Genomic DNA, 72,089 nt, shown 5'->3' with positions numbered 1-72,089 from the left:
TCTGTTATTCCAACAATTTGAAAATATTTAAAATCATCAACAATCACTGCAAAAGTTATTCCTTCTACAAACAAGATGATAAAACCTGTAATAAAACAATCTGTGTCCTCTGTAATTTGTTTTGTTTTTCAGACATTCACCTGACCTCTACCTGGTCTTTCTGCTAGCCTCTGGCACGATAATACTGTATTCCAGCCATTATATGCATGGAAATTAAATTAAGTAGTGGGTGGAAAAGTGAATTAGATTTAGTAAGTTAAACAATGCATGGAAATTGAACTCTGAGTATTATGCATAACCTTTCCTACGCTGCTCTATTCAGTGCTACTAAATTCATTTCAAGGGGCACCACTAAGTGACATGACTCGCGTCTGCCACATAGAATACTCTCCTTTTTATAAACTGAATAATATGCTCATTTTATGATCTTTGCTGACCCTCCTTATCCTTAAACCCAGGCTGACCTGTCAGCCAACACCAGCCAGCCAGCGTTTTCACTACCCACCACAAAATCCTATGGAAAATCACCTTTACACATGCAAATCCAAGCCTTTGCTCGCAAGGGGATGACCTTCCCTGCTGAGGCTTTGCACAATTAAGATAAAATCATACTGTTTCTCCTTCCCTGTGCCTCCAGAGAAGGTGCCCACTGGCTTTGGCCCCAAGCCCAATGATTCCAGCTTCTCCTCCTGCATGACTGCATTGGCACTGGTGCTGACTGCCTGGTGCTAACTGCTGGTGCAAACCCCTTTGGGGTTTGGCTCCTCCATCCCATTCCTCATGTGCAGCGAACACAAATGTGCAGTGTAATAGAAGAGAGGACTGACAGATATTCCTACATCATCTATTGACTTAACCCTCTGCAACCTTAAGGCAATAATCAGAAGTTAATCTGTGTGAAACATAAAGGACAAGTGACAGAGAGAGAAATAGCATTTGAGCAAGGTCCAACCCATTCATCCAGCTCTTGGCTGTCCTCTGTCTGCCTGGTATGTTAGATCTAGTTAATTCACAGCTCTACCCACCTCCTCCCATGCACGTATTGGCCAGGGCCTGTTGGAGACACCTGCAAAAGCTCCTACAGGATTTACAGAAGCCCACATGGAATTACATACCTGGTTGCTGTAGGTGTCCAAGTGATTGGAAGTGTTGCAATTCAATATTTCGCATTTCCTGAATTCTCCCATTTCATCCTCTCCTGTCTAGCATGTGAATACGGAGCTCTCTAAGGCAATTAGTAGCAGCTGCAGCAGCAGTAGTAGCAGCTGTAGTAGTAGCAGTAGTAGTAGCAGTAGTAGTCCAGTTTGTATTGCAGCTGGCTGAAGAAGAAGGCTCTACCAAAATACACAAGTGACTACTGGCCCTCAGAACACAGACTCTAAGAATAATAGAGGAGAAAACAGAAGCAGCAAGGAAAGAATGAAATTATACTGAGCAACATGGAAAGCAGGATTATTTATTGGCATTCCAGAAGATGAAATAGGAAGGAGAAATACTGAGGACAGCAAGGTGACTTTGCAGCAGAGAACAAAGCTGGTTTAAGTATATTAAGCAGAAGCAGCCAAGGTCAGCACCATGGACTGGATGAGTGTGAGCGCTCTGGCTCTGTGCTGTGAAAGAAATGAGAGGTAGATGGATGGAATTAGGCCAGGAAGGCCTTAAAATGAAGATGTATTGTTCAAGTTTGCTATGTATACAAGAGAAAAACAGCTCACATATTGAGATGGAGAAGATGCAGGCAACATGATGTAATAAAGAATGAAACAGGAGTTTAGGTGACTGAAATGAAGACTAGATTACACTGGAACAGCCAAGGACAAGTAAAAACCTTCTGGAAATGTGTTAGCATCCTGTTACTTCCTTCTTTAATATTTACTCTGAAAAGAAGCACAGTGACATTTCCCAGAGCAAGGTGCTACGTTGAACTGAGTTGAGACCTCAACTGTGGGAGCAAAGAGAAACATTAGGACTGGGGCTCAGTGCTCAAGCAAGTAGCGTGATACTATTTGCCAATTACCTTTTATAGTGGTAAGCACTCACATAAGTTAAGAATAGCAAAAATAATCAGTAGCAGCACCAGGTTACAGATACTTCAAATTGCCAGAAAGGCTGAAAATACAAAGTTGTAGAATTTTGTATAGATTGGCTGGTTTATGACTGTGGATGTAAATCTGCCTGCAAAAAATACTCTTCTGGTGTATCAAGCCAGCTAAAACACAATCAAGTATCTTATTATTAGCCCAAAAGAATGGGAGCACAAATAAGGCAGGCAGATACGTACCCTGTGAAAATTATTCAGGCATTTTTGGTGTGAGTGCAAAAACTGGCCACATGTGTTTTATTTTGTTTCAGCTTAGCTTCATTCACCTGGAGACAGAAACTGAGTGCCTCAGACTAGATAAAAAATGGCTTTATAAAACAATAAAGAAAAAAAAAAGACTGAAAACATTAATTTGAAAGAGGGAGTAAGTCTAGAAGAAAAGTTTATTCATAGATTTTAACATGAGTTGCAGGTATAATTAGGTTCCATGTACTTATCGTACAAAGCAATCTGAGTAAGGTAATGAAGTCCTATTATTGTTGGGATTCTCTGCAGTTATCCTATGGAACTATATGGTAAAGGTTTATTTCTCTCTGAAAGTCTGTGAATATTTAAATGCTCTGAATTTACAGGCAGAGCTGGGAACATCACTTGTAGTCTTCTGAGTTCTATTTTATCGTGCTGCTTAGGAATCACACTATTTTTATTTATTTATTTATTTTTATTTTATTTTTTTTTGGCTAAAATTCATTAGGAATTTTAAAACAAATGAGTGGTTAATATAAATTTTAGGGGAGAATATTTGAACTTTGTTACTTAGATCCTTCCAGTTCTTCAATGGCTGTTACAATACAGGGTGACCTCTATTTACAGAGCAAAATCTATGATCCTGGAAATCTGATGGTGAAAGGACAGTCTCAGGGCTATAGTTTGTCTGGCATTGTCCCTGTTAGTTGCCATAAAATAAATAGATAAAATAAAATAAAAAATAAAAGTGATTAGAAGTTTGCTTCTGCAGAGTAATTACATTGCAGATCGTGTCTTCCTATTATGTTGCTAATAAAAACAACAGCCATGTATATCTTGGCCCAAAGAGGTTGGGAGTTTATTAAAGTTGTAAATTATGGATTCCACTAATGCAGGATAATAAGATCAAACAGCACACTGTGAGCAGTAATCATTCTCCTATTTTCATCTAATATTGTGTAGTTATTAGACTTTTTGTCCCTTATTAATCTTCTTTGACCTTCTTCCACAAATTCTCCTTCCTCTAAAAATGAATAACTGCTGGGAATGATAATGTGCTGATGAATGTCTATAAGCATAACGGGGCACGGCATGTTATACAATGTGGGTGACAGAGCAAATGCCCTAGTGAGATTACACCAGCTCTGCTCCTCCTCTGACGTGGGACTGGCCCTGCTGGGTTCATGGGTAAGGACATGTCCTGGAGTAACATGGACACCTAGGATACAAGTCAGTAGTATATCCATTCCATGAAGGGACTGGGATGGTGATGATTTGAATAATATCAACTGACTATTTTTTGAACCTTGTGGGAGAAGAACAGGAGACCACAGCCACAGACCCTGTTTTACTGGGAATCAGTCTAGCAGCAGAATACCATAATGCTACTAAATCATTCCTTCTGCTTTTCTTGGTGGGTAGTATGAAAATGTAAATATTTAAGGCCTTCATAGCTTAGTCACATCAATCACAGCACTGCAACTGAAGTGAGACAGGAATGCAACCTCTGCTGAGAAGTTATTTTCTCAATAAATTTTAATTCTTATCTCTTGATTGTTTTTTGCCTTTATGTGTGGGATAACAAAGAGAAAAAAACAAACAAAAAAAAAGAAAAAAAAAACTGCAAGTTTGGAGTTGATCATTCTATTTTGTTTATCTGAACAAACAGTAAATAAAATCTTATGAACTATAGACAGTGTTTTAATGAGGTACGTATGGCATGTCAATAAGAAAATAGTTAAGATACTAACATTTAAAAATCATCACCTCTGCATACAAAGTAATTAATTTACTTGCTCAGTCCTTCCCTGCAATATCCACAATTTCTATGACTCGTGTCACAGCAGAGACTGCTGGTCTCACAGTCCTTTGGAAAAGGCTGATCCTCGTGCCCCCAGGTGACCGGGATCTGAGCTCCGAGCAGTGAGAACCTTCCCACTCTAAAATGATGATGCTGTGGCTGAATCTTCTAATGGCTTAAAGTTGCATCCCCCATTAGGCTGGGGATGGGAGACCAGGTGACACAGAAAATATAAGTATGTAGCTACACATCCCCATATCTGGCTGATACAAAACAGCTGGAACACAGGTTCCTAATGGCCACAGCAATGGCTGCATCATATACTCAGAGGACATTCACTATGGAAAAGTAAAATTAGTCTCAATAGCATCTTGTGCTCAGCCAGGCAGTGTGCAGGGGAAGGTGCCCTGGACTCCTGCGCTGTGCACGCAGAGCTGGCATCTCCTGCTGCTCTGCACCTGTGGCCATCCCAGGTGGAAAACTGTGCTCGGAGCCTGTGGAGCTGCACGATGTGCAGCCGTGAGGAGGAGCGGGTGGCTGAGGGCTGCCCAAAACCTATCGAGCGCCAGGGGTTACTACTCATAACGAGGATGCTGCATTCGGAACGTGCTGTTTGCAGCAGGGGGCTAAAGAGTGTTATCCCAGCACGGAGAATAACAGCTTTTAAGGACTATTATGATTCTTTTATGCATAAGCAAAAAAAAAAAAAAAAAAAAAAAAGAGAAGAAAAACAAAACCAAAAGCAAAAACCACCCAAATCCACCGTTTGTGTCCTTCAATGGACTCTGTGTGAATGCTAAGCAGAAGGAAGTCAGGAAAAGAAATAAAGCAGAGGCACTGTAAGCAGCAATGAACTGTTATCTCTCCGTGGTGTCTGCTGCAATTCAGCAGGCAACAAGTGAACTATCACAACCCAGAGCTGAGGCAATTTTTAGGACCCTATGAGTTTTCATATTGAACTGGTTGGATTTTTAGTGCAGGTGTTTCTGTGCACTGCAGGAGGCTGCGAGCATCGGACACACGTCCACCGACGGACTACCTGGAGCTTCAGCACTAGCACCACTAGGATGCAGTGCAGAACAAGAACTTCCACGGCTTCATGCTTGGCCAAAGGGGTTATATTTCATGTGGTTGTTTTTAATTTTACACCCTCCATGAGGTTTTGTTTCCTTTGGATGTGTCCCGTGCTGCTTCTGCATTAAGGTTCAGCATGTTTTAAGCATCGTTGGAAGAGACCTGCTTTCTGTACAAAGAGGCGTATATCTCAGGGCATAGATGGATGCCTGGGGATCACCCCATCACCTCACACACAGCAGCTGGAGCAGGCCAGCCCCCTTGAGCAAATCCACTTCCCATTTCAGCGCTAGGGAGGGACGGGCTGGTTTGTCTCACAAGCAAACAAGACCATGCTGGTGTTGCAGGAGTTGCTTTTAATTAATTAGAGTGATGGAAATCTTTCAAAAATCAGCTTTGGCTCTCGGGATCTGACAGGCAGCTTGGCGTCACACAGCAAGGTGACCGATCCAGCGGCGGAGCTGCCTTGGCCTCAGCGGTGCACACGTGGGCTCTGTGCGAGAGGCTGGAGGACAAACAGAGGCAGTATCACACAGAATCCCAGAATACCAGAAAGGGAGGTTCAAAGGGATCTCTGGAGGACATCTGATCCAACCTCTGCTCAAGCAGGTTGCCCAGGGCCACAGCCAGGTGGATTCTGAAGATCTCCAAGGAGGGAGACTCCACAACCCCTCCAGTCAATGTTCAAGGCAGCAGTAACGAGAGGGACATCAGCATCAGGCTGGTCCTGTCCATTGTTACATCTCCAGGGCCTGGCAGCACTTCAGCCAGGTGGAACAGAGAGCTGAAGAGGCATGGGGGCATGGGGACATGGCGGTGTGGATCCAAAGTGATGTTTAGGCCCTGCACAGGCCAGCCTGCTCCTCTTTCCATCTTGCATACAAAAATGCACACAGTAACTAATTAAAGCTTGCCTCAGATTATTCTGTAAAGCTTATTTACTCCCACATGGTCAAATACATATTTACTTTGCTTATTAGCAGTGTTTACTCAGCTCTTTCTGAGCAACCTCCATTTCTTCTGTCTTTACAGAAGCAGCAGCTGTCACTAGTTACTTCTTTGGTCTGCTCTTTTTATATTCATCACCTTGTATTTTCTTGCATGCAAAGTCATTCTTGTGTTCATACAGTAGTCCCACAGACTAAGACGAGTTTTCCTTTTCCTCTGTGCAAAACCCCCACAGAACTGACCAAAGCAGTAAACAAAAGAGAAAATACATGTTGAAAAAAAAGCTGAGGATATCCACCAAGCTGGTCACCTCTGAAGTGCTTCTTTGGCCAACATCAGTGAACTCTGAGTAAAATATCATTTTTTTTTCAATAGCTTTCCTGACGTCTTTGTGACCTCCAAACCAGAGTACTGCAAAGAGCTGAGGAAGTGCAGAAAGTGTAATAGGGGAGCAACCACCCCCTGTGGCAGTCCACTGCTGTGCTTCCCAGCTCTGCTCAGTGGTGCTGGACATAACCCTGCCCACACATCCTTCTGCTGACAATGCTGGGTGCTAAAGTGAGGCATTTTCCAAAAATATCATCTCATCCTCCTAACCAGTTCCTCTGCTTTATCTATAAAATTCGTTGTTTTGTTTTTGAGTCAAAATCCGAAGTGCTTTAAGTACAGAAATCATTAATATCTGCAATTATCCCACAGGAGAATGCCTAAGGGCAAGCTGTGTATGCTAACATAAAGATTTACTTTTACTGTAATACTAACTTATTAAAAGCTTTCAATTAATACAAACTAACTAGAAATGGGCAAGTTTCCTTCAAGCTAGTCCAATACCCATGAAGTTTCTTATGGATTTCAATACTGTTTTCTGCAGGACAACGGTATCCTCATTATCACATCTAATTAAAAGACTTTAAAGACATTCTTATCATAATTTTCCATATGTTACATATGATGGTTATTGAATATCATTTTCACTGTGTCAGCGCTCAAATCAAGAGAAGGTCCCACCATGCTGGATGCTGCCCAAATACATATCTCTGCTCCAAAGTGTTTGTGATAATCTCAAGCCAGTAGAGCCTGTAACAAAAAAAGGGGGGGACTACAAAACAATGACTGAGGGGTAAGTGGTTTATATTCATGAATGATGCTCAGAAAACACAATTCATGCTATGAAATTAATGAGATAAATATATGAAACGAAACCGCAGCACACCCTCGTCAACAGAATATTTTCCATCCCATTTACATAATTTTAAAGGCTTGTTAGTCTATTAGCAATCAGTACAAACAACTTCTGGGTGTTGACCTTTCCCCAGCCTGACGTGTAAGTTTTATGCAGGCCGAGACCTCCAACGTTAGCAAGTGTGTTAGCGGGGCGGTCCTGCTCTGCACTCCACAGTCAATTCTGAGCTAATAAAGCAATGTCAGCTATAAATTTTGCAAGGTTTTGTCATCTGGGTGGGAGGTAGAACATCGTATGTTCTAGTTCAGCTGCAAAAATAAAGAAAACATGACAGAAAAAGATTTATATTTGTCCTGGAGTCATGCAACAGGCAAAGGTGTGAGTAACGAAGATAGGTTATCTTAGTCTGCTCTGGGCAAGGCACAACTCTCCGTGCTGGTGTCGTCCTGTTCTGTCACACAGGCACATGCTTTCCCGCACCACTTGGTTTAAAACCAGCCCTTCCAAGTGAATATTAACCAAAATATCATAAACGCAATAACATATTTTCTATCATTCTAAATTTCATATTTTATAATCCTTTCACATGCGATTAATACTCAATATAGTTTAAATTCTCCATGCAAAATTTAAGCTGCCTTTGGTATTATCCCCTCCAGAAAAAAATAAAAATAAAAATAAAAATATTCTTCCCACCCTTCCATAAATATTTTTCTAATCCGTTGTTCATTTCTCACTAAAGTCACCCAGCAGATTTCAGTATGTAGATTTCAGCCTGTGCATGAAGAGTAGCTCTCTGCAAACACTGACTTTTAAATGATATTTGAGTTAGAGCAAGGTTCTCTTGTTCAAAATCAACAAAAAAATTAAGAGCATTTTTGGGTAAGATAAGCACAGAAAAAATCAACACTGAGGATAATTGCACTGGCAAGTTATTCAGGTATGGCCAAATAAATCTGTAACTTGGACTATATTGGTCATTACCAACTGTGTCAATAAGTACGTACGCATTTTGGATAGGAACTTGGGATAGAAATTGATGCAGGGTATTGGTAAGATGTCAGTGCATTTCAGTTTTGTCTCTTGATTTCAGGGTTTTTATTTATTTATTTATTTTATAATTTTACAGATTACTAGGTTGGAAATGTATGTACAGAGTTACTAACAGCGAATGTACTAGCAAAAAATCTTTAAATAAAAGTTATTTTATTTGAATAAGTAGCATGATGTGCCTTTATTAAAAAAGAAGATTGAAAACTTTGTGATGTGAAACAACTTTAAATGGAAACGTTAAATTATTTACTGTGGTAAAATAAGTATTTAATGGAGAAGCATTTAAAATTTAATTGACTGCTGAGATTATTGGTTGAATTATGTGAAGCACTTACATGATGTACAGCTTTCTCTTGTAATTGAAAACACTAAGAAAAGCATTTTTATAAATCTATTTTGAAACATAAAAAAGATAATGGAATATTTCTTATAAAATGTTGTGCTATGTTATTACTCAAGTCACTGGAGAAAACAAAAACTGCATGATTTAGGGGGAGTGGAGAATGAGTAGGGCATTGCTTGCTATTTAGATGACTGACTAAAATTTCTGTCTAAAATTTTAGGTGGATAATTAAATAACTTAATTATGTCCTGGTACACAATCTAAGTTTAACTTACTGAAAAAATCATAATAAAACTAGAGTCACTCTCTTGATCTTAAATTTACTATCTCCTCCCACCCAAAATCACCAGCCGTGGCATTCTGAAATGGGAAAATGTATCCAAAAGAAAGACAAGATGTCGGGGACAGGTCACCATGCTCACCATGAGGCTCTGTGTCTTCACAGAGACCCTAGACAGGAGGTAGCAGAAGGAAAACATCTCTTGTCCCACCTGTCCTATAAAAACCTATAATTTTTTATTATTTAAAAAATTTAATAATTTTTAAATAAAAATAAATAATATTATAATAAATTTATTATATTTATTAATTTATTAAATTTATTATAATAAATAATAAAATTAATAAATAATTTTATTATTTAAAAATTTTAATAATTTTTTATTATTTAAAATAAAAACCTATAGTTTTTTTGTGCACTGTTGTGCAGCTCTGCCTTACTTTGTTCTTCTTTCTTCATGTAGCCATGTGAAGGTGATGGTATGAAGACTTTGACAAATGCAGCAAAGATAGAGCCGGAGTCTTTGTAAGTTCAGTGGGCTTGCCCCAAGTCCCCCAGCCAAACTAAGGGAAACAAGACCAGCATCAAGTCTCCAACCTTCCCACCCTAGCCACAACCTTGCACCACTGCATCTCTGCTACACCTGACCTGGATAACTCATTGTACGCTATGTTTTTGTAATATCTAATGGGAGATGTCATTGACTTAGAGCACTCCCCATGCATCTGCATTTTCCTCTGGAGGAGGAAATTGATGCTTTCTTCCTTGGCTCCCACCAGGTCAGACCACCAGTGCTTTAAAAGTGGATGTCTTCCACTTTACGAGGATTAATTCCTTTGCAAAATTATAAGAAATGATAGCAAGTTCTTAAAAAATGGCTGTGTAGTCATGTACCGATGAAAAATGGTCGAGGAAGCACCAGCTGAGTCAGCCATTAAATGATCATTCCAGACTATTTCTAGATTATTTATAACACTTGACAAAATATTACTAATATTAGGCATTGCCAAACAATGTGTCAGATTGCCACTCTAATTACTCCACCAGCAACACAAATCCTTTTGCAGCCGGTCACATTTGGATATGTTTGTAACAACTCAATAAATTCTTTGTGTTATTTTTAAATTGTTGTGATTTTATTTTAGATTCTCTGGCAGTTGTGGTGCTAGCATAGGGCAATAACCATTCTTTTCATCACAGCACACATCTCACTGACATTTCCATTTATCCAGGGACTTTTCAAAAACATTTTTCAAAAAAACAGAATGTTTAACACATTCAAATGGAAAAACAAAATACATTTTGGCTCACAGCTTAACTGGTGATCTGCGCTTAGGATGCACAGCATGAAAATAACACTTTGTTCTAGAAATTTCCTCTTTTTTTCTTTAATACCTTTGTAGGAGAAGGCAGAAGGACACCTCATTCTGAGCAATTAAATGCTTTAATATTTTTAACTTGTTAGCACTGTGCAAGAACCAATAACACGTACCACAAATGAATATTTCTGAGGACCCAGAGAAGCATTATATTACTACCCTGAAAAATGATGAAAAAGTAATGAGTGTATATTGGAACCATTAGTCACCGAAAATGGGAACTTAAGATTTGTGGCAATTTATTAGTTCTCAGTGTATCTGAGAACTGTACGCTGTGTATCAGGCTGATAATGAAGCTGGAGTATTTCGGTTAACACCTGTGCTACAATAGCTGCTGACACTTTCGCATCATCTCCATGGATGCCAAGTCTCATCGCCCGCCTGTAACACCTGATGGCAATTTGTGCACCAGGCTGGAGTCTGACTAAGCAGGAGCTGCACCTGCCCACCCAGTGTCCCAGGGCTCCCCCACCTAGAAACCTGTTGCAGACACATCCCTGGCATAAACCGCTGCCCCTTGGAACACTCTCTTGAGCTCAGGCATATTCATACATCCAGTCTACTACCTGCACCTCAGATCTTCAAACCTGTGCTTTAAAAAAGTCTTCTATTCCATGCAAAAATAAATGGTATTGAAATATGCTAGCTCCCACAGTACTATAAAAATAAACAAACAAAGCAAAATAAAACAAAACCACAATCCAGTCATATAATCCATCCACAATGATTTTTTCTTTTAAATTTAGTAATTAAGCTTAGTCTCAGCTGAGAATCAGTGTGCCAGATTTCAGCCTGAAGTGAAAATGAATGGTTGAATTATAAATCCCTAAAAATAGAAATTCAGAATGCAATCACTGACACAACCTTCATTTGGGCCCCTGTAGTATTATAAAAGACATTTAGTAAACAACAAGGTAGCTAATGATGCAGTGAGCATTTTCATACAGCACTTAGAGACAACTCACTACACATAATTAGAGCATTACTAGAGTCATCAACTGTCTAGTACCTCTGATAAAGAAATGTCACTTGCCTCAAAATATGGCAGCAATTCCAGTTGCCTTATGTGCAAAGCTTTAAAAATCAGAGAGAGAAGATGACAAAAACAAAGCTAATGACATAGCTCACATCTCGTTGTTTTGAAGCAGCACAGAAATTTGGAAGTGAGAAATCTTTTCTTCAGTGTCATCTGCTGAACTTTCTAATAAATGCTTTTTTTTGAGATTAATAGACCAACTAAACCAAATGTTCTGTCCATCCATAAGCAAATGTGTTGGGTTATTTAATGTCTGGGCTAAGGGCTTGGTCTAGCTCTAGCATGGGCTGCACAGGGTTGAACAATGAAGGCTGGATTCATCTTGCTCCAGGTTGACTACCCAATCATGAAGTATATTTGTCACCCTGGCTCTTCTTACATGATAAGGTGACAGATGTGACTCCAGAGGATGATTCATCCTCCTGAGATGTTAACTCAGGGGGTTGAACTGCCCTTAGGCACGTTGTTCTCTCTGTACTATGGAGAGAGCAAGATTGTTTAATCAGACATTTAGCTCTTAAATGACCGGAGTTAGATGAGATGGATTCCACCCCGAGTTCACTGGTCATACAGAAAATCTGTCTCATCCTTTTTTTAAGCTGAACGACAGATAATTCAAGTGATTGCTCCTGTGGCAAGTGCTGCTTGTTCATGAGTCTGTAAGCCTGGAGCTTCCACCACTAATCGATGGTAACACTAGTGGAAAACTGTGCTAGCCTCTTGTGCAGTCAGGCTGCTAACAGAAACGCGATGTTTATAGAGTTCTCTATGAAGACAGATGTGTCCAAGTGCTGAGATCAGCTCAGCACTATTTCCATGTGGTTTTAAACATTCATGGAGGTGATACAACTCAGCAAGCAGATTAGCATCAGTGATGTGGAACCACAACATGCACATAAATAAAGCATTGAGTGAATAGCGAATAACTCCAGCACTACAGGATAACAGGATCTTTGGTAGTAATGGCAGGATTTCAGTTGCTGGAAAATTACTATTTTCTACCCTCAGAAATGAATTCATTTATCGCTTTTACACTTGGAGATAATTCAGTGTGGATCCACAGGAATCTCTTCTTGGTCTAATTGTATTTGGTATTTTATGACTTGGATACAGGAGTAGAGGATAGTTTGTAACAACTAATATGCCACAAAATAGAAACAAACAAACAAACAAACAAACAAAAAACAGAACTCAAGATTAGCTTAGAAAACTGAGGAAATGGTATGCATTCAGAAAGGTGAAATTCATGTGGGGAGTATCTTTCCATGCAGCAATACTTAAAGATGTGGGGGGAGTAGGAGAATGATGCATTGAATATGAACCAGTCCTGTGACTGATGGAAAACCAATGACATAATTTAAGAAAGGTCAGAGACAAACTGTAGAGGTGGGAGGACAGCAGAGAGATTTACCAGACTATTAAAATAATAATAATAATATTTTTTAAAAAAGACTTCCTTAACAATCTGTAAACAATTTATATTGTTCAATGTAAGAGAAAACTAAGGGATGCTGTTTCATGGGGAGAAACCAGCAGCCAGCTGTTCTTCTTGGCCATTGAAAAAGAAGCAAAATGAGATCATCACAAAGGCAACAAGAGACATTCTAAGAATTCCTGATCGATCTTCCAGGAGCAGTCTAGACAGACAAGACCCTCACTTTTTTAATGCCTCTAGCATTGCCTTTTGCTGCTGTCACAGCAAGACACTTACCAACTTGGTGTTCAGAAGAATGTGGTTTTGCTTGGAGGCTATGCAAGATCTGGGGCTGAATCATCTCTTGAGTCTCTTTCATCTTTACTTCTGTAGGATTTATTTAATTGTGATTTATTTATTTATTTTTCTGATTCATAACATCAGCCTTCCATATTTGTTCATTTATTACTGTTGTATGTCAGGCAAGAGCCACCTGGGAGAATTAGAAGCCTCTTTTGAAGAGCAGCATGACAACGACACAAGGAAGCTACAGCTGTCCTTTTACCAGCAGTGGTCTGGCAAAGAAAGACATAATGAAAATACACACTCTGTTTAGTCATTGGGAAACAAGTGGTTTCATAATCCTGTATTTTCCATTCTTGTTTTCTTCCCCCTCAGGGTAGTTCTTTCCCTCTTTTCCAAGAGACTCTCGTTACTATTGGAAACATGGCAGAAACCAGCAGGCATTGTTAGCCTGGGAGATCTTAAATAATTTCTTATGTGAAAACATTTCAAATTCTAAGGTATAATTTTAAGGTGCTGATCCAAAGCCCACTGTAGTCCTTGAAAGACTTTTCTTCAGGTAAATATGTAAGAATTAACTGATTATTTGTGCATTAACAAATTCCTGCAATCAGAACCCAAATACACTGATGAACACAGAAATAACTCTTTGGAGGAGTGAAAGAGCTGAGTTTATTAACAATGTAGAAAACCTCTGAATGAGTCAACACAAAGCATTTTTCAAAGTGCTTGGCTCACACAATTCAGAAGTCGATTCCCTGTCAGAATATTTGTTCTGGACTTGTCAGGAATCTATTGTAGAAGTAACAGCTCTGTTTGCAGAAGTCTCTGCTAAACACTACCACCTTTTCCACTGTCTGATCATATACACTTGTAGCTACTCATTTTTTTCTAAATATGGAGATATTTCCTTGTTCCACTTTTAAAGTTGATTGGGTGTCCATAAGGAGGAGTTGGGGAACTAAACTAACTTAATAACCTGATGCTTAGCTGGTAACCTGCTAAAATACAACACGGAACTTCAGTGAACATTACTTTGCTTTCATTCCTTGCATGAGTAACTTTCTGAAGGCTTCACAACTGTGTAATGTATGCAAACATTTTTAAGAGAGACTGTTTCATCTTTTATTCTATTAATTCATTTATCAAAGGGGAATAGGAGCCTTTGGGTTTATTTACATCTTATCATCAAGCAAAACATTGCAATCTAAAATAATCCAGAGCAAAAATCTGCCAGGAACATTGGGAAAACAGCTTTTCTTGCAGGTGTTAATGTGCTGAATCAGAAGGAAAGCCCCAGAAACAGACAGAGAGGAAATAAAGATATTTGTAATGTCTGACACACTACAATCTTCATTTTTCCAGGATAAGCTTTCTAAATCACACTCTGAAATATCTGTTTGAATTTAACTGAAGGTCAACGTATTCTCTTTGTAAAAAGAAAAGTATCCAATTACTCAGTACATCTGGGAGCTAATGCAAGGACAGTTAATGAGGTCTGTACAGAAACATGAATATTAAAGAGTCAGTATTGCATAACTTGTGTTGCTGTCGTGGGAATTGATCCAAAATCTATGGGGACCAACTGGAGGATCAACCTACCCAGTCCAAAGGGGGCTGGTTCAGCCTCCTGCATGCATGCACCTTCTGGGCAGACCCATGGCTATGGAAAACAAAGGGGTGCAGAGGGAGGTGGAGGATGTGAGCACAAGGATGTAGTAAAACCCATAGATACTTCCAAGCGTGAGGTGCCCAGGCTTTGATCTGGTCTTAAAAGAGAGGGAAAAGTGGCACGTCGGCTTTGCCATAACGCAGCATCTGGCCCTCTTCATTGGTTATCTGTTTGCGGAATCACTGCAATCCATCTCCTAAATTCTCTATTTCTTCTTTCAGACTTGGTGATAATTATAAGTGTAATTAGCATTACTCTGTAGCTCATAATGCACTATTGTATAATGCAGAGTTCTCAAATGTGCAAGGTAATCTGTAGTTTAGAAGATATATATACCCAGGCAGTCTGAGATGCACACAAGCATGCCTTTAAAAGTTTAATTACCCTGAGACACTTCAAGAGCTGCCAGATAACTCAGAACAGCCTGGCCACCAGTGTCCAGCAAAATAAAGCAGTCTCACAATAGAAAAAATGTACATATCTGCCCCAAAATAGCAGCCAGTCACATACATCTTCAGGTTAGATTTAGCCATTTCATATCCTGTGTTAAACTTCGTCTGCTTAACTGAATTCAAATGTTCAATTACCCTTTTTGTTGATAAGAAAAACTCTAATTGAATACTAAATTCAGAATCCAGAATGACCTCTGCAGATGCTGGAAAGAGGCGGGTGTCTAAATATCTCCTTGTAATGACTTCTACATTGAAAATACTTGTGTTTTATTTTGTTTTGCTTTGTTTAATTACGGAATAACTTTCCTTTGCCAAAACAGAGCTGGACCTATGGCCCTGTGTAGGATGCTGTGCTTGCCCTTGCAGCGCCAGCCAGCCTCAGCTAGCAGCAGTAGAGGGGAATTATGGCCTCTCTCTGGAGGCAATGCCTGTCCTTGGTGGCCAACAGAGATGTTAGCAATCTGATGGCCATCCGAAGTTTCTCCATCACCCCCAGAGATGAGAAAGTGTGAAGACCACCCCCCGAAGCTGCGTCTCCGGTACTAAGGTCACGTCTGCAGGCAGGCTCAGGGAAGACATGGAAAATCAGACGGCCGTGAGAAGTCAATGGGTATTTTCCAAATTATACTAAATCTCTGTGTGAAGTCTGTCACTTGGGAATAGAGTGACCTTGGTTCACTGTAGCTTAATCCTCCGCTAATCCCCCTCTCTAAGGCAGGATTACAGTACAGCGAGCTAAGAGATGTCTCCTCCTGGATGAGAGCATCCAGGCGGGGGTTAACATGCTTTACCTTTCCTGCACTAACCCTGCACTGTGCAGCACTGCTCTGGGCATCCCCAGAGACATGGGACCAGCTCCCCAAGTCTCCACACTGCCTTATTTTTCAAGTGAATGGGACTACTGGAAGAACATGGCATCATCCAGACCAATGTGTAAAATTTCATCATCAAAGGAAAAGTTTTGCAGCCAATTATTCTAATGGACTTGAATGTATTTATTTTGCTGGTACTGCTGAACATCAATATTCTACTTAGGTGTTTTCACAGATATGAAAAATAGTACACACTTAGATGTGGTAGGTACACAGATGAAACAACTCTGATTTTGTGATGTTTTAAGGTACTGTGCCTGTTGTCAGCTTGCAACAAATCAGGTGCCAAGGAGGTCCTCCGTGGGCAAACCGCTCTTTAGCAAAAACAGTATTTTAGTGCTGTCTAATGAGATACTGGATCATTAGAGAAATGTTAGTTTCCAAGGAACAACAGGAGCAATTAATTTGGTCTCACATCACGGAAGATTGCAGCACATGCTTGTTTGGGGAGAGTAACTCGTCACAAGAAGCCCTGAACATGACTTGTGGGCTGTTGGTTTGAAACCATAATGCTTGTAGAATACTTGGGATCATTTAATAATTTATCATTACTTCTTGTTAAAACCAATAACATGAATTATTTTAAGTCTTGGTACTGTTAAGGTAAGAGGAAAAGCTTGGCGGAAGCTTGTAGTCTCTGCAGAAAAAAAAAGGTCATCCGTTGACTTTTCCCCTAGAAATGTCTCAAGTATCTACTTCATTTTAAAAGTGTTGAGTTTTCAGTTGGCTTGTTCTCTTAGTTCTTACCTTATCAGATAAGATGAGTCTCAGACCTGCCTAAAAATCATCATAGTAAATGAAAATAAAAAAGTACATAGAAGTAGAATATAAAGATCCCAATCTATGAATATGAGCAGTAAATATTTTAACTGCAAACTTGGAATTACTTTTAAGTTGAAAAGAAATGCCAAGCTGACATACTAAACTTTTTCCTTAGGATATTTAAAAAGAGAAGCGCTTTTTAGGTACATCCCTTTCATGCCAGGATATTTGCAATGATCTCAGTGAAGGCACTTACATGGTGCGAAGACCTGAACCAGTCCTTTGCTGATTCAGCTTTCTGCTGACTATGAAATTAGGCTTAATGAGCTCTCAAGACAATCATGCACAGCTCAGATATTAAGAACAAACTTGAACTCTGGTACAAACCAACACGCTCATTACCAACTTGTTTCTAGACATCGCAGAGATCTGCTCCTCATTAAGGCTACCCTTGTGGGGTAACATTTTAATGATTGATAAACTGACACAAAGAAAACTTAAGGCATTAGCCTAAAGGTGGTTAGTGATACCTGAACCCCAGATATCCTGGATTTTTACTCGTTGCTTACACAGATTTCATCTGAAGCTTTCATCCACGGGCAGAAAGTTGTTTTATCTACAGGGGCATTTACAGGTATGAGCAAACTGCTGAAAGCAACATTTCAAAACAGGAGGTTTGGGGGCTTTTTTGGTTTTTGTTTGCTTGTTTTAATTTTTTCATCCATTGGGTAGACCTGTGCGGTGTCAAGAGTTGGACTTGATGATCCTTAAGGGTCCCTTCCAACTCAGGATATTCTATGATTCTATGATTCTATGATTTGTATGCATGTTATGAAAAAAAAGGCTGTTTCTATTGCAATGTTTCTACTGTGATATTGACATTCAGAAGAAATCGACAAAAGACTCTTCCACTGCTGGCTGTAGAGAAGAAGGGGATGCTGCTATTCTCACTGAGGTTTTGTTTCATTTGTGAAGTTTTTGTGTTTTTTTTTTTTTTTTTGGTGAAGGTTGTGAAGAGCTTTCAGCTCCTCCTTCGCAGCATCATTGCTCTTCAGGAACAGTGTCGTCCAAACCTCCCGCATGTCAGCCCCCTCTGAGGTTTATCTTTGTCCTGAATGGTGCATTGTGCCAAAAAACCAGCGGCATCCTTTCTCACAGTGCAGAAGAGGCCTCCCTCCAGCCACCACGCTGGCCTGGGTTCTGTGGCTGCCGAACTCTAGAGCTCAACGCTTGGCGGAGCACACAGGGCCGTGGTATTCCTCAGGGCTTCAGTATGCTGAAAGAATGGGGGAAAGAAATCACGGACTGAATCTGGGGCCAAAACTGATCATCGGTCATAAGGTAAGTGTTGTACTGCAATGTGAAACATCTCCTGCTGGAATGGCAGCTTCTGGCACTGCAATGCATCCCCTTTCTCTTGGACACAAGATCAATTGCGAATCCTGCCTGAGCACAGAATTATGCCTCCGAACCTCAGCCTCCATTTACAAGATTTCTCTTCCCCGTGATTGTTATGGCAGCTTTAAAAACCTGAAGTGCATTTTTCTTGGGTCTGCAGAGAACCTGAAACGATTGTTTTGAGCACATGAATTGTCTCAAGCACAGGTGTAAAAACCAGTGTGGCAATTGAAATGTCAACCCAGCCAGAGTCTCCTAGCCACCACTGATATTTTGGGAAAATAACAAGTAAAGAGCTGATGGCATTTGTGACTCTACCCAAAAGTCTGGGCACCAGAACCCAGAACGGCGCTATATGCAGCTGTCAGGACATACAGCTGTCAGATTATATCACAGTTCCTGTGTGCCGTGATTCAACAAAGCACTGTCCACCAGTAAAAACCAAACAAACAAAACCTCTGAATCTGAAAAAGCGGAACAAATTGATACCAATATATTTCATATGCCTTGGTTTTTCATATTTATTTTGCTATTTATTTAACTTCAATCCCTTACAAAGCCTGGAAGTGTCTGGACTGCAGTTCTCTCTATTCTGAAAACATATCGACCTAAAATATCAGTCCCAGTTTAGCTGTGGGTGTTTACAAAAGTTTTTTTTTTTTTTTTTTTTTTTTTTTTTCCTATATAAAACCTGAAGTCGAAACCATTTATTAACCAGCTGGTGGCAGTGTTTTCATTAGGAAAAGATAAAAGGTATCACTTTCCATATAATCCACTCTATCAGCTATTAAACTGGAAGGATCTTACTTGTTACTTGGTTTCTCCCATTAAAATTCTAAGAAAATCCATACAATAAAACACTTAGTCACTGCAGCAGAGCACTTTGCTTTTAATAGGTTATATAATGTCAGGAGAGCGCAGATATGGGGATTTTGCTCCCTTTCGAGCCTGGCTGTGGTTTCTGCTGCCAGAATGCTGCTTCGTTAGAGGGATCCTTGCTTTTCTGTGCAAGTTTGTTTAGATTTCAAACAGAGATGTTAAGAACAAGATAAAAGCATGACAGATTTAATATTGGTTTCTACCCACTAATGTGCATTTTGTTTTGAAAGAGAGCGTTAGAAATTGTTTCTCAAAAATGAGAGCACTGCAATATTTCCCTGCTCTCCCCACACATGCAGCAATGGCGTGTTCCCATCACCCTCCTGAATCTTAACTTAACCCAGGTCATAGCTGTGTGGAGGAGAGCTTCCTATCTCCTTATGGAATTTATTAAAAAGAAATAGCAATTAATCAGCATTTATCAGAATTAACTTCCAGGATGCAGACTGCCTTATCTGGAAAAACCCAATGCCCGTCCCACCTCAGCTTCCGGCACCAAGCCTCCACAGGCAATATTTACAGATTTTTCCATCCTGAAATAACAGGTACCAAGAATGCTAAGTGACAAGTGAAAGCTCTTCTGACCCCTCTGATTGAGAATAACATCGCACTCCTACTCGGAGGAATCAAACACTCCCCCCCATATGTGATAGCCATGCCATCTGCACCAGCTCCATCTGCTAACAGGCATCTGAAGCCTACACATATGTACCCAAAACAGATGCCAATACGTGTCGGAACACCTCCTTTATGTCTGGGAAATCACATTGCGCTATAGCTAAGATGTAAAAAAAGAAATGCTTATTTTAATGCATAAGCACCATGAGCACCCTGGGTGCGGAGCCAGCACGGCCGCTAGCTGCAAACCCCAGCCCTGGACACCCCCTCACTGCACCTACATTAGTGCAGATGCAGTAGCTGCAGGGTTAATACCTGCAAGGAGGATATAATGAGATTTAGGAAAGACTCGAGACCCACCACAAATACCTGCACTGCTGCTCAGGGATGGCCCGTTTAAGTGGCAGCTCTCCAAGGCTGGGCACTCCTCTCTTTTTACAGCATCTTAGCACCATGGATGCTCAGCTTGCTTTGGATTATCTGAGAAGCACTGAAATACAAAGATAAATACTATTATTAACCTAAATGTGCCAATGTTTTAGAGACAGGCACTTATGTGCTATGCTAAATGGGCACATGTTTTCTATAGGTTATGGCCATTAGCCTTCAGCTTGGGTTTCCTTCTCTTCTCTTTCATGGTTGACCAGGAACTCCAGTGCAAGGAATCCTGAAATTAAAAAAAAATAAAATAAAATACTATTAAATGGCAAAGCCAAACAAACACACAGAGGATGGATATCTGGTGCTCAGCTCCTTGCTGCCCCCAGGGCTGGTGTGGACGTGGGGCCCCAGGTCAGCCAGCACCCCCCCATCCATGCTGACCCTGGGTGCTCGGATGGGCGAGCAGCATCGATCCCGGACCCGGAGGGAGCAGAGCGGGGAGTCTGACAGGCAAGCTGGCAGGGAATCTTCCTCGCTGCGACTTTGTCAAGATTGATTGATTTTTCTCAGATCGCTTCATTTTTTATGATCTGGCATTTTCCAATGGAAAAATGTTTTCAGAAGACTTCTGGCTAGCCCTGTTCATATCCCTTTGGGGGTTTGTTTCATTTCTGGCCTTTTTCAATACTTGATGAGCGCACAGTTTCTGCGTGGAGTGCAAATGTTTGGAATAAAATTTCCTCATAAAACCCCCTAGGATGCACATTTCATTAAATTATTCCTTTCTCAAGTTAGAAAATACTGTAAATATTTTTCAGTGAATAAGTGATTGATGTTTCATTCGTCTGAATTTGCCTCCACCTTGGTGTTCTTTCCCTGTGAATATTCCTAAGAGCTGGCTGAGCGATCAGAAAAATCAAGCGCTGCAGCCAGGAGTGTTTGTGGAAACACGTTTTATGTTTATTCCCCAAATACTTCTCCATGGTTAAGCAGCCGTGATCCCAGGGTGAGACAGAAGCCAGCATGTGAACTGGTAGTCACACCACAAACAGCCCAGCTGGAAATCCACAGAAATCTGCCATCAGTCAACAACTTAAAACAAACTCCACAAAATGTGGCAGCAGACAAATCAGAAAAAGGCAGAAAAGAGGATGTGTTTGTAAACAGAGCCAGAGCTCACACCAAGATTCATGCCTTGTGTTCATTAATCTGTGTTATTTATCCACTGGCATATACTAATTCAAACATTGGTGTTTTTAATAATATTCTTATTGTAAATATTTTGAAGTTGGAAGTTGTAATAGATCCAATATATGTTTACTTTGATCTGTGCATTTTAACAACTGGCATCATAATAGAAAATATTTTGTGTTTAGAGTCTAGCTTTTCATGGAGACCACCTTTCCAAATGCCCACAAATTAACTCTTTGAGTTGTTTGTTCTTGTACTTTGTTTTGCCTCCTAAAGCATCTTCTGTAGGAACACGAATAGGGACAGGACCTGACAGCAATGTGATAGCAAAACTTAACATAGCTGTTTGAAATATCGGAAGCTTTCTGCCAAGTCCCTGCTGGACCCTGGCCAGTCTGAGTGACAGATCCCTTCCCCAGGTACGAGGCTGTGATGCCTCGTATGTGCACAATCACATTCCTGACAGACCTGCGTCATCTCATAGGGTTCATCATATGCTCAACACCAGAAAACCTCTGGGCTTCTTTTCCAAACTTCATTTACCGCAAAGCTGACAGAGAGCAGTGGAGGTTTCACTACGTGTCACTCGGTGCCAGACTTTGGTGCCAAAGCAGAGCTGAGGACCTACTCGCACCCAATCCTCCCTGCTCAGACTTGCTCACTGCTAGATGAATATGCCAGTAAAAGAGAATTAGGAAAAGGCCCAGTCCTTGTCTGGAGAAGAACTTTCAAAGCAAAAAGCACTCGAGATTTGGCTTTTATTGGGTCCTGGCATCTCAGCTCCCTTTGATGCTTTTGAAATCCGCAGATTTTCAAATGAACCCCCAGCTGGCTTCCTACTCAAAACGCTGCTTGGTTGCAGAAGTTATGGCCCATCTTTATTCTCCTCCATAGCCTTCCACTGCATTTCAGCCCCTTTGGTAGCTCTGTTGACGTTAGAGGGCAGTCTTCCATTTTACTGCTTTTTCAAGCATATTTTAAATAGTGCTTATTGTAATGTGCGGAGCCGCGAGAGCTTTGGCAGGCTAGGGGCGAGGGGAGAAATGCATTATAAACAAAATGATGCCATTTTCATTTAAAAACTACAATTCTGCAAATATATTCTTTTAAATACCACATTTGCATGATCTTTGTATAGCTAGAAGGGTATACAATTTGGAAAATGTAACACACATTAACTGTTTCACATTGCAATAGCTATCTGTGAGGGCTCTGTGATTTCCCAACAGGACTTGGAATGAATTAATGTAGCGCAGCCCTTCCTTGGCTTTGCAGGGTACTAAAGTAGAGGTGGCTAAAGAGGACTACTCTGCACCTAGGTTAGGTGATAAATGTTCTCTAAAACCCTATGATCTTTTTAATTTCACTTCAAGAAGCATCTTGAAATCAAAGATCAGCCAAAAAAAAAAAAAAAAAAAAAAAAGCCATAGACCAGAAGTTGCTGTAAAATTTGTAGGAAATGTATTTCTGAATCAGAGACTAAGAAATGTCTCATAGTCATAAAACCATAAACCATCTATAATGCCATTCCAACATTCAAAGTGGTAATATTCATATATCAAAGCCGAGGTGCTGCTAGCTTCCAACTCTTTTAGGATGGCATTCATCTTTATGACAAAAATAATTATGGAATGCTAACCTGCAGCGACTTCAAACTTGTGCAAGAAAAAAGTACCACGTCTCCAATCTCCAGCCCCACCAAATTAAAAAAAACTAGGCTTGTGATCATGAAAATGAAGAAAGAGCAAAATATCCATACATCACAGGCTTTTATCTCTTTGGTAATTTTATTATTTTTTTCTTGGGGGAGTATGTAGTACAAAAAAAAAAGTAAGAAAATATCAAATTGCTCTCAGATCCATTTTGAGCCCATTCTCAAGGACAGGTTTATATTTTCTGGCTGTAAGATCCAAGCACAGAAGTAGTCAGGAACCTGCCGCTGGTGACATAGGGAGGGTGGGGGACTTTTTTTTTAGGAAGAGAAGGAATGCCCCCATTTATTTTTCTGCAAGACCCCACGCCAGGTGAGCTGCCCTCCCATCCGGCTCTGCGCTGCCGGATTTCTGCCTCTGCAGCACCGCAGCATAAAAATATTCACAGAAAGAGAAGAATCTCTTCACTCTTCCCCACTGACATGAGAAAGTCATTGCTTATTTATGGTAAAATTGAACTGTTTCCTGAAGGTCAAGAATTTTTAAAGTAACTCTCAGAAATAAGAGTTTTTCATGCACTCCAAGCCAGCTCCCCGGAGAGCAGTTGTGTTTGCTGTTTCTTGCCAGTTTTGTTCAGTTAGTCAGGAACAAGTGTTTACCTTGCTGTTGTTACCAACCGTTGCTGTATTTAACAAGGCATTGAGAAAAATATAAAACTGTACTGGGGTCATTGAAAAAAAAAAAAAAAGGCACAAAGCTACTGAAACATCATTTTCTATGAGTATTGATAAAAGCCCCCAGTGTTTTCTTGTGTAAAATGTAACAGCCTTCAGGCACGAGACCCTTAAAAATGCCAGGGTTTAATGCAGTGTCAGTATATCCATCTAAAATACAAGATACCGTATGCAAATAAAAAGTGAAATTGCATATATATTAGCAAAATATCGACATTTATATATAAAATTCTGGTTTTCATTTTAAGGATATAGTGCCTGTGACATTGGGATTTAAGCAGTGTTACAGGCTCAGATACGCAGACTGTAAATGCCAAAGACGCAGCCTGTGCCAAAACACCTGACTTCATTTTGAGAACTCACCGAAGATAAATGTTACTCATTTCCTTAACACGAGTATGTAAATGACACCTTAATTATTGATCCTGAGGAGTGATTTTTAAAGTTCACAAACCCAAATATGAAAATTATCACAATGCTTTACATGCAAAAGAGCAAACTGTCTCACCTGGCTGCCAGTGAACAAACCTGGCCCTGCTGTGTAGCTCGTTCTCATGTGCACCCTGTCCCTGCATGGGAAAAGTGGGCGAAGACAACAGGTCACCACAAAGCACCTGGGTGGCAAAGAAAAATTCAGTGGCAGAAGTTTAGAAAAAAAGCCAGCTTGATACAAAAATAGAGAAACTGGTTGAGTTTTTTGAAGAGTTTTAACAATTTTTTTTTTTTTTTTTTTTGGTTTATAAGTGTTTTTTCATAGACCAGTTACATCAATTCCACCCACATGGGTCATTTGTCTTCTTTCATTTAAGGTTGTTTAAAGTAATCAACAGATCTCCATGCATCAGTTAGCATACTTCATTATGTTCAGCAATCAGGATTTGGCCTTAAATTGCTCCGTAAGCTCCTACAGTCAATTTTCCTACATTGCCTGAAGTGGCTATAAGGAACCTCATTAATAAATGGACATGATTAGATCACATAGCCAAAGGTAATCAAAGATAAGAGAGAATATAAATAGCGTATCAAGGAAAAGTTTGTTTTCTTCAAACTGTGCTGTTTTATTGAAAGGTATAGAAATAGAGCACTTGTCGTTCTCCTGCACATCCGGAGGGCAGGCAGCATGGCAGCAGGGCCCAGCACTGTCCTGCGGGTGTTGGCCGCAGCACGCTGGGTGGCCCCACTTGGCATGGCTTTGGATGCCAGAACTCGAGACTGAGTCAACAACGAGCAGTCGAGCAGCTTGCCCCCTTGACTTACACGCTGCTGCTTTGCATTATGGAGCACTCCAGCCAGCACCAATTGCTGTCTAATTAAATGAATGACTTAGCATCCTTCCTGACGTGCCGTGGTGTCTTGTGCAGCAATAATTTTGCCATATTTTGAATGTGAAAATGAGTTTGAAACTGAGAAACATGAGATGAAGTGGCATTTCACAGGATGCACTTTGCTAGGCATCACTGAGCAGCAAAAAATATGCTCGTGACTGTGCTGCTCCCATCATCCAGGAAGCTAACAAGGTTCAGATTGCCAGCAGGAAGGAATAATTTGCAGACCTGGCTAAAACAAAAAAGTGAAAAGACCAGTGGAGTCAAATACATCCCATAGCACAAGGAAACCAAAAGGCACGCCTGACCAAGGAGCCTTTTATAGAACAGACCAGATTCTCTCATCCAAAACCTGCAGAGGTACAGCAACAGCCCTTATGGCTTCAAGCTGAGAACATCTGATATCTTTGACACATCTCGGCATAGTGGGGACTGTTACCATAAATGCCACTATTATTTTCTTGAAGTCATTTAAGAAGGGTTTCAAGAAAATCATTAACAGAAACACTGGGACTCAGTTCAAAATTAAGACAGTCAAATATACGGCCAGAGAGTAAGGAAATGACTGAATGTGAATTGTGCGCCTAGCCTCTCACCACACTCAGCTTGGTACATCCAACGTACCGATGGATTGCTTACAAAGAAACGTGCCGTGCTGGGGAAGGGCCCTCAATCACTGCCATCGTGATGAGCATGAAGCCACGGTACACAAAAGGAACTCAGTCACAGCAGGCTGGTACTGAAGTGTTTCATTACTCCTTGTTTTCATGTACTGCAAAAATATTCTAAAAAATAACTGCAGAGGATTATTAATGATGTCACCACCAAAGAGGAACAAATATTAATAAATAAATGTTAAATAAATAAATGGTAACTTTTTTTCCACAAAATTCTCATTTTTATTTTATATAATTACAAAATTTCTGTATTTTTAATCAAGATGAGATCCATTGTTCCTTTTATTTCCTTTGTGATTTTACTTGAAAACAAAGAAAATGGAAGTCCACAACAGACATAACCATCAGCTAACTGTTATCACACTTTTTATTAAAAAATAAAAATAAAATAAAAGAGCGAGGACAGAAGCCATTCTAGAATAATGCCTACTCCTGCATTTACATCTGTGTTTAGTAATAATTTTTCACCAGCATTCTTCTAGACCTTGGACTTACCCAAGAGTCATGCTACTAGTTACATCATGGTGGGTGCTAATGAAGACAAGGAGCCAAGCGCAGTGCCCAGCAGAGGCGAGCTCAGCATTTGGCCCTGGTTTTGACATGTTGGCGATGTTATGGTCTCCAGATTGGGATATGGTGGGCTAAAGGAGACGGTAGGCACGAACCAGAGAAATCAATGTGAATGCTTTCTGGGAAGAAAACTCTATTAGTGCACATAGCTCCTGTGAGGTGCTCCAGGGTTGCCATAGAGATTCACTGGGTTCGTTCGACTGAGCGCACGAAGCAAACACAAAATGCTCTTACCGTTAACACGCCGAACATCCGATCCTAAGCCCACTGAAGACTCTCGGTAGCTTCCTGTTGACTTCAGTGAGTTGAGGATGATGTCTCAAGAGCAGCACTTGATAGCTCATTTCTTTCTCACATCGAGCCCTTTTATGTCCCCTGGAAGGTTCATACTGAAGACATTTAGAAGCTAAGTCTCGGTCGATCAAGCTTTTAAGATATGCTTAATTTTAAGCTTATTCAACCCAAAGGCTTCAAATCCAGTATAGTATTAAAAAATAATAATAATCTTTCAATCACCACAAAGGTAGAAAAATTCCCCCTGGCTCTAAGCATCATATGGAACCAAATGGCAGGGTGAGTAGTCTGATTTTAGTAAACTTATTTTTGAGTAGTCTTATTTTAGTAAACAAGCTACGTGCTTGGTTTGGTGATGCTCACTAACCACCATGTCAGGACAAGACAATGAGCCCACCGTGGTCTGTTAGAAATCTAATAACATACTGTTCCACTATTAAATATACATTTAAATATAATGAAACAGTCTGTCAGAATAATAAAAATACTCTTTGATATTTTTTCATCTTTTTCCAAACTCTTTAAGCGTTTAAGCAGACAGCTCATCAATGACATATTGTATAAATGCCTCACTGTTAGAATTATTTTCTCATGATGAATCTTTAAAGTGCCAGAATATCTAATAAGTTAAATTTTGATTTTCTTTATATGACAAATTCTTAATAGTTGTCTTAGAGCCTTTCTGCACTATGATTTTTATCTTTTTTTATTATTTTATTATTTTTTTATTATTACAGTAATAACAACATCTAATATGCTCTTTCATATCTGTCTTGTTCTTTCTTAAGGTCAAAATTATATCCAGACTTAAAAGCAGCAAGAGACTTCCTTTCAGTATTTTCAGGCAATAAATTACCATCTTCAGGCAAATAATAGCAAATTAGTAAATCTAAATGGGATATATGTACTTTAATATACATTTGGTAATCAGAAAGCCAAATATTGGTATGCCATTACAACAACTAATTTTCAATCTTGCAAGGAAATTAGATGCTATTACATCAGGCCATCTAATTGTCTTTCTTGCCAATAATCTGTGAAGAAGAATAAATGTTAATTCCTCCTTCACTCTTCAGACAGATTTTACTCGGTTGTATTTTATTGGATCTACCTTCATTTCACCTAGAGGAGAACTTTGGCTGGCTCAGTCAAGGCAGGGGTGGCTGGTGAGGCACAGAAGAGCAGCAGGAGATGGGCACAGGACTGTGCAAGGTGCCCTCCCAGCAGTGGGGACAGGGATATGGCCGCAGGACAGCATCAGCCCATCCCCAAGGCTGGGACAGGCTGGCTGCAGCTCTGCCTGGTTGTTTTTCCCAGTCATCTGCACAAGGATGTTGGGAAATTGTTTATTTTATTAGAAAAACCTGGGCTGGGTTCAGGGCATCCCTGTGCCAGCCCTCAGAGTGCCCACACCTCCCTTCTCTTCACTTGCAGGAAGCGTACTGAAGGCAAGTAAGATCCCAGCTTTGCTTGGGATTGATCTGCTGTACACCTTACAGCACGACGGGCACAACCTGGAGGCTCTGGGGGGTGAGCATCCCATTAGTGGACACTTATGGACAAAAGAAGAGAAGGAACAGCATTACTAGCTCCAGACTGATAAAACTGCAACAGCCGCATTTGATCGGGAAGGTGTAAAGGATGCCCATCACTCAGACTCATCGGGACATGAGCATCTGGCCCTTTTCTTTAGTGGTAACTGGAGTGATGGACGAGGCAGCCAAAACCAACTCATAAACCTGGGAATTGGCCTGGCTGTGAAATCTGGCTGTGGGAGGTGCTGAGAGGTGACACTGGGAATGCTGCAGGCCTGGGGCAGAGCTCGGGTCCCTTCTCCAACCTCAGTGCTAGCTCTGGAGGAGGCCACCCCGTCCTGCCTCAGCCCACCTCTGGTTAGCTCCTAAACACCTCCAAAATCTGTTGGTCAGACTGTGTGAGGTGGCTTGGGGAACATAACTTTGTGTCTTTCAGCCGGAGAAATGGAGCAGAAATGAAGTGACTTACCAGAGATCCCAGACCAAACTGCTATTAAGGCCTGAGATGGACTGAGGCATTCCCAGCCTGCCGACTTGGCCCTCAGTCCCAAGACAAAACATCATTCTGCCTGCCCTCTAAATTGGTTTATCCGTTCTCTTTCTCTTAGTTTAGCAAAGAAAAATAGTAAAGAAAGTCAACAAAATGCCTTTGCAAAGTAATGAACCCCTGTTCTGCAGAGCAGAATCCAATGCATTACAGCGTGTTAATCGTGCTGTGGGCCAGCATTTCTGCAGCCTTCCTATTCGCCCGTCTGCTTTGAAAAAGGCTTCTTATGACACGTTTCCAGTTCCTATCAACAAAAGTTAATGTACTCAGCAGTGGCCCCCTCAGATCCTTATTTTCTGACAGAGATCACTGAGGTTACTCTGTTCTTTACAAAATAAAGCCACCTTTGCAGTTCAGGAAGGAGCTCACGTGGCAGGAGGCACCGGTGATGCGAGTTTTCAGGATGTGGAGATGGGGAAATCAGCTCACTGGTGGCAGCACCACTTCTGCAAAGCAGGTGGATAATCTGCATTTCCCGGGCTTGCCCTGGGTGATTTATGTGAAGGCAAGAGTTATGGCTCTTGGTGGCCTCCTCCTACCAGTTTTTTGTATATGCAGATCTCTCAAGGTAGAGAGGCTTGTCAGCAAATGACTAAATCATAAATAAGAGGCTTTTTCCTGTAGCCAAGAAGCTATTTTTCTTGCAGCCCACACTTTCCAAAAGGGGGTGAAGGTCTGTGCAAGCACGATACTGGCTCTCCGTCCCTCCTGAGCATACTCTGCTCAGAGGCATTTGCCAAAACACTACAAACGGGCTGGTTGTAGACCTGCACAGTAAACAAAATGGAAGAGGTTGATTTTCAGAGCTACACGTATAGCTTTGGTGACTTACAGACAGCAAAGTTTATCAGATCTTACCAAGGGAGAAACATATTTCATTAAGCAGAAAAAAAGAAAAAAGAAGAAAAAAAAAAAAAGTTTAGTATAGTGGATGTAAAAGCCCAAAGAGAAAGCTAAATCTGGATTTAAAAATATATATATATATATTATTATTATTTTATTTTTTCCCTGAAAAAGGAGCCAGGTGGTGCTGGGAGTTGTGGGGAGCAGGCCAGAGCCCCCAGGTGTCTGCACTGCAGCAAAAAGCCACTTCGCTGCGGAAGGCAGAGACATGCACGGATGGAAATACACACCTTGTGTCTGCACAACGGCATGATTTAATCCCAGTAACATCTTTTTCTTAAATAATGAAAAGGAAAGCACACTGCTCTTGTGACCCTGGAGCTGTGCTAGGCACAGTGATTGGCAGCACCTACCCACATGCTGCATGCTCATGGGGCAGGATGCCCACCTAGCCTTCATTTTCACGTGGCCAAATGCATGAAAACATTGCTTCCTGGGCTGTTTTGGAGAGTTTTCAAGTTAGCAACTTGCATTGGCAGAACATCTGCCACATCTGAAATCACAGCAGCCAGGAATGAAGGAGGGCAGGTTCCCTGCCACATCCAAAAGCCTGAGTGCCGCCGTGTTGGCTGACCTGCGCTTCCTCCCACCCAGACAGCTCACAAGTCAGAATAATTGCATGGGAATAATTGCCACCTAACATTTTCCTTACAGACTTGTAAAGGTCTCTAGGTGCCGCTTGACTAAGAGCTGTGAGAGCTGAGTGACCTTGACGCCAACAGAACCCAAAAGGAGTGGAAGTGTTTGAGCAGGTTTTAAAAGCACGATGCTTCAGCCATTTCAGCGTGAACGTGTGCAGAGAGGAGCGTGCTTGATCTCCTGCTGTCCAGGAAAGCCATAACCACGCTCACACTGCTCCGTTCTCATGTCACCTTTCTCCATGGGCTGAGGGGTGCAACATGCATGGAACGGGGATGCCATCAGCGGCGTGGAGTCGATGATGCCACCTGACCTCATTCTGGGTTGAATAATGATCTCCTACATCGTGATATTTAACCAGGAAATATTAGAAAGGATCCATATACTTGTTTATTATCTTAGCTTTGAATTCAAAATGCGTTGCATGGACACTGCAACATTTTCAAAGCAAGGTTACAGCTCGTTACACTGCATTTGGAGGAGATAGCCACAAGGTATAACTCGCATGTTCATAACTCAGCAGACGAACTTTCCTGCACACAGCACTTACATATTTTCAGATCAAATTACTTTCCTTTTTTTTTTTTTTTTTTTTTTGAGTATTATTCTTAACAGGAAATTTAAAAAGAGTCTTGTTAATCACTGCACCACAACTTCAGCTGATGAGCAGAAACCACATTTGGCTCATTTCATGTTTTTCATGATTTCAGATGTGCATTGCCTACCTAAGTCAATTAATTGAGGAAAAGGGAGCTGCACAGATACCCTGCCTTACAGTAATTTCCCAGGACTCTTCTGGAAATGAGATGACACATATCAAGAGATTATCCCTGTAAAGTCATTTTAAATAACTATATTAAAAAGAAACAAGAAGTTACAAGCAGGGCCAGATTCTGTCTTTCACCATTGGCCCCAAATACCTTTAGGAAATCTGAAATTAGATGTCCTTTAAATGTGCACTAAGGCTGGCAGGGCAGCTATCTGCAAGAAAATGGGTTTGGGACGGGGATGCCGGGTGCAGGTGATGGTAGCAATGCTGTAGGTGCTGCGGGCAGGCTGCGTGCACCCTGACAGGCAAAGCACAGGGCTATTTTTGTATTAATCAAGAGCAAGCTGATTAAATCTGTCGCTTTACAAAGAAGGGGAATTAACTGAATGAAAACATTCATTTCCATACAAAACTTTATGATACTGTAACTTTGGAAACAAAGCCTGTTCTGAGCAATTCCATCTGCTCCACTTGGCTTGTGCTCTTTGAAATAAACATCTGTTTACAAGATGAAGACATGGGTACATTTGTCTCTCTTAGCTTTATCAGAGAAAAGCAGTAAAATGGTTTTAAGCACAAAGTTAAGCATCAGATGCTGAAATCAAGAGTATGGTTCGGAGCACTTGTTTATGACTTTGCTCTTCGAAAGGAAGTTTTTTTAATTCCTGATCCAACACCATTGCGAAAGGACCGTTTATTGATAGGCATCTCCAGGTAAGGCTTTAAAAGAGCCAGTTCTTCGCTCCTGCCCACCTTGGCTAAGCAGCTATTCAGCAGGACGAGGCAGTAATCAGATTTTCCATACAGCTGGCAACTCAAATAAAAAGGATTGCTGCTCTGAAGAAAAAAAAAATATTTTTTTTTTTAAAAAAAAAAGAAAAAAGAGAGAGAAAGAAAAGGAAAGGTAAAATTATGGATTTTTGTAGTTGCCAGGACTTGTGCAGTATAAAAAGCAAAGCAGAAACACAAGAAACACAAGAACAGTTTATGTTTAGAATAACAAGTATGAGCTGCTATTTACTAAGGTCTGTTGTACTCAAAATCAGATTTTTTTTATAGCTTTATAGGAAATGTAACTGATGCATTTCAGATTTAAAATACTGATACTGTTCAAATTATGTTTACCTTATGAAATGGATTGTTTCCCATGATGTTGACCTGTTGTGACATGCAACACATTTTCCCCAGAGTATCATGCATATTTATTGCCATAAAATGAGATTTTTTTCAGTTAGCAATGTAACAGCATCTTGTTATCACTTGTGTGAAGTCATTTGGCTTAAATGACAGATAAGAGAAAACGAAAATATCTGTAAAGCAGAGAAAGGAGGTAGGAAGCTTTCTAGTAGTTATGACTAGCTATGGGAGTAGTTAAATTTAATAACGACAACCTAGTAATGGGAATTGTAAAAAGTCTGGATTAAAATCCATACAGATTTAAGTACATGCCCTTTTACTGCACTTTACATTATAAAATATAAACAACATTAAAATTTAAAAAAAAATCATACTGCATTTAAATTAACATTGATTTTAAACTGAAACATTTCCTGACATGTCTATCGTGGTTATGAGCAACCTTTTCTGTATCATGATTTACAAGCTTGTTCATTAGCTGTTGAAAAGAGATGTACTCTCTGCCATCCTTCCTAAGCCTCTCCGGACTGTCTTCTTCTCGAGAAATGGCTGCGTGCAAAACCACCGGGTGAACACCTGCCTTCACTGGAACTGATGGTGAAATTGCCATTAGCTTCACTAAAATTAGTTTTAATTCAGTGTGCTGGTGCTTTTATTAACACTGTTAAGTACTTAGCTTTTTTTTTCTGTTCTGTTAATATAAAAGGCTCACTCCTTATTCTTCCTGCAAGCAAAAGCTTGCTTGAGTCTGGCGCAGATAAACATGCATGGGTTAGTAGTCACTAACCACACTATTTTGCCACCGACTCTTGTTTTCTATTTCACCCAGACAGAACTTTCTTTCTAACAGGAAGAAATATTGTCTGCAAGAAACAAAGACACAGAGAAGTTCCCTTCTGAGCTTTTAGCTGCTACCTCACACCCTGTACAGGAGCTTACACTGCTGAATAAATGACTGCTATTTTGACACGCAAGGTATTCATTTATATTAAATAATTCAACTCAATTTACCTATGATATCATTGCCATAAAGAGATCATTAAGAAACTTGGCTAGTCAGATCAAGCTCTGCCTATCTGTGATCAGAAATGAGAGATGATTCAGCATTTACAGAAGTAAAACTTACAGAGGAAGCAGGAGATGTGTAGATAAAATCTAACAGGAACTTCACATCCATAAACTAAACAGCCGCATGAGTAGCCAGTGTTTCTGCCCAAGAGAGATCTCCTTAATGAAAAGATAATGATGCAAAACACACCGGAGGAGACCCAGAAACCTGAACCATGACTCCAGGAGCTGATTTTACAGCAGTAAAGAAACAAGGTGTCTAAACGAGACTTTGTCCAAAGCAGGAATACTGGATGTCATTTGAAATAAAATATCTCATCCTACATTGGCAAAGTCTGAAATGGTGATTATCTGGTTTGCCCATCAGTCTGTCACACTACCTGGTCAAGATCAGAAAGCGAGGGAATATTAGTGTTATTTATTTCAAACATGCTCCCTTTGGTTTTATAGGCTGTTCAGCTTTCTTGAATAATTCAGCCAAAGTTGTGTTACTGATTCTATATAATAATTTTTCATAACTTTATATAAGACTTTCTCATTTGTCTGCATATGCTATTAATAACAATGACTAATATATTTACTGACTTTTAAGCTGCCTTTCAGCAAATGAAATAAATATACATATGCTATGGTACCTATTGGATGTTGACAAGGAATTGAGATGAAATGAAAAGGAGATTATGTTTTTTTGTTTTTCAATATATTTCAACTTCAGCAAAAGTTCTCCACTCTATACATTAAATACACAACAGATTTCTCACATGACTATTTTTAGAGGTCTGCATATTTTATGAGTAACTAAAGCAAAATGAGCTATATTCCAGGAAAAATAGATAGTATTCATTCATTAGCCTTCATACAAAAAGCTTCTTTCATTTAGTAAAAAAAATAAACCAACCAACCAAAAATATATATATATATATTTAAAAGAAATGAAACATCCAATCTTCACGTAAGTAGGGAGCACGACTTACCATGGAGGGGACAATTGGGTAACCCGAGCACACAAGTGTCGTTGAGATCCATAGGATGAAAAGAAGGTTTAACCTGCATAGACTTCAAAGACAAACTGTGATCAGATACAATTTAAAACAAAATCAAGTAAAGTACATACATTTAAACACACAAACACTATATTTTCACCAAAAACAAAGTAAACTACTGTAAAGTAAAGTAAACTACTTACCTGATCATTTTTTACTCAGGAGTGTGTATGTATATACATGCAGTTATTCTAACAAATTCCTCACATATCCTTTCAGCTCTTTCTTAGATGACCATTTTATACCAGAGTTCAGGAGTGAAAATGTCATCAAAGCTGATTTTATTATGACTAATTGGTCCTTGTTTGGCCTTTTCTTCTTGTTAAATGGGAAAATGGCAAGAACACACATTCAGTTGCCATTATGAAACTACCAATTGATTTCATTTAAAGTGTTCCATGAAAATGTCTTTCAAGTGGGTTTACTGTTAAGTCTGTATCATCATAGAAAATATGGTCAAAGGTCTAAAGATTTCAAAAATATATTTCAAGATTTTTTACTGCTTCCAATACATCATATTAAGATCTTGTAAAGCCTGACTGCAAGGGAAAAACAGTAAAAGTGCACTTAAAGAGAAATATTCTTCAAAGAATGTTGTTATAATCAGAGCAGCTACAATACTTAGCACAATAAATTGCAATAAGTATAGCTTTTTTTTTTACATGCTTATTTTTAGCTTTTAATTTTCAACTGTTTAGCAATTTTAAACTGTTTTACTTAGAAGTGAAGTTCTTTGGATATTAATTTCTTCTCTTGCATACATATAGTAGACTATGCTAAGTTTAAAGTCTTAAAGTCTTCTGTAGGATTACAAAATTCCATTAATCTCCATCAACCAAGCAAATGTTTAGTGTCTGAGAGCATTGTTTGTTACTGCAATAAAATTAGGAGTAGCACAGCTTTGTATGGGATCCCATGGTTTATTTATACAGAGTGCTGGAAAAGCAGTAAGAGTCCCCAAAATTCTCTGAATATTAATCTAAATAAGTGAGGGAATGCTGAAAAAAAAATAAATTCAATTTTTTTTTTCCCTTCAAATGAAAATGCTAGAGATCTTTTTTTTGACAGTCACCCAGTGTTACAGACATACTCGCCAGTGACTCAGCAACATTGAATGTTGTGTTTCTTTTGGTGTTTACACTGAAAAATCAATGTACAAGGGCTCCAGATGGGAACTCTGTGAGAGTCTTCAGGGAGGCCTGAGCTTTTATAAATTATGGCAACTTTACCTGGAACATTCAGTCTCCTGATGTAGCTGCATTTAATTCTAGGAAGTACAAAGCAGTAAGGTCTTCAGATAGAGCTGGAAGAAATGTAGTGGCATTTAAGAGCCTTTAACACTGCTTACAGAAAAAAAAAGTCATAATTTGATCTGAGGTTGTGGTTGAATGTATTTTCATTATCACTATATATGGAGGTGTTGATCATGCCACTGGTTTGCATAATCCAATGATTCTTACATTTTTAAAAGCACATGTTTATCATTGCTGGTAAAGTGTTTCAGGACTTACTACAGAAATGTAAAATGAAATTAGCCTGATTTAAACACCATGGTAAGCAAACCATAAAGAGAACATTTGACTACCTGCATATTCAGTATGCGTTCTCTTATTCAGAGAGAAAATCCTTTTGTTTGAATTGGACTTCCAGTCCCAACTCATACGGGACCTCCAACTCCAACCGATAAGCGGATTAGCCCATGTTTCTGCTGCAAAGAAAAGCTCTTCATGTTGGATTCTGCTTTAGAAAAGTTTAGCATCCCCTTTCATTGTATCCGCATTTAGTTTAACTCCATTTTAATACAAAATTAACCTTCCCACAACATTTGTGAAAGAGAAGGACAAGAATAACCTTGTGATTAAAGTTTAGGATTTCTAGGTCCGGCATGGAGATGTACCTCAGAACCATTGGGTAACCTTTGGTGCATTACTAGCTTTTAAAAAATATTTTATTTTATTTTATTTTATTTTATTTTATTTTATTTTATTTTATTTTATTTTAGTGTATTTTATTTTAGTGTATTTTATTTTAGTGTATTTTATTTATTTTAAATCATGAATTCTTTGAGTTCCTGGCGCCTGGTCTGTACCGCCTATGCCCACCTTTATTACATCCCCATGTTTTGGGCCACATTTCTAGCTCGCAAGCTTTGGACATGAGAGGTGCCCCGAGCCTGTCTCCGTGGGTTCCTTCAGCATGAGGAGATGGCAAGCAGACAACTGTTTGGGGCCATCCAGGAGCTCCCAGAGGACACCGAGGAGATGGCCACCACCACCACAGGCTACGTGGGCCTGGACAGCAGGCAGTGCTAGGGGCCATGGAGCACAGAAGCAGGTTACTGAAACCTCAGTGTGGGAAGACAGTTCTTGTGTGACTTTCTGAAAGAAGGAGAAAAACCTATCACATTTGCTCATTAAGGATGTTTCACACAGAGGGTGGCAAAGGGAAAGGTGCTCACGTGGTAGCGAATCTCCATTGCAAAATTAATCACATCTGGCCTGGGAACCAGGAAGAAATCTATAGTTAATCTGAGGGTTTAAAAGTATTTCATTCATGCTCATGTGAGAAATGCTCACAATAAGGTCTTTTTTAGCAAAATTCTCCAGATTGCTTTCTTTTACCGATTCTGCTTAAAAGCCATGAAAGTCTCCTGAGACAGACTCCTGTCCTTAGAACCTGTCTCTAAGAGGGGACAGGGAAGTAATATTTGTTTTTTTCCCCCCAAAATAAAAGAGCAGATTACAGATTTTCAAAGGCTCTGACCAGCTGGGTAACCACAAACTTCTTTTGCATGAGGCAGATGGAGATTTCAGCTGTGTGAGTACGAGTCATTGAGAAGTTACCAGCCCAGCACCGGGCTCAAGGGATGTGTCTGCTCCCGAGACACACACACTGGCAGCATTCTCTGGACAGAGTCAAGATCTCACACAAACTTCTATCTTTGAGTTTATCTAGGTATTTGGGATGCAATTTAATGCACCACATGTCATTTGCATTCATGAAGCATATGTGGAAATTGAGATGCGTTCAAGATATTCCCACTTCAGGTTTCGATGAATCAGGTTTAACAGAGCAAGTGGCAATTGACATTTCTGTCTTCCGCTTTGCGTGCAGAGGACCCAGTCTGAGGCCTTACCCCCCAGGTAAGGTTCACTGATAGATATCATAGGTCACATGAATCATTAAGAAACATACTAAATATTTCCAGCAACCACAAAATTTGCATTTTCTGAGCATAAATTAGCAGCAATATCTTCTACTTCCCTGCAAAGCCAACAACAATCACCTCTGTCTTCCTACTTGATCTACTAAATAACAGTGTATTGCATCTCTGTGTTGCTCTCCTTTTGTTTCTATATGGAAAACATATGAAACACAGCACAGAGCCTGTGGGTAAGCCCATTGTGCTTATACAACTTAATAAGGTCAATAGATCTATAGGCTTTAGAAAGTGATACTTCTCCATCAGCAGTAAATCTAAAGTGTTTAAACTGACATCGCATGCCTTTGCTAAGGGATCAAAATAATAAAAATGAAAGAATACACCAAAGACTGTCTGCATGGCCCATTAATATAACCCCAAACATCGTAAAACCATAGTAGGACAGCAGTCTGAGTAAGGGCAGGGTGCTAAATCTTCTTGTTCCCCTGTAGGATGTCCACAGTGAAACCAGAGCCCGGCTTTTTTTGAGAAAAGCTGCTTGGAAATTTTACTCCAAGCTCAAAGTTTTTCTTGCTTTCAAGAATATCGAGAAACCAAAGAGCCAGGCTGGTTTTCTTTGAGATCATAGCAAGGTGCAAAATGGAAATTAATCATACTCACAGGCTATAAATCTGTTTCTGACTCGGTGATAATAGAAAATCCCAGCAAGACACAAAGGCAGAGGAAAAACAGAATTCAGAAGGCGTGTTTATTCCTTTGGCTGTTATTGCTGTGTTCTCACCATTGCTATGCATCTCACAAGGGGCCGCAACCAAACTCATCGCCTGCACCACTGAGCAGGTCTTGTCCGCAGAGGAGCTAAAAAGTTTCCACAGACCACACTCGGGAGTTTCTCCACAGTTCCTGCCATGACTGTCCTTAACCCTTCGAATCCGGTTGTGCTCTAGAAGGAGCCTGTCCCAAGCTGGTGGGTTATGGGGCTGAGGCCTGGGGGATAGAAAGAGACCCAAAACACAGACCCAAATACTGAACTACTGTGAGCAGAGCCAACAACGGCAGTGCACAGATGTTGGTGCATCAGCATGTGGAAGGTGGGGGGTCTCAGGACCCCCCGTGCTGGGTGGGAACACTGATCTTGTACTTCCCAACATGCTGGTGCCTCCCCAACTGCCCTCAGGGGTTTGACCAGGGAATTGGCTGCTGTGGATGGACAGCAAACCAAATTTTCCATGCAAGTCCAGTCAGCGTAAGCCTACGTTAGCAGTGGGTAAGGCTCCAGCAACGCACCTTCTGACACACAGGTTTTTTCTATGAGGAGAAAAAGAAAATCAAAAAGGCATTAAAGCAAGGATCAGCACCAGCACTGCCACTCCTTAAGAGCACTTGGTCTGCTTGCTTTGCACAGACAGATGTTTGAGAGGTAAGCAGAGAGCAAGCAGTGGTAGACCACCCAAGAAGCATGGTGGAAAATTTACGGGCATGGAGATAGTGAGTCCCTCTGGCCACACGACTTCGGGGCATTCTGCATCAACAGAGCTGTGCACGCCTCTGTCACAGCAAAAGGGATAAAGCTGCAGCCTGATCCCCCATGCCAGAAGTAGAAATTATCTGTAAAGTCACATTTTCAGTCCCACCTCAGACAGGAACTCTTGGCTGCGTCATAGCCACCATCTTCAATATTTTAAAGTCTAAATCATCATCTATATTTATATTCCTTTTCTTGGTTACAGCTGAAGTACACAGAGATGATGTGGGCAGAGACAGCATGAGTTTCCTTACCCGGCTCAGACGATCCCCCTTCCCAGCACGGGGCAGAGCTACCAATGACATCAAATTGCGGTGATGTTAAGCTGAGCCTGCAATGGTAATCATCATCTCCTCTCGGAGACGGCAGCACACAGCACCTTGTGAGCACTCTCCCAAATGCACAAATGTCCCCTTCTTGTCTGCTGACGCTGCCACCTTCACGCTTTCTATGGGAAATTACAAGAAATGTGTGGCGGAAAAATATTTCCAATTTATAAATGATCTTGCATTTTTTGTCAGATACCTTAGCATGCCTTCAGAAAAAGAATCTGCATGAAGTGCAACAACACAAAAAACAAACTCTTGCTGTTCTGTATGCACCATCACCAAATGTTAGTCATTTGATAATTTATCTGGAGGAAAAAAAAAAAAAAAAAGCACAGCAGACAAAACTTGCTCAACCCATTAAGGAGAGACTCAGCAACTGAAAATGGGCAGTAATTAGCATTTTTGCTGTGCTTATTTGTGCATGCCAATGTAATTTATGCATTCGGAAATTTCTCAAATAGATCCTGCAGGAAGTTGCTGCCTAAGATGTCACTGCTGAGCTAAAAAGACACCTGTCAAAGCCGAAACCCAATTTCTGTTCAGATGCAACAAAGATCTCGATGATCTGAGAAAGTATGAATAGTCGTTGAAGTAGAAGCGAGAATGAGAAAAAGGCCTGGAAAGACCAGAAAAAAGTAACTTTTTTTTTTTTTTGGCAGCAGTGAGAAGAAAAGGCTGTAGGAAGTTCTGATGTGATTTAAGAAGAGACCAAGCTTTAAAGGGATCAAACTTTAAAGGAATCAAGGAAAGCTACTATAAATAGTATAAATAGTTCTGAATAGGGAAAAGGAGTTAGGTGGCTTTGAAGGCCATAATTTTTTATATATGTCATTGCACTCAGATATCTTTTTCACTCAGATATTCCAATCAGTTTTTATTATTATTATTATTATTTAATGCTAAGATGCCAAAAGAACATTTTGGCTCAAGCAGACATTCATATTTTGGTCTACAGAATATCAGCACAAAGCTACTTGTTCTGCTAAGTCCTTGAGGTGTCATCCAAATGGGCAGGATGTCACTTGGGAATGGAAAGAAGGGAGTGACACAGGGCAAAAGTTGGTCATCGTAGTGCAGTTAACCCAGTGAAACAATTACGGTCGGGAGACAAGAAGTGGGACACAAGCCTGCAGGGCTGACACAGCTGCCAGGTCAGGGAGCCCAGAGGATGCCAAAAGGCTCACCAGGACTCTCACCTTCTCCTGGGTGGACAGGAAGGGCTGAACGGCTCACACCTGGGCAGGTTTTACACAAGCCAGAGGGACCTTTAGGATGGAAAACAGGTCAGCTGGATGCAAAACTTCTGTCAGTGGTCTCATTTCCTCTACAGACAGTCCTGGTCTTCTGTCAGATGGGAGAGAAGCAACATTACCTCTACTTTAGCACAGAATTATGAGAAAATTTCCAGTTTGCAACTCAGGAGTGGCTCCTTTCCTTCAGAACAGGCAATATTTGTGATGGAGAAGTCTCAGCTGCTCCGCAGATTAGCTCTTGGCATTTGTGGAGAAGGGTAGGAAGCTATTTTGAGGCCATGACATGAGACCTGAAGTACCTTTAGGGAATAAGTGACAGCATCTGGAACAGCAGTAGGACATGAGACACACCTTTTCTCAAAAACTCAGAGCATTTTCCATGATTTTTATGCTCTTCTTACTCACTGCTATTTTCTTTCTACCCGTCTGTGTTATTTTCTTTCTACTTGTCTGTGCCACTAAAACAAACAAGTGTGTTACAGCCTCTTTTGAGGAACCATCCTTTTCTGCAAAAGCCTTTTGAGAGGAATGGTCTTCTCCGTAACGACCTACTAAACTGAAAACAAATAGGTGCTAGAGCAAGCTTCATATTATGAACACACTGCACTTTCAGAATTGCTGGTAGGAAAATAAAACCTAACTACTCTGCTGCTCGAGCGAGGTGGCACCCAGGGGAAGGAGGGGAGAACATTAAGAGCTGGCAGCTTGTGGCATCCCAGGCATCAGTACCGCTTGGTACCTCTACAACTGATGGCAAGGAGCTTCCCTGCTTGCAAAATGCCAGCCCTGGACCATCACTTGGTGACTATTGCTGCTTGCAAAGGTCCTCAAGCAGGGCAGAGCGAGTGTTGCTGAAATGCCGTCAGTCCCAAGCTGACGTGTTTTGTTGGAACATAAGCTGCCAAGGAGCCTGATTGCCCCTTCTATTCTCCCCCTCTTATAAATGGCTTCTGAAAATATCACATGCCAAAAGACAGAAGTTTCAGTTTACTTGCTGAAAACCTGTGGCAGCTAATTGGATTTTTTGTGCTCTGTGCAAGCCTTTCTCCATGCTTAATAATGATTTAGCACATGACTCCACAACTCCTCAAGAAGTCACTTCTGCCTCCTTTATTCTTCTACCACTTGCATTAGTATCTAATCTATCAGCCTCATCTGTCTCGCTGTCTTCACCTTGTGAATTCCCCTTTTAACTTCAGGGTCTTTAGGTCTGCTTCTGCTAACCACAGCTGCTAACTTTAGGGGTAATCAACTGCTACTTCTTAATCAAGCGTAAACACAAAATCCAACATTTGGAAAGGAAATACAACCTCACTCTCCAGGGAACAGTAAAGGCCACAAATGATGAGGATCAGGATTGTTCTCTATGGAGAAGACATTGCATATTATCTAACTACTCACTGCAGAAAAAGTGTTGAAGGCAGGGCATGAAAAGGACATCTCAATTCAGCATGGTTATATATTGACTGTCAGAAGCAACCAGGTAGTCCACAAAAAAAACCTGCGAATCTTTTCCTTCCAAAGGGTTTGCCTGCTGACAGCCACTTTCATCTGAGCTGTAGAACTTCATGCTTTTAAGCCCAAATCCCATCACACAAGTACAAGGAAAAGAAATTCCAATGGACTTCAGTATTGTGCTTTTCAATAAAGACTGAACAAGTCCTAACCATGAGGAGTGAAGATATCCAGGGTATAACTTTCAAAGGGATTTAAAGCCTCTTTTTAACAGCTGGAAGCAACTGGCAGTCATAGGACTCAGACACACAGCAGGAAGGAGCACGCCTGGATTAACACTTCATGGAAGCACCATGTGCATTACCCACCCGGTCCTGACCTCTGGATAACCACATGAGCACGGCAGTATGGATGAGAGACAGTGCCCAGGGGACAAGGTGCTGCCTCTGTTGGTGCTGCAGCGAGCCCTGTCCCACCACCCTGGGGTTCCAGCATGGGGCTCCAGCCACCATGTGGACCTGCCATCCTTCACCACTTCATTAGATCTGAGGTGCTCCACACTTGTACGAGTTATGAACAAGGGATGAAGAAAGAGAAGCTCATGTAGTTCCCATTCTCTTTACCACAGCAGGAACAGCAGGACTACATTACATATAAAAGATCCCTTGAAACGCAAATAACCCTACAGTTCTCTGCCTTGCCAAACTTTATAACATCAGCATCATCTAAGCCAACAGGACAGGAGCTAAAAATACCACGATTCAACTTTTTGCAAGGTTCTGATATAAGGGCAGAGTCTCTTAACACGTGCTCTTTGGAAGTGTTGAAGCCTCTGGCCTTAGGGCATGTCTATACTGCACGCACGCTAGGCTAGCTTGAATGCTGATAACTGTGCATCAGAGACGTGGCCAAAAGGTGCAACCCGAAGATTCCCATATCCCTGGAATGATTCACAGCTCAGCACTACTCTGCTTACTCAGTGCACATCTGAGTCGATGTGTGGGTTTTCAGTACTGAATTACACACCATAATCCTAAACCACATCAAACTACTTTGCCATCTCTGTAGATCTCACACGGCAGAATCTGACTGTTTCTGTTTCAAATGTCAGAGACGAGAAACACAGAGCCTGATAACAGATTTCCCCGGGCTATTTCCTAACCTACAACCTCTCTTATAGACCCATTGACACCCCTGGGGTGGCATGGCAGGCAGGGGTTGGGACGGCTTGGGAAGAAGGGCACGCACTGCTCGTGCAGGCCTCGTACTCTCCAGTACCCTTCTGAGGTCAGCCCAATTTTCTGAGAGAATGAAAGCAGCACAATAACAGATGTATTTATTATGATTTTCACCTTTCTAACTTCAGCCACTTGGGATTTGCATCACTAACTTTCCTCAGCGGGAAGGGGCAGCTCCAGGCCCCCTCTGGGCCGAGCGCTGTCTCACAGCGCTCACAGAAGCTGTCGCCCATTCGGTGTGAGGCTGCATTTTGCAAGCATCTTGCCAACCCAAGCAGCTGTGCTGGACGATGTCAGGCCCACAAGTGCCCTAAAACCTTCAAGAGGACATTTCCCAATCTAGTCCAAGCCATATCTGTGCTATTAACCTGAACGGGGCCTGGCCAGGAGCGTCTGCTGATTGCAGGCTGCCCGGCACGGAGGGAAGCTGGCCAGGCAAAGCCCGCACCCTGCTGTGGATGAAGATGTTACAGTTGCCTGGGAAACCACTCCATGGGATCACTCCAATGTATTCTATATGTTTGCCTTCAGATACAACATTATCACCTTGTCTGTGAGCGGTGTCGGGAGAAAATCCTGACATGGGATAAACTTAGACTGTAACCTGCAAAAATCAATTAACTCTTTACTGGTATTAGCTGAAATTTCACAGCGCTAGACCCAGTATAAAGTGCTTCCTTGTCCAGCACCAACTAAATCTTCCCTGAAAGGATAAAGGTGGATTGCAGCTAAAGCATCTCATTCTGCAGGAAAGGACACAAAGTTTAAATCTGCTGATATATAATCAACAGCTGAAAGAGCTGGCTCAGGTGAAACAAGGAAGCTATAATGAAAGGAGGTGGATTATTCAGGTCTGAGAATATTGGTTTAGATACATCGTTTGCAAATTTGGATATATATATATTTTAATGATTTTAAGTAGGAATACATTAAATACTTACAGAAGGCAGCGCCAGCAGCAGTCAGGTAGCCACAAACCACGCACAGATAAATAAATGGTTGTGTACTTCCCTTTCCCAAGGTTTTTTCCAGTACCACGAATTGATATTCATGCCATCACACACAAAATCCCACAGACTTCATGGTGAAGAAATTCAAACTACTGCAGAAACAGTAAGAGCTGGCAAATGCTGGTTTGGGGGGAAATAGATTTAGTAGCAAGCAGGGAGGAGTAAGGAAATAAGGTTAGATGGCATTTTATTACAACACCACAAGCCAACATGCCAAAACAGGACTCTGCCATGTCTAAACATGGTGGGGGTATGAGGCAGATTGTAGAGGAGAAAAAGCAAGAAAGAAGAACAGTCTATTGCTCAGAACTTCATATTTCTGGCAGAAGTTTAAATTAAGAATCCAACATAATTTCACTGCTTGCTTACCTTCAGTAAAAATAAATAAATAACAATAAAAAAAAAGACCACAAACAACACTGTGTTTTAATTTGTCCTGTGGGTGTAGTCAGTTCTTAAGTTAAAATCCAAGCTTAATATCTTCTGCTCATAATTTAGGTCACAGGCGGGGAAGCGACACAGGAAATATAGAGAAATGTCAAGCTTTGCAATAGACTCTAAAATTCCATTTTGTGCTCGAGGCTCCCAGGGCATCAATTGCACACAGTCCTCTCTGCTGAAAGAGCCAATTCTTGCAGCCAAAAAGGAGGCTGAAATCCCTACAGGATTTAAAACCAGCGTTACCAGGCCCCTGCTAGGTTCTGCCTTCAATCTCTGAGGCTGCTCAACCAGCTAAGGTCAGCAAAGCGTCTGTTCTCTTCTTACCTCGAATACTCCATGCCTTGTGGGCAGCTTAAAAACCTGCAGAAAAAGAGAGGTGCACAGCCCAGAGCTGTGCCGCGGCAGCCAGGAGGGCTCTCTCACACCATTTTGCTATTGCACAAGGGTCAAACAGGTGTGAATTGGGATGCTAAGGGAATTATTGGGACCGTGTAGTTAACATGCATGGAAAATGGAATAAAAGGTTTAAATAGCTGATTGCAATAATAGTCTGGGTGTGCATTGTTTGTTTGTCTTCCTTTCTTTTCTTTTATTCTTTGGCTTGTGTTCCTGTCCTCCACTTAAACAACAAACACAAAACAAAAACCTCCTTCCACTATTGACTCCACTACACAAATTGCCAGGTTATGTTCAGTATTTCAGCTATGGCACTGTATATCACCAGAATTGCATACACTGTTACCATTCATTGCTGTGTGACTTTGTGCAGCTTATTATGCTCATACTCATATAAACTTAATTACATTGCACAAGGTAATAAACTCCACATGCTGGAGGATGTAAGTATCTTTCTTTTTATATTTATTAAATTGTGTTTATACACATTTTTACTAATTTATATTACATCTTTCTTGTTAAATATAACTGCAAAGTATAATTGAGTCTCCCATTCCTAATGCTGATTTTTATTGCTAAAATATATATGCATAAATTGGTGTACATCAGAAAATCAGCTGGGGTCTTAGGAAAATGCAGCACTACTGTAAGTCAGACCTGTAAGGTTTTTGCTAGGTTACTACCAGACCTGTGCAGAGATTGTTCACTTCAGTTAACATACTACAAAAAACACAGTCAAGTCCTTCAAAACTGTATAACATAATTAGACTTCTAATAAATTGTGTGCAATTGATTCATAGCAGAGCAGAACTACATGTATTTTAAGTATGAGTAATTTTAATTTACTGTATAACTACATTTTTACTACTTCCTCTCTCACTTGATTTGACTAAGGTTTTACCTAAGCATGTTTCAGGAGATAATGTTAGAAACAATCATACTGATGATACCATGTTTTGTTTTTTTTTAAGTTTACATCCAGTGATACTGGGAAGAACACACAATTCCATGTGCCCCGATTAGAAACCAAGAAGGGGAGGGAAAAAGGAAGGGAAGGGAAAGGAAGGGAAGGAAAGGGAAGGGAAGGGAAGGGAAGGGAAGGGAAGGGAAGGGAAGGGAAAATAGCCAGCAGCCAGGGCCTGAAGAGAGCCAGCTTGTGCCAAAGACTCATTTTAAAAACAAACACAGCTTCAAGATATTATCCTGATGCAGTTGGTGTCTAACCAACTCTTGTATCTTCTGGTGGTTTCTTTTCCATCCATTTAGGCACTCCAAAAATCCCATGTAGCATAATTGGCTACAGCCAAAGCAACAGCAAATGGAGCCCTCACTACTTCTACTCATCCTACATAAGCATTTCTCTAGATGCATGTACAGTCACAGCTGGCCCAGCAATTCACTTTTTTTACCTTTTATTCTCCTGAAAGTAAAGGCTGGAAAACTCTGCAAGAGCTCCATTCCACCAGGAGATAAAAAGTCAGCAGAAAGCTCCATGAAAATACTTTTCCAATGCAGATGAGATAATGACTGTTTCCCCAAGAGTATCATATCCCAAGTCAAAGAGTAAAAAAATACTCTGTGAAGTGGGAGAGAAATGCTTTATTTTAGATATGAAATATTTTGTGATGATGCTTAGCCAGCCAATGACCAGAATGTCAAGTAAACACATAAAAGACAACCACATATTCTTGGACAAGTCATATTTTTATTATAACCACTTTTCCCTTCTGCAAATAAATTTCTCTACAAGTTTATAAGAGAGAGTGAGGCAGGGAAATGTAAAGCAATAGTGAAGAAGCAATCCATGCCAATTTACAGGCAGCTAGGGCTAGCAGGTCAAAGACATCAGGAGTTTCTGGAGACAGTTCTGGATGCTGGTTAAAAACCTGAAAATGTCACAGGTTTCTTTTATGCCACATCAGTTGTCCCTCTCTCCTGTTCTATTTTGTGTGGAGTAGAAAAATTCTTGGACTGAAAGGTCCTTGAAAGAAAAAAACGGTGATGGTACTGCCCCAGGAGATGCTGATGGAAAATTCCGTGTGTTCCCTTGTCTACCTTTGCCCATTGCAAAATCTATCAGCCAATAAGACTCTAGAACGTTGTGCAATTATTTTACTCCGTGTTAAGCTGAAAAATAAGAATCAATACTTATTCTGTATATCACAATCCACTGTTTATCCCCCAAAAATGTATTTAAGTTGATAGCCAGACAGACTGTATAGCAACAAACATATGGACTATGCATGTTACAGACACATTATGAAGCCAATTATTTTGTGAAATAGCTAAGAACTTCAGGAATTTTGGGAAGTGAAGGAAAACAGCATGCAATTATAAATTAAGTGCCTAAATTATTTGAGATTATCATTTCAGGCAGGTTTGCTATATTATAATGTTTTTTGTACTTGCTTCTAAGACTGTGATTTATCTTGCAATCCATCATTTATTTTGTAATAGTACATCTCTCTTAGCAGAGCCTTCATTGATTTTCATAATTAGATCGTTGCAAAGTTTGGATTTCATCTGTAACATTTGCATCTATCTACTTGAAATTTCTCTGAGCCAGTTAAACTATATTTTTATACAACCCTGTCCTACAGTGGCAGAAAACTGGAAAACAGACTCTCGCAAATACTCCAGCTCATTAGCTTTGTTAGTAAGAGTCGTGAGAGAACCTATTCAAACTTATTTCTAAAATAGGTCCCATGAAGGACTTCATTCATCTGCAGCAAGCAGGTATTGACCATTCCTATCTGTCTATAATTCATTGCCTCCTTTGTCCACAGAAATGGGGATGGCCATGTTTGATGCCCATGATTTCAGCCAGAAAAGCACATATTAAAGTGATTACCTTGGAAAGCAGATTTTCTCAGTTTTCCTCCAGCTTTATTCTGGAACAGGCAGTAAGCAGTTCCTGATACAGGAGTGCCATTTGGTAGCTATGACTTTTGAAGTGACTTTTAGTTGGATCCAGGTTCAACAACCATGAAAAATCCTAGGATTTCAGTAACAGACACAGAAATCTAGACTTTCACTGCCTATCAAATAAATGAGAAATCATTACTAGAAAAAAAAAATCAATTAGAAAAATATTATCATAGAAGAATATTCTCAGCTGAGAAGCAAAGGGTAATTTGTCTTAAACTTGGGTAATGCTTGTGGAATTATCAATACCATTATCAATATCATTATCAATACCCTGAACATGGAAATGAGTTGGGTACATTAATTACAACAAAGAGAATGCACAAGAACAACAATATAAATAAAGAGAAAATGCTCCAATAAAATGTCCATAGTGATTGATTACAAAATACTTCAGTAGCAATAACATCAATTATTTTAGGATGTGCCGGAAAATCTAGGCATTTTGCGCAGTGACTGAAGGCAGTAGTCAAATAGCACAATACCTACAATGACAGCCATAACATCTTCACGACTTTTAATTACTTTGCCTGCTTTCACAATGTTTGCAAGGACTTCGGCTATCCGTGAGACTGCCACCCCGAAATCGAGCCCCCTGGCAGCTGGCAGCCAGCTCCGCGTGAGCCAGCTCTTCTCTGTAGGAACAGGAATTTGTCTCGAGGTGTGGAAAAGTCTTTGTTGCTGCCTGTAGACATCTCCCAGGTCAATTCACACGGTGGGCCAGGAGGGAGGGAAGACACAAGGATGTGTGCAATGCAGCAGCTCAGCCCTTTCAGCATTAAATTCTGAGGCATGGGGTACGGTGAGGATGGAAGTGATGGATTAAGCGAGTGTTTTAATGTCAGAGGCATTACCAGGAATAGTTTATGTCTGCTTTGCATCACAGTTAGTGACAGGGAGTACTAGCACAAAGGTGAGTTCAGGAGCAAGTGCCCTAAACCTGCCTGGGGGACTGCTGGAGCGATGAAAGGGCCTGAGGCAATGCCTGTGGCCAGGAGGCCACGGGGGGAGCAGTCATCGATGGCAGGCTGCGAAGGGTCCCCCATGATTCTGCAGGGACGGGGTTCAGTGCAGATCAATGAGGTCCTGTCCTGGTACTTGTGTCATTCCCTGTCTGAATGCAGCCTCGGAGCACCAGCCGGGGGCGAGGACCACGTCCCGCCTTGCCATTAGTAGCAATAAGCCGTGAGACAAAGTGTCCCGAGATGTACCTGATATTTTTGGAGGACACTGCGGCGGAGAGCTTAAACCGTGCCTGTCAGCACACACTGTTGAGAAAGGAGCTGTCAAAAAATGGATGTCCTCAGAAACGAAGCACTGCGTGAACGTTGATCATAATGATAATTATTTTGCGGTTTGAAGAGGAACATTTTTAACATCAGAGAGCTGCAAATAATGTTCCTTTTCCTGTCAGCTATCAGCAAAGGTCTCAGCAAACCCAAGGTAGCACACGTCTGCCTGACAGACTCTCCCTGCTTGGGAAATGTTTCTCAGTAGCAATGAGCAAAATGCCACAGGACATCGTAAATGAAGACAGAAAAGGAACAAAATCTCACTGAAGAGATAAATCTTCTTCACGCCGATGTCGCACAACAAGGAAGAAGCCCAGTCAGTGAAAACTGTGTGATTATTTTTTGTAAATGGGTTTCTGCATCCAGCAAAGCTTCCTCTCCCGACCACCGTGTCTCCTTGCCTCTCGAGGCCTGGGCAGCGCGCCTTTCAGTCTGTGCTGTACAGCTCTCCTTCCCAATGGAGAAAGGCTTTCCCACAGCTCCCTACTTTTGCTAGGATAACATCCAAGGCTAAAAGCACGAGAAAAGGATTGGAAACCTGATTCCTTCATTTTTTTTTTCATTCTCCTGCTTTCCCTCTGCAATCCGTTGCGTGCCTTCATGCCGGCCTCCCTCAGGACGGCACAAGTCTCTTGTTCCTGAGTGGGCACTGAAGTTCTTCACGGACATTGGGTGATTTCAGTGGTTGTTATGAAAAGTAGGGGGTGAAAATGCCCCTTCTCTGCCTCTAACAGTTACAGCCACTGGTTTTCAGGCATCAGCCACAGGAGTGGCATTTTGCAGTGCCAGGGCAGGCAGAATGGGGCCACACGAGCAGTGAATGCAGCCCAGCAAATGCACTTGGAGCCAGGCTCTTCTCTCACTGAGGCTTCTATGAAAACCTCTCCTTATTGAAGCCATGCGGAGCTGGAGCACACAGGTGTCTTTTACTGGTGTACAGATGCAAGACTACTCCAGCGTGGAGTCTGTGTCCAAAATTCCGTGGCAGGCCCACCAGCCTCCAGGGCTGTGACACTGAAACCAATGCGAACAGTACCAAAAACAACATAAAAATAGTTCATGTATAGGAATAGCCTGGGTGAGCAAAAGCAGTATGAAAAGCCTTGGCTTTCCATGGGTTAAAATCACTGCTAGTGCCACTGCGTGTGTATCCATTCAGCTTGGTTTCCAGACCGACACGGTTGCTCCTCACGGCCGGGTGCTGTCAGGAACACGCTGTGGGGATGCAGCCTTAAATGTGACAATCAACCAGGGCTGCTTTGTTACTTAAGGCAGGTGACACTGCTTGTGTAAAGGTCGGGGAGAAATTCTGCCCCTGGTCCTGGCCGAGTGCTGCTCCACCAGCAGCGGGTTTCCTGAGCGAGCGGAGCAAGCAGCCCACGTGGCGAAGATGGATGTGAGGTGCGGTGCAGGCAGAGCATGGAACGACCCCGTGGAGTGCAGGATGGAGAAAGCAGAGCTGAAATAAAGCTGAAGGTCATCATCTGGGAAAGATCTCTCCAAAGTGGAAACCTTCCAGAATGCTGGGCTGAGGTACCCACCTGGGAACAGGACTCTAGGAGAAGATACCTGCATGGTGTTGCAATTAATATCGAAGCATGCACACACAATAGCAAGGTGCGGGCACACGTGTAAATACTGCTGGGGAAATATTGTCAAATTTGGCTACATAGAATGAGGGTTTGTAAGACATTAATTCAGCTAAACTGGGTGGTCTCGTAGTCAGAGCCGGACTATTGCTCACATATGATAAATAACTCACTGCTCTTTGAAATTTTCATAATACTTAAATTGAAACAAACAAACAAACAATAATTTTTGTGTAACTAGTAAGATTTCCTTACATCTTCCTTTAAGCATGCTTTGTGTTCCAGGAGCAAAGATCACTGTCAGATTTGATGGTTCCCTGTAGCAGAGGACCACAGAAAAAAACAGTTTCAATTTTTTTTTGGTATGTTTTTTAAGAGTCACTTTGAACATTCAAAATGACCTAATACTCCTAAGCAATGAAGCCATAGCGAATATATAGGTTACAATTAAAATAGGTCTAAATTTCTGAGAAAGCGTGTATCAATGCATACCCTGAAAAGAACAAACTGAGAAGAAAGTGCAGAAAGGAATGAAACTGAAGGGGTACACCCTTACCTGGAATGTGAAAGTCAGAAAGGGATATCAGTGATGAGAAACCTAATGTTGTTTGTTTGTTTGTTTCCCCCCAAAAAATAACCACGTGCCACTGTCAGGTATTTTATGCATGTAACCCCAGTACCAGGGAAGTATGAGCAAATGCTGTCTCGGTCATGAGCATGTGAAGGTCCTGTTTTATTCAAGGCAACAGAAAATAGAAATGCTGGGACATAAAAGTCTCTCTCCAATGACAGACTTGGGAAGCACAGGGGAACAGCCAGGTAAATGATTCTGGGCACACAGCTCTGGGCACATCACCTCTGTCGCAGGCTGAAACAAGAACGGGCAGAGTTGGAGCAGCTCTGTGCGGGTCTGGCTGGAATAAGGAAGAAAAGGTCTTCCTGGGACACCATCTCACCACGTCATGTCCTACCTTCTGTGGTGGGGAGAGACGTCAGATAGCATCTCAGCAGCGAGTGCCGTGGGACTTCTGTTTCCTCCGAAGCGGTGCTCCCAATCCTCAGCAAAGGCCACTTCACTCCTCATCAGCTCCATGCCCGGCAGCGGGGCTTTAGAAGAACTGCGGTCACGGCTTCATCGAAATTGAGGTGAAAGGCAGTTTGATTTCGCTGGGAGTGAGTACTGAAAGTGCTCCTGGAAGTGGAAGCACAGTTCTGGGGGAGACACGAGTCAGAGCGATCACATCGTGCTTTTACTCAGCTGCTTAATACAATCAAAAATGTGCCATTGAAAGCACCTTTCAGTGAGCTTTCCTTTCAGAAAGCTATATATATATTTCGTGGTCTGCCCTTCAGTCAGTGTTTGCCAAAACACTGATTTTCAGACCTTGCACATGTGATTTTAATGGAAAACCAGAGCAGTATCCGTTTATTTCACTGGCACATGCATGTCAACGTGAGCACGTAGCTGCAGTCTGCATAACTGCCCACAGCGGCAGCCCTTGTCAGCCCAGCAACCCTTTGGTATGAAATGAAGGGTTTTAAAGCTGCTGAAACAGGTTCCCACTATTCCGTGTCCTCCTCAAGGTGTCAAGCGTAACAGTCACATTTCTTTACGCAGCTGACCTGCAGTTCATCTGACCCAGCCAACCCCAAATCACCCAATTTCTTCAGCTCCTGGTGGCCTGGTCCTTCCCCATCTGACTCCTGTGCCTCTTGGCAGAAATCTTCCCTCCGTGCTGCAGGAGACCGCCTCGAGGTGGAGTGGGAACAGGAGCATGTGCAGCCCCCAGTATCCTCCACCCTTCCCAGCATCACCCAACCTGATGCTGGGAAGACCCCTGCAGCCCCCACACTTCATCTGGTGCCACCAGCAACATTTGTGCCTGCAGCCATCAATATGACACCACGGTCCAGGTATTCACAGGTTTTCCTGGCGAACTGTGCAATAGGGTAAGGTCTGCATTATCCAGGGTTAATTAACACTTAGGAGAGTCCAGGATGCAGCAGTGTCAATGAAGAATTAGTGCAGTGGTGGGGTGGAAAGATTGTTAATTTTCAAAGCGTGTTTACAGTCAAAATTAAAACAAACGCAATTTTAGCTATTGTGCGCTCTGAGATGGATTTTTTTATTTGCATCTGAAGAATTAAGAAGTGCTCTTACATGCAGCAGGGATAAAAACGCATTTAGTACAGATGCTGAAAGAAAGCATATCAGTGAACTGCACAGTGATTACGTTGTACCCTTGGGCAATAAGGCTGTCATAAAATTTCAAAACAAGATGTGAGAATCTAGGACAGTTCTGCGGTTGGGTCAGAGTATTTGCTTTGCAGTCACATCCTCTATATCCTAGTTATAAATTAAACGGCAACATTTCTAGTACCAATTCACATGCTGTCACTGGAAATATGCACAAAAGCCTGACTAGATTTGGGAAGGAGAGAGGAGGATGTAATGGCAGGTGTTAGCTACAGGTCAACAGCAGTCATTGAACAAGGGAAATGGGGAACGTGAGCTCTTGTGGCTCTGGTTCGAACCAAAGCTCTGCAGTTAGTTACCTGCTAGGCTCAGTATTGGGATTTTTGTGCCAGGGAAGCACAGGGCTAGACGGGTTTCTTTTATAAATAAAGCAATTCAAGGCATGAGAGATGCGCTAGAGGGAGGTCACCAAGAAGTCAATTTAAAACATCTAAATCTGAGCCGTGCCCTGGAGAAGTCCATTCACTCCTATCCTGCTCTCCTCTAGTTTTACTTTTTTTTTTTTTTACTTTTTTTTTTTTTTGAAAAGCATAAAAATATAAAAAAGACAAAACATTGAAAACCAAACAAAAACACTCACCAGGGTCTTGACCCCATTCTAATGAGGAAAAGAACGTTTTGAAGCCACAACAAACACCTGTGCAGCAAGAGAGTGATTTATCTGCAGGGCACAAACCAGAGTGCCTGTATCAACACATTACGGACAGTCTTTGGTGCAGGTCCAATATTTGTGCTTTTGACAGAAAAAAAATGCGATACGAAAACACCAAATTTACGGGCTGTAATGAAACAGCAGGTTTGTCCCAAGAGCTAAACCAACGTCTTGCTGTGGCCAAGGATGGGCCAGCCCTGGATCCCGCGGTGCCGGGGTGGGCAGTGAGGTGCCGACCCCCGGGGACCCCTCCGGGACAGCCACTGTGCACCACGGCCCTGCAGCGTCAGCAGAAACACAGCTCGTCCTCGAGCGGCGAGGATAATTTCCAAAGGTAATTGACGTCTTTTTAGCCTGGAACTGTCAAAGTGTATTGAGAATAATAGAGCCTGGCAAGCCGAAAGTTGAAAGAGAAATTGTGAGATTGATCCACTCCGGGGTCTGAATTTTAACACTAAGTTTGCACTGCGCTTTTACCAGGATAGTATCGAACCAATATTTCCCTTTAAATAAAGGAACAAAGGAAGAATGTGCTAATGCTTACGGCAGAGAACAAAACATTCAAAATCCGGACTTCTCCCCTTAACTTTATCGGAATGGTTGAATCCCATTTCTCTTAACAGCTACAACGTGCCTGATAAGAGCAACGTGTTGGGAAGCGGAGGTCATCTAGAATGATAAAATCAAATCCATTTAACTGAAAATGCTTTTAAATCCATCTTATACGCATGCTACCGCATTGCCAGCTTCCCTGTACTGCAGAGGCAGATGGAGAGATCTGCAGTGAGAATTTAAAGGCCGAGGTGACTGAGAGCCTTGATTCATTTCAGAAGGGACAGGGAGAGCCACAGGAAGCCACAGAAGCTGGAGACCCCATCAAGAGCAAAGGGAAGGCTCGTTGAAGGCTCCTGCATATCAGATGTGCAAAGCCTCATGCGGGTATTTACCTAGGGAAAGGACCTGGTTTTCCAGGGCTGAACATCCCCCAGCTCGGTTTTTAGGCTGCGAAATGCACAGACTTCCCTCTCTGCAAATCTCCTCTGTTTGTGAGCTAAAGCTATTTTAAAACCTCAGAGGCATTCGAACAAACAAACAAAAACCACACAAAAAAACCCTCACAAACAGCAAACACTGAGCTAAAACACGGCTCTAGGAATGACAAAGCAAGGAAAACTTTCACCGACCTCCGTGAGGCCGGGCTGTTAACACACACATCGTCCGGGCAGCCTTCTGCTGCCCCCAGCGTGCTCAGCCGAGGTTTAGGCCCAGCTTTATGTAAGGCAGAGAATTACACGGTGCAAGGTGGAGAAGGCTTAAGTAGTAAAACGGCTTCACCACAGAACTGAACTGGCACTTATATATACTTACCTTTTTTTATTTTTTTTTATTTTTTGCAAGTAAGAGATATTCATGGCGATGTCATTATCCAAATCTAAACACAACGGTTTGAGCTCTTAATTTGGATGGCCTGGTTTAGGTAAAGTTAAGCAAACAAGCAAAAAGTAGTGTATAATCAGGAGTATGTAATCTTGTACATCAATTCAACGGGAAAAGCAGGTAACGCTTGCCAACACCAATTTCAGATGAACCTCTCAAGTTAGCCCCCATCTACCCAGGCACCTTCCAGACTTGAGCCTGTTTAAGGTGTCGTAGTGTTGTTACAGATGAATATGAACAAATACTGACTGCTAATTTCCACGTGCTCTTGCAGCAAATACCACACACCTCTGGTACTATGTGTGTCTGTTACCTTCCCACCAGCTGCTACTCCAACAGCATGCACAAGAGCCAGAGCACTTTGCCCAGACTTTGCTTGTAGAAGCAGAGGCCAGAAAATAAAATATTTTTCATCCTGAGGGAAAATATATATATGTATATATAATATTTATTTATGTATTTATTTTTCCTGAGAAGCACAAATTATCCAATGGTAACCTTGAACTTCTTCCCTGACTGACACACTTTAATAAAACTCAGGGAATGTATTTATATTTCTAAATAAAAAACTTCGGAGCTGGAGAACAGAAAGGAAATAAAAGTATTAGTTTTTAGGGGAATATGATCTATAAAATTCATGTGGCATTTTCTGTAACACAAGCAAAACCCAGACCTCATTAGTGGGATTTCCTAATGAAAATGTCTGTAATCCTGGAGCTTCCCTCCCTCCCATGTAGATAAAATAGTTGATATGCAAAACACAATTATTTATGGAGGAGCTGAAAGTTCAGTATTTCTAATTGTAAATGGAAAGAAGCATGTTGTTAGCTCATTCCTACAGAAGGCCTCATTTCCAGTCCTGGCATTTAGGCACTGCCCATCACCAGGACGGAGCCCACGCAGGCAACCCCGGGTTGGCACCAAGCAGCCCAGCGGCCGCCTTCCTCTTCCAAAGGGAGCAAGCTTTCTCTCCCAGTAAATTCAGGGAAAATTTGAAGAGCTCCTCAGCTAAGCAAAGGCATGGCCACTGGCCCTGATGGAGAAACCACCTCCTCAGTGTTGAGTTGCCACCATCGACGGATGCCCCAGCACCTGGATGGCACCGCTGACTGTCACCTTCACCAAGGACTCGGTGATTTAGCAGCTCCCAACTCCCTTCCCAGTTTCTTCTTCTTTTTCTTCTTCCCTATTTATTTATTTTTCCTTTATGATTCATACCATTCGGTCAAGTACTGTTCTTAAGTGCTTAATCTTGCCTCGCAAATCCTACCCTAGGTCCAAGCTTCCCTCCCCACAGCACCAGTTGCTGAGCCCAGGGAGGGGCAGGAGGCTGCTGGTGAGATGGGGCTACCCCACAGAAGAAAAAGTGGGGAAAAAGTAAGAGAATGTATTTGAAATATTTCCTAACATATATAATCCATTGAACTGTCAAAGCTAGTCTTCATGTGAAAAAAAAAGCACATTTTTAGTGCCGTAGATGAGACATTAATTATTTTACAGATAATTTCTGACCCATCATCATAACGATTGAGCCAAGTGCTTGACAGACCATGATGAGCACTGGCAATTAAACGCTTTGGATGGCGCACTCACTCCTTTTTCAGTTCATTATAAACGAGAGAAACGGCTCTCCGGCAGAAATCCTGCAAAACAAATGAAATTTGAACCTAGAGAAGTATGCCACAGTTCTGACTTCCCCATCTGAAAGTGAATGCAGTGCTTAGGCAACAGATCAATCTGCAGCTTCTTTGCACCACCCTCTCTTCGTAGCCTCTCTCCCCCACCTGCCCCGGCCCTTCCCTCCCCTGCCCTGCACGCACAGGGGGGGTGCCCGCATCCTTCCCTGGCACACGGCGCAGCCTGTGCTCTGCTTTGATTTTCCACTAGCTCTGCTCTTGCCTGAAGGTGCCTTCCTCTGCTCCATCGTTTTGTTTTAAGAGACAAGAGAAATGTAAGCGACATTCCGTTTATAGCCCTAGTACAGGTAAATTATCTGGTAAAATAGGTAAGTGCTTGGCTGGCTTCCCTTTGATTTTTCTTGCTGTGAAAATAAAACACGAGGGGCGTGCTGATCTATTCTGATCAGCACAGTGCAATAAAAGCATCATTTGATACCATATGTGCCCGCGTAGCTACTTGTCTGAAAACACCCCTCATGCAATTTCAGGATACCTAAAATTCTGCCACCCACTTTTTGCCAAGAAATTAAAATCCGATGGCCCCTAACCCCCAGAGGCAAAGTCCTCGCGGCCGTGCCCAGGACTGGGGGCGTGATTCCCAAATCCAGCGTGGAGCTGCTCCCTTTTTACAACGTTCCCTCTTTAAATACCAGAAACCAAGGGGGAGGGTGGAAGGAGAAAGAGGAGGAAGAAAAAAAGAACATCTTAAATGCAAACATCAGTATTAAAAATAAATAAATAAATAAATAAATAAATAAATAAATAGGAGGCAGACAGGCGCTCGCTCCCGCGCAGGGCTTTGCGGTCACCGGTCACTTCCAATTAGATCGCACCCGCAGCTAATGGGCGCTGGCAGCCGGGAACAAGCAGCACTGGAGGAAAACAACTTCAGAGGAGCTTTTTGCCCGGGTACTAGGATGGCCTGCAGGAGAAGGAAACCTCCCCGCTGCAGCCCAGGTGGCCTTTTGCAGCTAACCCACAGCCCTGCCGCTAACGGAGCAGAGCACCGAGGACCGAGACCCCACCAGCGCTGAGTTCTGGCTCACCACCACTCCCAGCTGACTTCTAATTCCGTATTGTTTAAACGTCCTCCTAACTTGGCCTGTGGATTAATTGCACGGACGACAATCGCTGGTATTAAATAAAATCAAAATTCAGCTCTCACCACCCGGGGATACCAGCAGTATTTTTGCCTGAGTAGCTCTTGAAAGAATATTAATTACTGGGGCAAACTGGATGTGTTTAACGACTATTTATATCAAAACAAAAACAAAACAAAACAGCAAAACCCACTTCATACTACAGTCCCGGGTGAGCAGACACAGGTTTTATGGCAGGACATCTCCTTAACGCTACCAACACTCCAGAAAAGCAACCTCACCCACTTCAGCAGAGGTATTACGTCCGCGCCAGGAGAAATAACGTGAGACAGAAATGATGCACGCGTGTGCTACGGGCATAAATGGGCAGAAACGCACTGCCAGCCTGCAGTTTCGGCACCCTGAGGATGTTTAACACATACCTCAGGTCAGCTTTCCGAGGTGCTTCACCCCTCTCCGTGGTTTATCGTGCTTTTATGTTTACTAATGGTCTTGGCTGCCTGTGCCAGGTATTGCACTTGACAGGGAAGGTCTGGCACAAAACCCCTGTACAACCTGTCACAGCCCTCTGCTCACCTCTGTATGGACCATCAGGTCAGTAATTAATGACAAAAATTGACTCATTTTTTTTTTAAAAAATCTATTTCTAGTCTTTCCTTAGCATTTTTTTTTCTCTGAGGAATGAGTTAAAAATAACTTGCTGCAGCAGACAACACCAGCAAATATATCTGCCAACTGCACACAGCGATAAATACAAGGGAAGAAGTTTATAGCCAGGACACTAAGACACTACTGACAGCCAGATCTCAACAGGAGCGTAGAAATAAACCAGAGCAGGCCTCCCTGCAATGACAGCGAGTAGAAGAAAACTACCTTACCTTCTGAGAGAATTTGAAATTTTTTTAATTTATGGTTGTGGATTTCTTTTCTCTCAGATTTTGAGCACATGATAAAATTCAGGAAAATACATCTAATTTTGTGAGAAACAATAATTACAGATCAAGCGAGCTCTCTGTATTCTGCAGTGACTTCTCTCCCTACAAGAACGCACTTCCCAAACCACTGTTCATAATGCTAAATTAAATGTTAATAAGCATTTTAAATTGCATAATTTATGCTAATCTAAAAAATGTTTTGCCTAGACTGAAGCTGGTGGGGTTTCTTTACCTTGCAAATTGTTACACTTCGACATTAGTCATTTTTGATTCAACACAGCACGCGTGTCAAACTGTTGTAAAATGGTGTCTGGATACCCATTAATTTCCATAGGCTGTTCAATATTCTGCTATTTTTTTTTTTTTAGTTGAGACATTTTTTGTAGGTGCTCTTCCTTGTCTCCGTGCCGTCGCTGCAGCGATCCGTCATCGCTTGTGGGAACGACGGAGAAAGAAATCTCTTTTTAAATTGGGATTACGGTGCTGAGGAAACATAAGCACAGTCGTAAGGAAATCAACCCAGAGCACAGACATAAAACTTGGAAGAGCAGCGAACAGCAGGAGCACACACAAAAAATGCCTTATCTATAGGAAAACGTCACGTTTGATTTTGTCGATGCTCTCCCTCTGTGAAGGACTCCCTCCAGCGCTGCTGACACCCTCTATTCCCCTCTGATGGAAACTGGCAGAAGGCCACAGCTCTCAATACCAGCCAAACAAGCATCTTTTCAAGCATCTTTTCAAGCATCTGTTAAGCAGCCAGACCTCCTGGTCTGGAAACGCGTACAAGATTGATGATGCTTATTCTTGGTGATATAATTAATTAGGAGTACAGTTAGAAGCCCCGAGCTTTTTTATATGACATGAGGCGAGTAACTGGGCATTGCTCGCAGCAAAGACACCAAACTGGCGATGGGTGAGGCTCGGGGCGGCGCTCACAACCTTTTGGGACCAAGCAGATGTTGCCCCATAAGCCTTTTTCACAGGTGTTTGTTAGGATTCATTTGACAAAGAAGAAAATTCAAACATAATTTGAGTCTCTTGCACCTTCGGGAGCAAAAACATCAGAAAAAGCTCATGGAAATAGGGTCTGTCAGGGAAGCTGAAGACCTGGAGAAGGTGCTGATATGGGCAGCTTGTTGAAGCTGCCCTGAGCTCCAACTCAGAAAATATAAAAATCATAAAAATAATTTGCAAATAATGCAAATTGAAAATAAGCTGTCTGGATAGAAAGTGTAGCTTTACCACTGAGAATCAGTAGCATTAATACACTACGCTCAGTGACCTCCACGTAAGTTCCCCAGCCCTGCAATACAGTCTGGGCTGCAAATACTGAAGTTCGACAGCATAAGAGCCAAAGTGTGCAAAAAAAACCCAAGCAAATGGCCAAAACAATACGGATTCAACCCAAAGCAGCGACATGTCACCACCTATAAAATCTCCACAAGCTTGGGGTGGCAGACAGGGTTTGGGTAGCAATGCAACTTGGATGGTCAGCCTGGGTTTCGAAAACCATCAACAGACGGTTTGCTCTACCAGGGCGTTGTGAAGGCAAAGTGCAAAACAGAACCGCGTGGGGTCCCGTGGGCAGCAAACGTGAGCCTCGCAAGGGGTCAGTGCATGTCCTCACAACACTTTGGTTTGGAACCAGCTCATCCAGATGTGAAATGAGTTATTCAATTCAGCAACTTTGCATTGAATTGCTAGAATACAATACCACACACACTGGAAAATAAATAAATAAATAAATAAGTCTGTAATTTGATAGAGAAACCTAATTTACAGTAATTATTCATGTCTACAGAACACGCATGACAAAACCAAGGGGAATTAAAGATCCTATAAATAGGCTCCCTGTAGAACAGCTGGTTAGTGCCCAAGAACCACGTATTTATACCGATCCACGCATTTCTGCATCACCAAGAAGATGGCAATTGCAAGCCTGAAATTCGGTTTAGATCCATGGAAAGTACAAACGTAGAGAAAGGAAATTGAAATGTCGGAGCAGCTGGACCTCGCAGCTCCCACGACCACATTAATGCTGAAAGCATACAGGAAAACCCGGAGCATTTTGCTGTTCCAGCTCACACGCGTGCTTAGTCTTTTTTTGCATGGCCTATTCTGAACGTGCTACAATCTGTTGCTTCATCACAAGGTCCGGCGTAGATGCGTACTGAAAAATACCTTACTGAGTGTGTGTGGAGGGAGTCAAGCGTCTATACAAGGAACGACCAGGTTGCCCAAAGGAACCTTACTAAAAAGAGGTAATTGTGAACATCCAGCATGGGACAGCTGGCACCAACCTTGCACAGAGCTCCTTGCCTGGAAGGGTCCCCAGAAAGGTCACACCAGTTATAGGAGAGACAGGAGAGCCAATCCTGCTCCCCACCCACACGAGATACTTGTTACCTTCAGAAGGTAAGTCTTTAGTCTTGTTCATCCATCACAGACACATACATATCCTCTTTCCATCACTTTTCTGTGCAAACAAAGACACGTACCACAGGCGTCCATGGTAAAAAATAATACAGGCATTAAGACAAAACCGGATTTAAGAACATTTTACTGTCAGAATTTGTGGTATCACTAGAGACATCTGCAGTAATCATAAATGTCAATTACAGAAAGTGGCTTAAGAACTGACCTTTGCATTGAGCTTCCCGCTGAAAATAAATTTGATTAAAAAACAAGAAAGCGCTGCACACCGAAGCTTTTGTGGTATCGCATGGGACTGATGAGAATTGACATGTACACCTCTGGAAATTACCCTCTCGGTCCCAAGCTAAGACTTAGAGAATTAGTATTAAGGGCTTCTCAATTTTATTAAGGGACTCTAAGTTAACTTCTACTGAGTAAATACACGCCAACTTTCAAGAAGTAAAAATTGCTAGCCATTAAAATGGTCGGTTTTCTCATACTGTTTTCTCGTGTTTTCCCCCAGCTAGTTTTCTCATGCTATTTTCCCATGTTTTCTCCTACTATTCAGAAACCTGCCATCTCTAAATATTTATTATTATTTTTTTCCAGGGCAGTTTCTGTTGCCAAGCTGTGTATTGCTCTCAGAGGAGCACGGTGTGGCAGTGGGCTGACCCCGCAGCCGCTAAGCACAGGGCACTGCCGTGCCTCAACGCGCAGGCAGCTCGCCGCTCGCTCCCTGCAGTGGGATGGAGAGAGAATCGGGAAGGCAGAAGCGTGAGCACATGTGGGTTGGGATAAGGATGCTTTACATCCCTTTGGGCAGGCTGGGCCCCTTGTCCTGGCCGTGTCCCCTCCTGGCTCCTGGTGACCCCAGCCCCTCACAGGCAGGGCTGCATGAAGAGCTAGAAAGTCCTCAGCTCTGTGCGACCAATGCTCTGCAACAACTGAACTGCAGGATGTTATTACTCCTATTTTCATCAAAAATACAAAAGAGGGTGCCATATGATCCTCTACAAAGAACATTAACTCCATCCCAGCCAAAAGCAGAACAACATTCAATCGATTTTCCCGATTTCTATTGACTGGGCCATGGGAGCACTAGCACAGCTTGCTCTGGATGTGGCTGTGCTTCACTTCACAAATTCTGTCAGAGACGTAAATCTGGCACCCAGAAATAAAGGCAGACACTACTTGGGAGTAACTGTACTGACCCAGACAAGTCCGAGTGGAGGGACGGGAGTGAGGTTGATCCCTGGCCAGCAGCACTTTTCTCAAAGGGAGAAGACACGGTCTGTGGAAGACGAGGAGGGATCACCTTTCCTGACAGCTCTCCTTTGGCCTGCCTCAACACTTCTGAGTACGTGGGCATGACGAAGTGGGAGTGATGTCACTTTGGGTAAAATTAAACAATCTTCTTTTCCTGTATTTTTTCCTATTGAGCTCTTCTACATCAGCTGAGCTGGGCTGCAAACAATGGCACAAGAAATTCATACTGCATTTGGATGGTCTGCTGTAATACTGCTGGAGTATAAAGGAAGAAAATATACTGTAGGAAAAATAACAGCCTTCACAGGATTGTTCATTGCTTAGAGACTGTAACTGAATTAGTTTCTGAATTTGCTGAAGTGTGTTTTTACAACACTTTGAGGAGGGTAATGATTCGTTCTGGCTGGGTTTTATACGAGTTAGCAGCCTAGAAGCTGTTAGATTGTAAAAATGGTGACAATTTGGGTCTGAAAGTGAATCTAAGAGTCTGATTTTCAATTCCCAGTCTCAGTTTGTATATTTGTAAAACACACATGTACAAGATTTAAAGTTTGCAGTGCAAGACCAATCTGAAACTGTGTCTCTTACTTGAGGGGTCTTGCAGGGCCAAATTATAACACCTGCATGAGCACAGGAATTTGTTAAGGATGTGTGAAAACAAACACATTATCAGAAATACAATTTATAAGCATCCAGTTAAAGGTACACCTGAAAGTCTCTTGCTACGCTTCAGAAAGTAAATTGAACAGAAAAGAGGAAAACTCACCAGCATCCCAATGCAATATTCAGCAGAGTATCAAGATCAGCATCTAAAGCAATTTTAAATTAAATTAATGACTTATGGAATTAATGCAATATGTTTTTTATCATCTGCAGAAAGAATATCTGATCAACTGTAGCCAGGAATCCTTCTCAGCTTGTTTCCCTTGGACGGAGATTATACTAATACCAAAACAAACAGGGAGATGTAAGACAATATATAACAGCAAATTCTGAGATATTCTGATAGCTGGTGTTATCTCATATTGCAAGAAAAAGTGCTTGTTTGACCCAAAGCTCCGTGATGTTTACAAGCAAAATTAACAGAATACACGACTGAGACACTTTTTATTAAAAGGCAACCTCTCTGACTTTGCAATATTTTTGTTTTACTGCTGAGTAAATCATGCTTCTGCCTGCTGCTTGCATCATGTAGCAACTACTTGATGTAGAAAACATGACCTAAAACTCACCTGTTTTCTGAAGTGTTCAGCAACTAAAACATGTAAGCCATCATTGTGAATTCTACCAGCATACAAAGATGCATGTTTCTAGTGCTGCATAACTGTGTTTTGTCTCAGTTTTGTACTACATACATGCAGGAACAAGCATAACAATCCTACGAAAAGACTGCAGTTTTATCACAAACTCCCTCAGAACAGTTCAGAAAAAAATCCAAAGCAAAACAAAGCAGAATTTAGTGTTTAAGTAGCCCTACATTGAGTATAATAGTGCAATTCTGTGAGAAGAATGAAAAGCATTAAGCAAATATATTTATTTTCTTAGGCAAGTTTTTAAAATAATATTTTATTTTTTTTGAGTCAGTGGTATATTTAAAAACAATCTACTGTAAGAGTATAAAGATTGTAGATAGTAAAAAACAAAAGTGTGATGACAATAAAAAAAATGCTAGAGTATAAAGTTAGTTTCCTTCCTCCCTCCCAACACCCCTCCCCATCATTGTCCAATATTTTTCAGAGGCTAAGAACTGGATTTTTTTTACACTTCAAGCAATTCAGAAATTCAAAATATGTAAGGCATTATTTGCACGTACATTAATCCATTATTACATGACAAGCAGGCACCATAAAAATTAAAACATTCTAAAAACCATCATATATACAAACTCTGTACAGAATGATGGCACAAGGACAAAGTGATTTCATTCAGTTCATCCTAATCCACATGAAATATTACACATTAAAACAAAAAGAAAAAGCTTTTCCTGTTCTTGTACTTAGGTTTGGAATGACCACAAACCTTCCATCTGCGTACGCTCTTTCTTTTCCTATATCCTCGTGCCTGTCTGTGGCTGAGAGGCTCTCTTGGCTTTCCAATTATCAATACACAGAAGAACAGCCAATTGAATCAAAGTGTAAATGACTGATCACCAACGACTAATTGTAAAAAGGCCATCAGCTATCAGCTTATTTATAACACAGAAGAAATAAAGAGAAGACACATTACACAAATAAGCTGTATCTGATTTTAAGCCCTGGGCATAACCATTATTTGGGAAAATCCTACTGCAGCTTCTCATTATCACGAAGCCTAATCCAACGTGCATTGAATTCAATGTGAATATCGTCATTGATTCCTATATACACCGAGATTAGGTATAAAATACTCAGCTCAATTAGCACTCCATAGCTACCTAAATGCTTTAGGTACAATATATTCAACTCTCATTTTAATCTCCACAGCTATCTATATGCCTGAAATTATTCAGAGTAAGAAAAAGAGAGGTTTAGGAAGAGGGTGCTGTCAGTTGACAAACGCCTCCCGGTCTCAAGTAGTAGAAATGCAGATTCCTTTCAAGTTTTGGGAGGGAATATCCCCAGAAATGGGGTTAATGTAGTGGTGATTCCGAAACACTGCTAGAAATTAATCGGAGTTAGAGTCATTGCACTAAGTGTTAGATACTGCACACCTGAACGACGTAAACATTATATACCTTACAATACTTAGGGAAATGAATTGTTACAGCTTTATCTTTGGAAAAAGGCTTCCTTCTTCACTGGACAATCCCAGAGTCAACAGATGTTTGCTTCCGAGTTGTCTTTGGAGGTGGAGGCGGGGGAGTCTTGCTGGGCAGTGGAGGCGGCAGGTGCTAGAAGAAAGCAATTTTGAACAGGCAGTGTTATCAATGAGTGGATTTGGGAGACATTTGCTGGTTCATATATAACAAGCGAGGCAGCAGGTAAGCCTGTAACCATCTGATTTGCGAAAACGTCTCACAATCTGCTGCTATGAATACTGAATGTATTTGGCTATGAGATTAAAATGTAACTTTTACTTTTGACAATGAAAAATCTCTCAAGGGTTCTGATTAATTAGCTCAGTATTTCAGGAAAAATCTCTTGAAAGCACTGGAGAACTTTATAATTCTCTAGTTTATATCATGATAGAATATTGATTTCTTGGTCTGTACTGATTGCCTTCAGCTCCTATGCACTACAGAGCTTAAAAGTTATGGTGAAGCAACAGCTTCATTGCTTTTCCATTGTTTTAGCATTTTACACATTTAGAACCAAAATCATTCAAAAAAGCATCTTATTTAAACAGATAAGTAACTTGCAGCTATTGCACAGTTATATTTAAAATGTTCAAAATAGAAATCCATACTGCTCAGATATACGTATTTAAAATACTTTGTATGTTACACAACAGGACAAAAGCACCCTCGGTAAGACTCACTGGATAATCAAAGAAAAAAATCGTTATGGAAATTAAGACTTTTTCCATAAAGTTACATACACGGAAAAACCAAATCTGTTTCAGGAGAAGCTTCAGAACATTGCGGTTTGCTCACCGAGTTTGCACTCCGGGTTTCTGCAGCCATTAGTTTTCCCATCACAGTGCTGAGGCTGTGCTGCAGCGTCACACCTCATAAATGCTGCTTTGTTATTGTTTTTTTTTTCCCTAAGATTCTTCCCCCACTTAACCAGCTATTGCCTCTTGTTTTCCTCCGTGCACAATGACTCTTCTTCAGTGGCACTTGTTTGTGTCTGGCCGAAATCTGTCTGTCTTGGAATATTCATGCTCGTATTTCAACTCTTGGGCAATATAATGGGTGATTTCCAAATCACAGTAAGAAATTGGTATACAAGCAACTGACAAACCATTCCCTTAAAAGATACCCAAAGTTGCTATCCGAAAAGCAGAGCGGTTCTGAGTGATGCCAGGACACTTCTCCTTTCCCTGCCTCGCAAGGCTCCTGCCATGTAGCTACTGTGAGTTACCAGAAAAATGCAAGAGAAGAAGCAAAAATGACTCTTTAAGGTAAATGAACGTGCTCTTCAAAGTCATCTTTTAAGACAGCATGAAGTTATAAATCTAGAGCTGTTGTGAGCTAGGCTGGTATTCTTAGTCATAGGCTAAATAGAAAGAGAAGACTGTGTACTGGCAGTCAGGAACCTGACTGGACTTTTGTTGGAATATTTGTCCTGTAGCCTTGCTGCAAAGAAATATTTTCCAATCCATTTCTGCAATCTTCCTATTTTCTCCAGGCTTTCCCCCTTGGTAAACGAACAGGGATCACAAATTGTTCACAAACTGTTGGGCAACCATGCCCAAACATTTCTCTCCATGTTGCCCCAGTCCAAAAGAGCAAGCACGGAGTACATCGGGGTGCAGACCATCCCCTCTCCATTTCTGGAGCCTCTACAGCTCTCACCTTCCTCCTCGAGTACAAAACACTTGTCTGCCAGCATGGAAATCCATCGGTTTCCATCTGGATGAGGAACTCATGACCAAGAGCAAGTAGCTCTCCGCACATCACCTCGGGAGATCTCCTGCCTGGCATCTTACATTTGCTGTCCCAAAGGAAAACAACGTCAGAAGATGTCAGGCGGAGACTCTCTGATGGCCAGGGGAAGCTTCCTGCTCACTGAGGAAGACAGGAATTAACGTGGTTTGCAATGAAGACTTTCCTATTCACAGTCCAGCTAATGCTTACACTCTCTCTTTTGAAGATATAACCATTATTAAAAGAAGGGTTATGTCTCAAAAGGGCTCTGCTGAAGGAAAGCCCTGCCAAGTAAGGGTTTTGAAGAGCAGACTCAGAGACCATAAGACGACACATAACTTACTTTGGACTTGCAAGGGAGCACAGGGCACAGTGCTCTCTGAGATAGAAAAGCAAGTCCACAGACTAACATGAAAACCAGAAAAAGTAAGAATTTTTATTTATTTATTTTTTAAAATGAAATGTTGCTGCTGGTCTGTCTCTAAACATTACGGTATTACGGTCAGAACATGAAATATTTCCTCTACCTGTCCAAATACTTTTAGTAACCTGGTATGTTAAGTCAGCTCCTGAATCCCTACCAAGACATCTGTATAAGAGTTGGGATGTTAAGGTTACGTAGCCTCACAGATTTAATCGTGATTTCCAGATTTCACAATCTCTGAAGAAGTGCTTTGTTACAACCATGTAACCAGGCATGGGATTCTGGTAAGATGTCTGCACATACCGTGGTCCGCAGAACATCAGCATGCAACATGTAACTCCTTGCAGAGGAGACAGTTATTTCAAAACAAAAACCACACAGGTTCTCCTCTAAAATACATTACAAAACATAAAAATTTCCTCAGTCCTGTTCTCTCAGATGGTATCTTTAACTTTGTATTCATCACTAGAAAGAACTAACTTTGCTGATAGCATCATTTGTAAAAATCCATTTTGAATTTAACTAAGAGAATATTGGCAATAATTCTCAATTCAATTAGATCAAAGGCATTTCTCAAAGAAATGAGTCTTTCATATTGATCACAGAACAATCAAATTATCCCTGAAAACCTGCTCCTGAAGAACATATACAAAGCAAATACAATGAGAATAAGCTAAATATATACGCTATAAATAACAAGCACAAAACCTGCAAGAGCTTATATTCTGCAAGCAAATTAGGCAGAAAGAAATAACAGAGATAGGTAGATAATTATTATAATTGAATTTACAATTTCCATTAGAAATGAAGATAAACTTCGTACATGTTCATTTATGTTATAAGCTACCAAGGAATATATTAAGTAGGACGTGCAGTGCTCATCGGGGCACCATTTTGAGAAATTAGCACAACAAAACCTGCCAATATGGAAGTGGTGCAAACGCAGACCTAGTCATCATTCCACGTGCTGATACACGCTCCCTTTACACAGCATAGCAATAAATTTGAGCACACTTTTTCTCTACCGTTAATATCAAACTTAGAAAATCATTATTTGCCTCATGAAGTCCATTTTACGACATTTCCACTTAGAAACTTTGAAATAAAAATGGAAGTTTCCCTTGATTTCACATGTAATGAAGAACGTCTTTGAAGCGTTCGTATTTATACTTAAATTGTGAATTTAAATTGTTAATTGTGAGCCCTCTGAACCTTAAACTGTGCTTTTTACTTTCTGACGATGATAGAGGCTGCTAGTTCACATTCAAACCTATTCTGGGCAGAATCCTTGACTCACGTGTACCTCAGGGGAAGCAGATACCTTATGTAAAAGGCACATCTGCAACACAGAAGCAATCTGTTCCTTCCATTTCAAACAGTAAATTGCTCCCATTTGTTTGTTTTTCCCTGCTACTGAGAAGAATCAGGTTTAAAAACATTTGCTTCCCTTCTCTTACAGAAACAGACTGCATTACAGTATACATGTCCTGGCTGCAGTAAAAATCAATTAAAGAAGATATATATATATATATATATATTTGCTGTGAGGAAGCAAAATAAGATGCAAGTTTTTTTTTTTTTTTCAGATCAGAAAATACTATTAAAAAGAAAACAACAAATAAGATCTGAGTTGTACAGACAGTCCTTGCGACACCGTAAAAGAGGTATATTCCCATATAGCTCTTTTTCTTTGAAATTAAATGGTCATCAATATCACAAGCTATGAAGAGCCAACAGAAGACACTTTACTTTGAAAGACTAAAAGATCTAATCAGGTCACAAGCAGTACAGATAAGATGTAAATGGGCTATCAAGTACACGAGGCTGTGCAAACACTTCCAAACACTGAGTTCTGCCCCGTTCCTTCCTGCTTACACCATTGTTTCTAGCACGGAGCCGAGCCACCTGACGTCGGTGGCTTGCTTATTTAACATTAGCAATGAAAAATAACAGTAATGTAAGCTCTTAGAGGAATAATGCTCCCATTCTAAAGGAGTAATAATGTGCCAGATGAGAGAGAATCAATGTTAACTCCACTAATTTAAACGGAATTATGGTCAGTTTAAGTTAATTGACCATTTGACCCTGGGAGTAGAGTTACGTAGGAAATACCACAGGTAACCAATGTGAAAGGACTGTTTAAGCTCTGCTGTCATACTTCATCTATTACAGCTTCAGGTGACTTTGTATCGCTGCCATTCCCTGCCCTTGCTTGCAGTGGATGTTGAAAGGAGAAAGCAATTTCAGGAACCCCTCTGCAAAGGCACACCTTGTTTCCTCACCCCTGCCACGAGCTAAGCATCCCCTCCTGGGGACACATCAAAAACCACTCACTACGGGCAACGTGAAATCGCTTGAATGAGGGATTTGGATTTCTCCTGCCAGGTTGTTTGACAGGGACCGCCTCTGCTGGGGACAGAGGCTCCTGCGGGTGACAGAGGCAGGCCGGGGACAGCCGGGCCTGGCAGAGGCCTGTGCTCACCGCACATGGGATCCGCTCCTGGCACACGTCAGCTGGGTTAATGCATGGCGAGTGCAATTCTTCCTCTGTTAAACCACATTTCTGCGTGTGGAGTCTATTAGTATGGCATACCACGCCGTCTAACTTCATTTTGGAAAGCAGTGTTTTTCTGGTCTAGTCCTTACACAAACAGACCTCAAGAGTTATGAGCAATACCCTCAGAATTAGGTTTAGACTCCAGACTGAAACAGTATTTCTTGCTGAAGGCCCTGGCCCTGCGAGAGCTATAAACCAACGCGCTGCCGATCGGGCAGAGCTAAACCGCAGCTTGATCCCCGGTAACGCGGGCAGCGGAGACGTGGCCGCTGCCGAAACAAAATCAAGGGTGCTGCTTAGGGACACATCATGGGCTCTGTGCCTCAAGGCAGACAGGAGAACAACACATTTTTCACTCAAAATCCTGTAACAAGCCGTGGCAGGCCCTTGATTTTGAGACTTATTAAAAAGTGACTCCTTCCTAGGCAAGAGCTTGGCCCACCAAACCCCAGATCATCCCAGGCTGAACTTCACCCTGGGAGGAGAGCTTGAAACGCTTCCCGTCTCCAGCAGCCAGCAATAATGATCAGGCAGCAAGTAAAGAACAGACTTTTTGCTTCTTCTGTGAGCACACAGGATTATCTTGTGGGAAAATACCTTCTGGGTACATGATATAACTATGTGCCTCATAGAAAGATGGAATTAATCACAGAATCACTGAACAGTTTGGGTTGGTAGGGACCCTACAAACCACTTGGTCCATCCCTGCCATGGGCATGACCCCTGCCCACAGTCCAGACTGCCCAAACCCCCCAGCCTGGCCTTGGGTACTTCCAGGGACTGGGCACCCACAGCTCCATATGTCTTCCAAATATCTAATCTACACCTAAATCACGGAAAGGCTTTGGTCAGAGTGTCTGCTTTTTAAAAGGCAATACATTTACTTCCATTTGTGATCAAATGCGGTTCACAAAGTTTCTAACTTAACAGTAGTGATTAATAATGCGTTTTTTTCCAATTCCACTCTCTCCAACTTCTCCACAGAAGGATGCTACCCCCTGGCCCACCTCTGAGCAGCGCTGGCAGTCCTAGGCAGGTGGCACCATGCGACCTGCGGGTTTCCCCTGCAGACTCCACCAGCCCAGGGGAACCAAGCAATGGGACCCTGTGAGGCATTTAGGAAGGAAAGGGAACCTCTCAGGCAGCTGATGGCAACCTCCCAAGAATTCATGTCAACAACTGCAAACAACGAAGCACCTGCTCCCTAATTACCTGCTACCTTCATGGTTTCACCTGGCTTTCCAGCCTCAACTCTTTTCCTTTGTCCACATGAGGACAGTACACTTGCCAAAGCCTCTTTCTTTTTTTCCTCACTGCAGCTAACCTAACAGAGAGCTGAAGACCAGCACTGCAGTATATGCATTGCAACACATCAAAAATCCCCTGGATTTATACTTCTGTGTAAACACTTCCATTATATCCAATTAAGTAGTAAAACAATCCCCAGTCTGAATGTTACTCAGGCACTGGGATCCCAACAAGTCAAAATTTGCGCTGTTGCCATCAGCCACGCAAGCCTGTTCGGTTCTCACTTTAGGCACCGCTTCGGCCCTTGCTGTCCCCACTCGCAAAGTCCTCTGTCTGCTGCCAGATTGATTGAGGTCATCTCACCCAAACCATTAGCTGATCTCAGTAAGTGTTACAGCCAGTATTATAAATGTAACTGCTCCTTTGTCTATTTTCTCTGAGTTTCCCTTTTTGCTGTGAATACCAAGTAGGCAGTTGATTTGTATGCAAGGGTATGGATGAACCCATAAAGAATGAGAAGTGCCTAAAGGAATCCCTTGATGTAATAATAATCCCTGCAGGAGTCATAGACTTCTTTTTTATGTTCCCATATATTACTAAGAACATTTTTAGCAGAACAAATCATACAGTGCAAGAAAAAATATATAAGGGTATCATAGTTATCAATGAATAAGAGGACAATCAGATAATTATAATTAGATGATTACTGGGATAAGAGACTTTAAGTAGCCTAAGCTAACAGTAGACTTCAAATAATCTAAGATTACAATCTCA

The 72,089-nt window shown here is 41.5% G+C and overlaps 2 protein-coding genes and 1 long non-coding RNA gene across 4 annotated transcripts in view; all 3 read right to left on the bottom strand.

The window, feature by feature from the left end:
• Window positions 1-30,305: 30,305 nt before the first annotated feature.
• On the bottom strand, window positions 30,306-44,201 carry NPS (neuropeptide S). The gene is made up of 4 exons (XM_035330357.1): window positions 44,124-44,201; window positions 35,449-35,522; window positions 34,151-34,232; window positions 30,306-31,808 (listed from the first exon to the last, which is right to left on the bottom strand). The coding sequence occupies exons 2-4, from the start codon at window positions 35,478-35,480 to the stop codon at window positions 31,599-31,601; spliced, it is 324 nt and encodes a 107-aa protein (XP_035186248.1). The 5' UTR covers window positions 35,481-35,522; window positions 44,124-44,201; the 3' UTR covers window positions 30,306-31,598.
• A 6,113-nt stretch (window positions 44,202-50,314) lies between these two features.
• Window positions 50,315-51,519, bottom strand: LOC118169452. Its single transcript, XR_004752112.1, has 2 exons — window positions 51,392-51,519; window positions 50,315-50,787 (listed from the first exon to the last, which is right to left on the bottom strand). It is a non-coding gene; the product is annotated as an uncharacterized LOC118169452 (long non-coding RNA).
• Window positions 51,520-64,129: 12,610 nt separating this feature from the next.
• The window catches only part of DOCK1 (dedicator of cytokinesis 1), a 271,261-nt gene continuing 263,301 nt past the window's right edge, over window positions 64,130-72,089 (bottom strand). For both annotated transcript variants that reach the window (XM_035329518.1, XM_035329519.1), the window contains exon 52: window positions 64,130-65,448. In XM_035329518.1, coding sequence (XP_035185409.1) covers window positions 65,353-65,448 — 96 coding nt within the window. In that variant the 3' untranslated portion in view covers window positions 64,130-65,352. The remainder of the gene's footprint in view (window positions 65,449-72,089) is intronic.

Source organism: Oxyura jamaicensis, chromosome 6, assembly GCF_011077185.1.
Source record: "Oxyura jamaicensis isolate SHBP4307 breed ruddy duck chromosome 6, BPBGC_Ojam_1.0, whole genome shotgun sequence".
In the NCBI taxonomy this organism is placed as follows: Eukaryota; Metazoa; Chordata; class Aves; order Anseriformes; family Anatidae; genus Oxyura; species Oxyura jamaicensis.
Note: the sequence above shows the minus strand (reverse complement) of the source record. Positions and strands in the feature narration are given on the sequence as shown.

Bases quoted from the DNA above. Each gene is read 5' to 3' on its own strand.
- NPS (XM_035330357.1), bottom strand. From the start codon at position 35,480: ATGCAGCTACATCAGGAGACTGAATGTTCCAG. The intron at 34,233-35,448 runs GTAAAGTTGCCA...TTGTCTTTGAAG, and splicing joins CAGGAGACTGAATGTTCCAG to TCTATGCAGGTTAAACCTTC. The intron at 31,809-34,150 runs GTAAGTCGTGCT...TTTTTTCTTCAG, and splicing joins ACCCAATTGTCCCCTCCATG to AGCAGCAATCCTTTTTATTT.